Consider the following 72089-nt stretch of genomic DNA (forward strand, 5'->3'; position numbering starts at 1 on the left):
ATGACAAGACCTTGGATGCAGAACTTCAGAAACGTTGTACTTCATTTATGATCATAATAATGTGTGTCTTTTACATAGTCCACTAGAATCTAGAGCACACCTTTCAGCCTTTTACGCTTCCTTCTCATACGAACACTATACTGTACATCCTGTGACCATTTTCTAGTACTCCCTCCGTTCCTGATCTTTTGTTGTTTTAAGTTTTGGTCTAAATTTCAAAACATTTGTTGTTTTACAAACCCAATGCATTTTTTTTCAATTTATTCCATGTATACCCTCATTTAATACTCTATCTCTCACCTACCACCTTTTATTTTCACCAATCAAAATCATAACAAGTTTTTTAACTAATAATTACTATTCTCTCTCTTCACTCTAACTCAACATTAAATAAGAGTGTTTATGTCAACAAATATTTCAATGATTCCACTCTTAAACAATGTGCATAACCTTAAACAACAAAAGATCAGGAACGAAAGGAAGTAATAATACACAAATTTCTGGCTCCAAATTTCCTGTTGGTTAAACTTGGAATACATATGCTGACCCCCTCCATTTTCAGTTACACATCCTCCTTTTTAGTCAATATAGGAGTTGACATGTAGAAGTGTTCAACCCACATGTCTTTAGAGTTTGAAAATTAAAGCCTTCCACTATACTATCGGTTCTAAATTCAGAATCAATTTTAAGGAGAAATTTTTATAAGTAGAAGTTTTAAAATTAATCAGAGAAAAGAGAATGGATTAGAGAAGCATGTATATGAGATTCTATAATTAAGTGTGTATTGGACAAGTGGCTCTAGATCTCTTTACTTTTCTCATTTCACGGAACCTGATATATAGTTGTTGTGTAATGCTTTCCCTTTTGGATAAATCTGAGCCTTACAGGTAATTTGCCTTGATTATATAATAGCTAGAATAGGCAATGTTCTTTAACTAAAAATGTGATCGCCAGAAAAGCCAGATTAATGTCCCAAAGTGGTGTGCTAGCTGTGTGTATTGCCCACTCAAGTTTCTTGGTTTTCTGTCAATATGGCTTATCTGCATTGCTACCAAGGCATGCCTCTTAATCCATTCCACTTTGCATGATCTTGGTGAGTTTTTCATCCATGACATTATGGGTTGTGCACGTACTTGTGCTTTCTTTTTATTTTGTCTAGTACCATTGAGGCGTATATTTTAGGTCTGGACTACTCAAAATTGAGTTGGATTGGAAGCTCATGAATGGTTGAGATGAGTTTTCAATTCCTTCTCACTTAGCTTTATATATGAAATTTTTAGGAACTTAGAGTACGTAGAGGGGAATATCCTCATTCTAGTTAGGAGGAGATGCCACCAATTCATGAAAAGTTAATTGGCTGCTTTTAACTACTAAAAGAAATTGTGCTTGCATACCCTTTAGTTTAATTTCCAGATTTTGAAGCTGGAAGTGGAAGTGGAAGAGAATATGCATATTAAAGCTAAGCCCTATATCTTTTTCCTCAAAAAAACTTCAGAGTGTCAAAGTTTTACCATCTTACTATTAACTTTTGTGTAGATAATAAATGAAAAATAAAATAAAATAAAATTAATGGTGAGATGATGAAACTTGACACTCTTAAATTTTTTTACACATGAAAGGATCCAAACCCGCGCAAATCTACTATGTGGGGTAATGGGCCAAAGGAAGTACTGCCTCACCTTTTTCCTCTTTTTTGCATAACCAGGTCATCTAATTAATTATTCATGTGAGTTACTTAACTTCATTATAATTGGATTAATGCTGAGTTACTAAAAAAATTAAATTGACTAAATTTTCTATTTATTTTTTTATAAATAATTCTATTGATTTATTCAATTAGCTTAGCTTGCTTTGCTGTTTAAGATATACTATAGCTTACCAATATAATCGACCCACCACAGCCATGGCCCATGGCCGTCGATCTTCTCCAGCTTCAAGCCAAACCCAAGTTTCTCTGACAAGAATCATGGCACGGCATTCTGGAAAATCGTTTGGTCTTGGCGCTGGCAACTATTTAACAGCGGGTAAAGAAACTGGTGGTGTATTTGATTTCAAAGAGGTTAATTCATTTCCATAGGAGTTCCATATATCGCACATATATAAGGTTTGGTCTCTGTCTAATGTTAGATATTGAAGGTGAAATTGATCAATTCTCAGTTCTTTCACCAGCGGAAAGAAAGGATATGTACATATATTATATTCCTCCACTTGATGTTGCCCTTGATAACTTTGATCAGTTTTATGTAAATATATAACAAAAATAGTTCAAGTGAACTAGTGAAGAACTTGGAGGCATTGCCTGGGGTTTTGGGTTGGATCTGGTGGTTGGTGGCCGGAATCTATAGTGGCGACCGAGGAGGAAGAGGGGAACATGATGGAGAGGAAGTGATTAAAAGTTAAAATTAACTTAAGCAAATAATCCACATGGACACCCTTCAACCCAGTAGACTTACCATATTAAGTGAGTGGGCAAAAACTAACTTATGTAAGCAAAGTGATTCATTTGATATTATTGCAAATTAAAAAACAAAAGGGACTAAAAATGTTGCAATTTTTTTATAGGGATATATTTATATTCACCCTTTATAAGGATTACAAATATATTTAAGCCAATAATTAATGAGTGGCTAACCGTAACAAATCGATCGCAAGTGTCACTATGATGTCGTGAGATGTCCAACAATTATTTTCGTTAATTACTTTTCAGATTTTTTATTGATAAGTAACTTTTTATAGTAATCTCCCTAGAGATTTTCGTTGAATTAATAATTTCTTTTAGGTTTTTATTGTTAAATTTTCTAAAATTAAATTTTAGAAAATGAATTTATATTTAAAAATAATATCGTAAAAGTAATTTAAAATTTTGGGGTTTTCATATGAGATTTACTGTGAAATCACAAATGTATATGTATGTGTGGTGGTTCATGCAGTATATATTTGATTTTCTTTTAGCAATGTATTAGTTTTTATTATTGCATAAGAAATAGTAAGTTCATCGAAAGAGCTAACCCCTTAGCAATGTGGTATTTTTGACTCAAATGAGTTCCTCTCTTCAACAGGTAGAGGAGGATGTTGGTGGTAGTGACAGAGATGCTCGCAGCTGAGGCAAAAACGGTTACAACACGGCGACAGAGACATCAAGGGATGGAGGCAAGGGCATCCACTGCAGTGGAGGAAATTAGTGGTGGCCATAAATAAGGGAGAGAATCCATACTAAAAAAAGGAGGAAAACTTATTTATTAGGAAGCAAAACCCCCATAATGTGGAAGAGAAGCCACGTATTATGAGAGAAACATACCTCAATTGAGGAGAAGCCTCCACAGAGGATGTGTTATAGCCCCGGAAGAAAAGGAGGGCCTAGAGGGTGTGGCGGGCTGGTGGCTACTTGAAAGAAGAAAACCACCCTCTGCTAGGATTTTTAAGTGAAATTGAAACTTTATTTGGTCTCTTGAAAAGAGAAGGAAAAAGAAAGATAATGGATCAAATTTTACATATTATCTGCAAATTATACATTTACTATATTATCCTTTACAATTTCATTCTATTTAATTTTCTAGATGTATTTGTAATAGAAGTCAATCAATGCAAGATTAGGCATTGTTGATTTATTTATTGATTGTAGTAATTTCAACTTTTTTGACATTTTCCATGTATTTTCAAAAAAAATCCATTTTATTTTTTATTTTTTTCTAAACCCATGAGCCAACCGGCCAACTCACGACAGACTGAATCCGGTTCAATTTTCCATAAATTTAAATATCGCTAAACCTTACTCCATCAATTTCTAATTATAAGACCTAGCTTCACATTGTTCATGTTCCTAAACATAAGACCTTTTACAATAATTCAACGAAAAGTATTGTACTCTTCCATATATACCCCTTACATTGATTGTGTGTTTATTCATTTACAAAATTTTATTTACCACCTACCATTAGGGATGGCAGAGAAGCCCGAACCCATGGGCACCCGACCCGACCCGATTTCTTGGGTGAAAACCCGAGTTAAATGGGTTCGGGTTCGGGTTCGGGTTTTACCCGATCACTTTCGGGTTCGGGTTTGGGTTTGGCCAAACCCGCACCCGAACCCTACCCGAACCCGGATCTGTATAAGTGAAACCTAAGTATTCTGCTTGTGCAATACAATATATGCAGCATCTTGCATATTAATTTAACAGTAACATGACAATTACAATGTTACATTACATAATATAGCTCTCTTCACAGTCTTTTTCAGGTCGGGTTTCCGAGTTCAACTGTTTGTTTGAGGTTGTGTGCGGGTGTGGGTACGGGTCGGGTGAACCCGAAACCCAATGGGTTCGGGTGTGGGTTTAAGTTCACCACCCATTTCGGGTTCGGGTGCGGGTGCGGGTGTGGGTTTTTGATTTTGGGTTTGGGTTTGGCAAAACCCGCACCCTACCCGACCCATTGCCATCCCTACCTACCATTAATGTAATGATTATTAGTGAGAGATAATGACAAGGGTAATATGGAAGAATGTATGCATTTTTTTAAAACCAATACACTAATTAAACACATTTAGTACTTCTTAAAAAACACAATTTTTTGTATTAAGTCTAGAGCATCTACATCCATCATATATACTCACTAAAATATCTACACTTCATTTCTTACAATTCTCTATAATATCACATCATCTACACCATTTTACTAACTTTTTACTCTAACCCAATAACTCTTAAAAATTTCTATAGTGGATCCCACCATCAACACATCACATTTATATATTTTATTATTTATTTCCATTTTAATTAATTGTAAGTGTTTGTAATAAATACAAGCTCACTTTTCAAGTCTAGTGTAGAGTATATATTCCCACATACTCATTTTTGTCATGTTGGAATTGAATATGTACTTCAATGGTAATAGATACTCATATGAGTATATATTTAACATTAGATACTACAATTGGATATGCTTTTATAATTAGTAACGGAGGAATTAGCTACTTTATTCAAGTGAAAGTGACAACCAAAACACCATCACTTTCAACAAACCTTATTTTTCTACCACCATTATTTCACTTTACTCAACCAAACTTCAAAATGAAACAAGAACTTAATCTTGTATCAATGGAGATCAAGAATCACACTCTCCCTCAACTATCATGACACCTTCCCAATAACGTGCTAGAGCAGAGGCATGGTTAGTTCAACTTCATCAATCAATTGAGGAGAAAGCCCCACCATGCTATTCACTACAAGAAAACAGTCTGACCGCCAAATCAGCTACTAAATGTGTAAAATCAGTCCCTAAAACATTTAGTTATCGGTGACAATTTGGATGCTGGAATTAAAAAAATTGTGTAGATAAGTAAAGCATAGTATTAATCAGCAACCCAACCTGTAACGAATAATGTGATGATATGAGCATAAATTAATTAATTTGTTCATTAATTCCATTACATATCGTTTCATACCCATCTACGTAATTAACTCAAACATAAAAAGTTGTACTATATATTTTGATTAGCATGGCCACACCCAGGAGCGTATCCATGAATTTTTTGCTGCAGGGGTTGAAATGAAAGACTAAAAATTGTCATTGAATATTGCATCAATTAATATAAAAGTTGATTTGAATACAACTCCTCGATCGTTCTTTATTAATACTAAATTTACTAATTATTGCATTAACTATGATTTTTCAGCAATTTCTCTACAACTAATACATTTTTGAGAAGATCATCTTCACAACTTTCGTTGTAGAAAAAGATCATTATAGATACTATTGAAATAGGAAGTTCCAAAACAAGACATAGCAATCTAGTTGAAAGACAAAAAGATCGTTATAAAGTAGACATTTTTCCTAAATTGAGATCTCGGGAAACATCTGAATGATAATGTCTTAACTGAAATGACAAATTTCTTTCATAGTTGTAAGGACTGACAAATATCATTGACTCCTAATATTTCTTTCGTCACATTTAACATAAAAGCAAATTCAAAACTCAACAACTTTTAAGAAGTTGCTCTTGTATCTCTTCGTTGAGAAGTATTAAATGCAATAATGCATTCTCATTTATATTTTCAAGAATCATAGCAATTTCACTAAATAAGGTTATCAAACTTGTTATTAATTTAAAATGAGAATTTCATCAAAATTCACCAGGACGTCGTTGTAAAGTATCAATTTGTGATAATTAAGGGATGAGATTAAAATTCTACAACAAAACAACGACAAAACTTTGCAGGGGTCGCAATAGGAATACAAACAAAAACTACATAAATACCTATAGTCGGTGAAGAAATTAAAATTCTTGTGGGGGTCATGGCCCTTGCCAACCCCTCCCTAGTTACGCCCTTGGTCACACCTAAGTAGTGAAGCTTAATATTTGCTTTGAGATCACCCTATATGCCTAGCTTTAACTATAATAGTAGCTGTGGAGGGTGACCACATTGGTGATGGTGATGACTCAGGGCATGAATTAATTGTTAGGGACAACTAGCTGGTTTGATAATGGGAGTTCCATAAGTGGATGGATGCATATATATGATAATGCTAGCTGCTTTGGTGGGTGCTTCTATCAAAGCTTTGATGGGAAACCAGAAATAATAGAACAAAATGATGAAGGTTATTTTATGTACCAAATAATATTCCCTTATATCAACAAAGAAGAATATTTATTTTCTTTTAGTCCTGTCAATTTACAAAAAATAAATAAGATGTGGTACCGTTTCTTTATCTTTTCCTTCTCAAAAGAAAAAAAGTTATTCTTACTTCATAGCCCCAAAGAATAATTTAAGCCAATATATATCTCTGTTAGAGAGAAGAGGGAAGCATTAACTTGCAATTTGTAAGAGATTCATTACTTACTCAGGTAACAATTTGTAAGAGATATATATCTTAATTAACTAAATAATACTATATAACTAATAAAATCTTAACATGTAAACTAGATTTACTCACAAGAGATTTATTTACCTGCGTGCATGTTTGAAAAAACAAAGGTAAGACTGTACCAAACAGAGTATACCACGTACTGTAGAGGGTTAAAAAAAGCCATGTGTAACTAAAGACGGTTCAGGAAATGGAGCCATCACTCTGCTGCACCATTATTATTCTCCAAATCTGACAAATTTCCTACAGGAACAAACTCACATTTTCAGCAATTTCTGAAACTCAACCCCACTCCACGTGAATCTGACAAACTCAATTTCAGGAAATAGAAATATGATTTTATTTTATATATATTCCCTTAATTTGAAATATTAATGTAACACAAGGTAATAATGTTTAACATTAATTGGAAATCACCTTAACCCAGATATTTCATGAAATATATCGCAAGAATAGAGTATATCTGCATATGCATATTAATTAAACTCGTATAAAAGAATCACTGAATTAAATAATTAATTACCAAGAAGCATATAAAAGATATTGACATGAACAAGGAAAACTGGATTCCCTAAAGTTTTATTTAATTTCAGTTTGGGAATTGTTGAATTAAAGCTTTCAATCCAAGAGGAATGGTCTGCCCAAACATGGAAGGGATGAGTTTGCCTTGTCGTATGCACTGCTTTTTCATTAAAGCCTAAAAAGTAAAAAACCAGTTTTCATTTTTCAAAATATCATAGGGGAAAGCCTTTTATTTTACACATTATATTTTTTTTTATACCATATAGGCTTTGTTTGCAATTTCACCGTTGATAACAATGATTAATTTTTTCAAAGCCGTGCTCACCCAAAGCCGTTCGCCACAAATTAATCTTTTGTTACACTTAAGTAAGCTGGATCATCTCTTGTTAGTTGATCCACAGACACTGAACTTGTAGTCAATTAATTAACTCTTTAATTATTATTTTTATAATATTTAATTATAACTATTTCAGAACAGAAATTCATGAGGCTAAATCCCTTGAGATTCTGAAATATATAAAGTTTGTAAATATCGTCTCATAAATCATTCTTCATATACACTTATCAATGATCGAACTTACTCTAAATTAGTAAATATTTAAGAAACTTAACTTGTGCTGGTTTTAGTATTACTTTTGAAAGATTTGAAATGATATAGCTCTTACAAAAGTAATTGAACTCTTTTTATTTATTTCTATATATAGGATAAAAAGCAAATATTAATTAATTAATTAGCAAATTAATAACAAGGATGATAATTAATGATGATTATTCTACATTTACAAGCAAAACAAGCTAAGCTAATTAATTAAGCTAGGTGGTGGTGTAGCAGTGTCTTCAATAATTGCCCACCCTTCCTCTTCCCTCTCGCGCTACACTCCCCTTGCAGTGCCAGCTCTACCGCACGCGCCACCTCCTCTGGCGGCGCCGTCATATGCTCCGCCACCGCTCCTCCGTATATCACCGCCAGCACCCCGATGGCGTACTCCTTCCCACGCGCCCCAGTCTTGCCCATCATTGTTACCATCACCGGTACGGCAAGAGCGTGGGCCCTCACCGCCTCCGCCCCCTCCGCCACAGTGCACATCAGCTCCAGCGCCGCGAGTGCCCTCTCTGCCGGTGGACCTTCCAGCTCCGGTGCTGACTCCACGACGGCGCCGACGGCCCCGGCCTCGACGGCGACGCGGCGGTTGGTGTCGGAGAGGCAGAGGGCGAAGAGGATCTTGGTGGCGGAGTTGAGGTTGGTGATGAGGTGGGTCATGAGGGTGGGGGGACACGGCGGCTGGTCCTGCGGCGGGTTGGGGACGAGGGAGCGTTCTAGAAGGTGGAGGGCGGCGGTGGGATCGGTGCTGAGCTGGAGCTCCGAGACGTGGAAGAGTTCTTGGAGGTTGGGGATGGTGATAGTGATGGTGGAAGGTGAAGGTGAAGGTGGAGGAGGGGGTGTAGTACTGTCATTTTGTGTGGTGGTGGTGTTGGGGGTGGTGGGGAGAGAGAACCTCCACTGTGTGAAGCTGGTGGTGGAAGAAGAGGAAGAGGTGGAGGATTCACATTGATCTGAAGGTTTGATTAATGGAGGAGGTGGGGTTGTGAGAGGGAGTGGTGGGGTGTGAGTGGCGGTGGCGGTGGGGCTGAGGACGGTTTGAGCGCAGTGGCGGAAGAAGGCACAAGAAAAGAGTGGGGTCTTGAGTTTTGGTTGATGATGGTGGTGGCTTTTCATGGTGGATGTTGGAGGAGTTGAGAGTGAAGTGATAGTGTTGTTGTGTGAATGTGATATTGTAGCTGCTACTATGTATGGTTGTTGTTTGTAATGGTAAAAGTGAAGTAGCTACTACGACAGTGAGCAGAAGAAAACAGTGCTGGTATTAGACAGTACACGTTGAAGTTGTGCAGTACGACATGGTTCTTGCTTTCTGTCACCTTCGTCAAAAACAATAGAAAGAGGTCAATTCCACGTGGCATCCTGTCCTCGTTTTACCTCATATGAAAAATCGGATAGATAACACATGCTTCAAATTTACTTTCAACTGGTTACCAAGAAGAAATTTAGACAAGAAAGATTATAATAGAAAGAAGAGTAGATGTAATACATGATGTATATAATATGATAAGAATCGAGAAATAGAGTGAAAAGTTAGGTGTTTGGTTTGTGTTCGTACACCGGTGGAGTAATTTCTCAAGGTCCATTTACCCATTTAGTATGAATCACTGTAAAACTAGTCAAACTCTAGGCCACCTAGTTCAACCCACCATCATAGGTTGAAGGGGAAATATGACTTATTCCACATTAGCGATGAAGAGCGTGGACAACAGCAAGCGTGTACGGAAGAGAGTGTAGTGGAGGCGAGTGCGTATAGAAGGAGAGCGCGACGGAGAAGCATGTAAGAACTTTCAACTTCGCAGAACACCTCTTCAACTTTATGGGTTTGTAAGGTGAAGTGAGGCCGAAGGAAGATGGCTCTAGAGTGGAGTTCGTGCCTCGCGGTGACAAAGCAAGGAGATCCTGATTGTTCGGTAGCTAGAGCCTCAAGCTTTTTGGGCATTTAGGGCATGAAGGCTTATTTTTTTGAAACTTTTAGGGCATGAAGGTTGAGATTGAGCTAGCTTAGGCCTAATAAATTCTATCACAACACATCCCCTCCAATATTAACTTGTAAGCACGGTCGTGCACAATTTGGGCTTGGGATTAAAAAAAAAACTAACTGTTATTCCCATAACAAATTCATTGATATAACCATGTGACAAACTTATCTCTCCCTAGTTACAAAAAGATTTGACTATGAGTATTGACCAAAATATTGGAATGGAACAAATTTATCGGCATGTTAAATTATCAAAGTAATCAAATTTAGCTTGGGCTGACGATCCTTGATGAGCCGCCGGGCTATGTGGTTCCTTTGCTGGCGGAGGACAACTGGGGCACTTGGCATCGTCGCTGCTAGTTTCCTTTTCTTTTTTTTAAGCTCTTATGTACCGAAAAAAAAGCTTGGTAACTTAGCTGGAAAGGAAAATCATCAGAAAAGAGGGTGTAAAATTTTCTTCTAACTCGTTTCAAGTGTAAATGAGTCAGTGTTATTAGATAAGGAGAAAATATTTCATCAAATGCAGCCAACAGTACCTAATACACAATGCAACTGGCCTCAAAAGTCTGATTCTCAATTTACAAAATGATTAAATGATTAAAATTTTAAGATCCTCCATTTAACCCCAAACGATGGAATGTAATGGAATTTTACATTACGTTCGTAATTCAAGCTACATGAACAAAGAAAACTGACACAAACCTACTTAATCCTTCAAAACTAAAGAAATTACAGGGCAAAAATGGATGACAGATCATCTCCATTTTTCTTCTAGATCTTTCCTCTCGGATAATACCCAAGTGGCAAATATTGCTGCTACAAGTGCTACGATTGTTAGTAGTAGTAGAGCATAGCTGAAATCTTCTGTTAGTGAATCGTAAGTCCTAGAAGGAGCAATCTGGGTAAAAAATAGATCTACTCCATAGGCAAAGACAAGTGATGTAGACTCCAGTTTGGCAGGCACTGTTACTATACCTCGGAGACCTTCCACTTTTAGGGAATGTGTGATGTAGGACTGCAGAGATTCAAAAAGAATGAGTATGAATTTCATGTCAAGTACTACAAATCTACAATAAGCTCAAAGACCAGCATTGTTCTAAGTTGTTCATAAATGCTAATCTCACTAATATGTATTTGCTCAAGCATTAGTTTCGAAAATGTCCATCTTATAATTCGTTTTAGGTCTAGATAAACATTGAACTAGATATTATTCATTACTAGTTATATGGTCCTCCAACCTTGTACAAAGCTAGGCTATTCAACAAACAACTTGTGGTAGTAATTGGTATACAACTGTTACTGGTATTCGAATTCGAGAGACCAGTACTCTCCCCAAATTTCCCCTCTCTCAGCTATTTATAGCCTCTCCTCACTCACTCCCTGTTAGGTTAGAAGAAACAACAAGATGATACTTAGAGGGAAGAATGGAATAAACTGCAATTGTATTAGCAGAAAAGGAATTGCAGAGATAACAGAGAATAGAAAAAGTGTTGATAAAGGCTATTATCAACCCCAAAAAGCACTATGGCTTCCCTCTCACTAGTGAGTCTAGTTCTCTCTCTATAACAGAAAATAAAGATCAATGATGATGATTCCTCACTCTACTCTCTCCCCCTTATATCATAACTAACTTAATATTCTCCTCCTCAAATATCTGCCAGCTCAGTCTCTTGTAGAACCTTCCCACGCTTCCTCTTGTAAACTCTCCAAACCTTGGGCTTCTTATTGTTCACATCAAGGCCCACATCCTCGCTATCATCAAGGCCTGCTTCATCACTCAGGTTTCTAACAATTCCACCCCCCCTTAGTTACAGCCTTGTCCTCAAGGCTAAAATCTGGAAATTGGCCTCGAATAAAGGCATCATCTTCCCAAGTAACATCATCAGCAGACTTGTTCTTCCACTGGATTAGACTTTGGGGCACTGAGATCCCTCCTTGAATGATAGTCCTGGTACCAATAACCTGCTCTGGGTAAACTTCATCCTCAAGGTTGAGCTCCAGCTCCTTGGGGAGTTCCCCTTGCACTGAATAATTCCCAATGGCTTTCTTCAGCAAAGATACATGAAATACAGGATGTATCCTTGACTGAGCAGGTAGCTGAAGCTTGTAAGAAACCTCCCCTACTTGTTCGATGATCTGGAAAGGTCCATAAAAACGTGCAGCTAACTTAGGATTAATCCTCCTTGCCACTGAATGTTGCCTATGGGGTCGTAGCTTGAGAAAAACCCATTCTCCAACCTCAAAGTGAACCTCCCTTCTTTTCTTGTCTGCATACTTTTTCATCTGCTGTTGGGCCCTCAACAAATGAGCCTTCAACTGATTCAGGGCCTCATCCCGGTCACACAGCTCCATAGCCACAGCAGCAACCTTAGTCTCATTGCTCAGAAAACGAAGAATACTTGGTGGCTGCCTACCATAAACCACCTCAAAAGGGGTCTTCCCAATGGACACATGATAAGTAGTATTGTACCAGAATTCAGCCCATGGTATCCAATGAGACCATGTCTTAGGCTGTTCAGAAGCAAAACAGCGCAAATAACTCTCTAAGCATCGGTTAGTGACTTCAGTTTGTCCATCCGTTTCTGGATGGTAGGCTGAACTCATCCTCAATTGAGTACCCTGCAGCTTGAACAGCTCCATCCAAAAGTGACTTACAAATAGAGGGTCCCTATCACTAATGAGAGACAAAGGAATCCCATGCAGTCTGACAACCTCTCGCACAAATAACTCAGCCACTGATTTGGCAGTGTAAGGATGCTTCAGCAATAGAAAATGACTGTACTTGGATAGTCTGTCCACTACTACAAGCACTGCCTCAAACCCCTTAGACTTAGGTAATCCGGTGATAAAGTCTAATGACAGATCCTCCCAAATTGCATTTGGGATTGGCAAAGGTTGAAGGAGTCCTCCGGGAGAAGTGGCTGCATACTTCTGCCTTTGGCAGATGTCACAAGCTCTAACAAAATCTCTTACCCTTTTTTGCATTCCTGGCCAATATAGATTAGCCGCCAGCCTCTTGTAGGTTCTAAGAAACCCAGAATGCCCTCCCGTAGGTGTTTCATGAAATTCCTGCAGCAGTAAAGGTATGGACGGTGAATTAGAAGATAGCACCAATCGTCCTTGGTAAAATAAGATGCCTTGTTGGATGGTGAACCCTGGTTTAGCTTCAGGATCCCTCGTGACTGCCTCCACTGTTTTCTGCAGATTAGCATCTTGTCTAACTTCCTGTAGCAGCTTCTCCCCATCCAACCAAGAGGGGTAAGATAACATAGCAGCCAATTCCACATCACCATGGCATCGTGACAAAGCATCAGCAGCCTTGTTCTCCATACCTGGTTTATATTTTACTTCAAATTGATAACCCAAAAGTTTGGCCAACCAACACTGTTGATCAGGAGAAGTCACCCGTTGCTGCAGGAAATGTTTCAAACTCTTATGATCAGTATAGACCACAAAAGGTTTTCCTAAGAGGTAATGTCTCCAGTGTTGAATTGCAAGCACCAAAGCCATCAATTCTTTTTCATACACAGATTTGGACAGATTCCCATCAGATAAAGCTTTGCTGAAATAGGCTATTGGCTGCCTCTTCTGCATCAGAACAGCACCAATACCTCTCCCTGCAGCATCACATTCTACCTCAAAAGCCTTAGCAAAGTTAGGTAACACTAGCACAGGAGGAGTTGTCATAATCTGCTTGAGTAGATTAAATGCATCCAAGGCTTCTTTTCCCCATACAAAGTTGTTTTTCTTGGTCAATTCCGTAAGAGGTTTAGCAATCTTCCCATAATCCTTCACAAACTTTCTATAATACCCTGTAAGCCCCAAGAAACCACGAACTCCTTTAACAGTCTTAGGCTCGGGCCACTCCAAAACACATTGGATTTTGCCAGGGTCTACTGCCACACCTTCCCCAGAGATGATATGGCCAAGATAATCAATCTGACGACAGCAAAACATGCATTTTGCCTTGTTAGCCACAAAGCAATGTTGTTCCAGAACTGATAACACTATCTTCAAATGCCCCAAATGCTCAGTTTCAGTTTTGCTGTAAATTAGAATATCGTCAAAGAATACCAACACAAAACTTCTGAGAAAAGGCCTGAAAATGTCATTCATCGTGGCTTGGAAAGTGGCAGGTGCGTTCATTAATCCAAAAGGCATCACAAGATACTCATAATGTCCATTATGAGTTCGAAAAGCGGTTTTCTGGATATCATCTTCATGAACACGAATTTGATGGTAACCAGCCTTCAAGTCCAGTTTAGAAAAAACTGTAGCTCCATACAACTCATCCAACAATTCATCTACAATGGGAATGGGGTACTTATCTGGGATTGTAGCTTTATTCAGCGCCCTATAGTCCACACACATCCTCCATGAGCCATCTTTCTTTTTAACTAAGATGACAGGGCTTGAGAAAGCACTCATGCTAGGCCTGATTATCCCTGCGGCTAACAACTCTGTCACTTGCCTTTCAATCTCTTCTTTTTGATGGTGAGGGTATCTATATGGCCTCACATTTACAGGACCATGTTCTGGAAGTAACTTGATCTGATGCACCTGGCTTCTTACACGAGGTAGAGAGATTGTTTCTTGAAATACTTGTGAAAACTGGCTGAGTAAATTAGCCAATTCCTCATGTCCTGTAGTTGCTTGGGCAGACTTCTCAATTCCATGATGAATCCACCTCCAGTCTTCATCTCCTCTTCTATGCTTGTCCTCGAGGAAAGAGTGGAGGCAACTTTGCATCACTTGGTTATTACCCTGGCCCTGCAGATTGATCAATCTCCCTTCATACAAAAATTGCATCGAAAGGTCTTTCCAATCTGACAACACCTTCCCCAGAGTTTTCAACCAAGATACTCCCAACACAACATCTAACCCTCCTAAGTCCAACACCAGAGCATCCACCACAAAGAGTTGAGGTCCCAAATCAATTCCGACCCCTTCACAAATTCCTTGAGAAAATACCTTATGACCATCACCCAACTTGATTTTCTTCGCTGCACGAGCCACCGGCAGTCCTAGAGCTGTCGTGACCTCTGGCGAAATGAAGTTGTGACTAGCCCCACTGTCGATTAGAACCACCACATCGATGCTGTCAATTTTCCCAGAAATCTTCATCGTGTGGCAATCTCCCATCGTTCCCAGCACTCCCATCATAGTTAACTTGCACTCAGCCTCAATTTCCTCTTCATCCCCCTCAATTTCAGTGGCCTCGAGAGCTATGATTTCTCCCTCTTCGTTCAATCCCTCATCGTCACCCAAAATCAGAACCCGCATCGAGCGTTCGGGACACTTGTGAAGAGTGGGATGATACTTTCCTCCACACTTGAAGCACAACCCCTTTGCTCTCCGATCTGCGATTACATCGCTCTGGATGCCTCGAACCCCTTTCCAGCGATCAGGCGACGAGGTTTGGGTGGTGTTTTCTCCCTTTCTACCTGAAGAGCTCAACGCTGGCGTCGAAATTGAGTTCGACCCAGTCGAACCCGAGAAACCCATTTTCTGGGTCGGGTTGCTCCAACTCGTGGTAGATCGGGTAAAAGGTTTGGGCTGCAACCCACTGGACTTGACTCGGCCCATGCGATTCTTCCCATAGCTTCGAGTTCCGTCGTCGTCTTCCTCCTTCAACTCATCTTCAACATCCTTAGCCATCCTCATCAGCTGCATTCGATTCTGGGGATTCAAGGTTCTTACCCGTCGTCGGATTTTTTGCTTCAATCCACTCATGAAGTAACCTAGATACTGCTCCTCGGGTAAACGACCCACTTGGGATGAAAGCAGCTCAAATGCTTCCACAAAAGCCTCCACCGATCCGGTTTGACGGAGCGTAGATAACTCCTCAAACGGATTCTCCAGTCGCCTTCCTCCATACCTCGCAATCAAAGCCTTCTTCAATTTCTCCCAGGAAAGGTCATCCTCTGTTTCCAGCAACAAATTGAACCAGTGGATTGTGGAACCTTCCATGCTCAATCGAGACAGCTTCACTCGCATCTCATCAGGAGTGTTTTGCACGTCAAAATAGATTTATGCGCGCGTAATCCACGCCACGGGGTCCTCACCTTCAAACACCGGAAGTTTTACCTTCTTACCAGCAAGACGAGACTCGCTCTGCGATGATTCAACAACAGAGGTCTCACCTTCCTGAGTCGCTCCCTTCTGGCTTATCTGCTTGCTGAGTTCGGTTAAAACCAAGCTCTGTTGTTGCAGCTGTATAGCAAGTTCTTGCAACGTGGTGGTCACGTTCCCCATCTGTGCCTCCAATGCATCAATTCGATCTCCCATTCTGAGTCTCGTTAGCATCTACGTTCACTGGTTACCGCGACGTATTGATCCGGTAGGTCGGACCAATTGTTAGGTTAGAAGAAACAACAAGATGATACTTAGAGGGAAGAATGGAATAAACTGCAATTGTATTAGCAGAAAAGGAATTGCAGAGATAACAGAGAATAGAAAAAGTGTTGATAAAGGCTATTATCAACCCCAAAAAGCACTATGGCTTCCCTCTCACTAGTGAGTCTAGTTCTCTCTCTATAACAGAAAATAAAGATCAATGATGATGATTCCTCACTCTACTCTCTCCCCCTTATATCATAACTAACTTAATATTCTCCTCCTCAAATATCTGCCAGCTCAGTCTCTTGTAGAACCTTCCCACGCTTCCTCTTGTAAACTCTCCAAACCTTGGGCTTCTTATTGTTCACATCAAGGCCCACATCCTCGCTATCATCAAGGCCTGCTTCATCACTCAGGTTTCTAACACTCCCTAACCAACTCAATAACTGATTAAGTGTTATGCTAACTAACTCTAATCAGGAATTACCTATCAACTTGTACACTGCAAACATTGTGTCTATTTATCTGCTTAGCCTCTAACTGTCTTAGGGATAAAGACTACAGCCCCTCAACTGTTCACCTTTTTTTGTCATCCAGAATAAGTCCCCTAGCCTCTCCCCTCTTCTCATCTTACTCCATATATTAATATTTACAATGAAAAAAGAAAGAAAATTATAAACTTGTAGACAAATTCGAAAATACATTATGTTGAGAATTCAAGCACCATATAGCATGAAGCCATGAGTGTCCCCCTAGTTAAGTTTCTTATTTCCATAATATAAAAAATTTCAATTAGAAGAAACAAGGATTTTCTTTTAGGCCTATATGGACCAAGGGGAAATTTTAGAGACAACTATACCTGTGGAATGATTGGTAGTGAATCTGTAAGAGGAATAATTCCTTCTTCCTTCTCAGCTTGTGAGGGATTAAGTGTGCGCCGGGGATCCAAAAAACGTTTGTCAACAGCTAAAACCTGCACAAATAACCAGTTGACATGCCATAATGTAAGCAGACCGTCACATTTCATCTAAGAAAAAAATGAAACAAGAGAAAAAAACCAGTTTTTTTTTTAATCTCAAGTTCTCATTTAACAGAACAAAAATTCAGTACTGCAAATATATCCAACCTGATCACCAATTGTTCCAATAAGAAGCTGCTTAGAGGTTATACCCTTGGCGGTTGAAGTCACTTCTATTGCTTTCACAGAATGGGTAAAAAAGTATGATTGCGATTTTGTTACGACTTCTGGTCGATAATAAGAAGAGATGGGCGATGTAAGATTATGCTTCCCGAGAACAAACTTCCAAATCTCCTTATTATCCTGTGCATTATATTCAAAGGATTATCATATTGGAATGAACATGTACCAGTATACAAAAAAAATGTACCTAAAAAAACATCAACATAGACCCAAAGAAAAAGAAGGATTGTTAAATGAAGATACACAAGTTGACTGACATACCGCCCGAGACTGATCATAGACCTCGACAACTGACATCTCATATCTGTGTGCTCTGAGATTAAAATAGTGGTAGACAACCCAGTTTTCACTAAATACCTGTACAAGTGATATTCATGTATGAGAGTCAAATTCATGTTATGGACAATTCAAATGAGAAAGTAGCTCAAACTTACGGCGTGAACAGGACCCTGGCAACCATGATGAGCCATGCGATGCAATATGCGACCAGTCACAGTATCGATGATATAGATGACCAAAGATGCCTCCTCTGGGGTTGATGTTCTGATTTCCCCACTGGCTTTAGGTGCTACATTTGCAACAAAAAGTATATTCTTTGATATATACTTGTACATGACATCGTAGTCAGTCATAACTTTGGCTTGAGTATGCACAACCTAGATGAAAAGGAGAGTAGCAAGTTTAGGAAGATAAGAAGCAAGGAAATGACCAGCATTTGAAAAAAAGTAGTGACTATGAAGTATGAACACATGAGAAAACTAGTCATTGTCATATTAATTGTGATAATTTTGTACATGTTCAAAGATTACTAAAGATATAACTCGTATGACCCTGGAATAACTAGGCATAATGATTTGAGAGCATACTTGGACATTAAGATTGACAAAGATTACTATAGATGAGTATTGAGTACTATTGGTAGATAAAAAAAATTATTAGTAAAATTTCGCTCAAAAATGAGTATTCACTCTTTAGTGTATTGATTAATATTAAAACCACCACAACAGAAGGCAACCAGACAAGTTAGATATATATTCATAACAAGAAATCAGGAATTTAAACTGTACAAGCTTATGTACCTCAGATAAGAAATATACTTTGAAAACATATGAAGGTAATGACAGACAAAAAAAAATTAATTCAGAAACCTTAATGCCGAAGGGCACCGTACCTCATTAGGTTTTCTTGTCACTGTTGCAATAATCTTTTCTGATTCAGATGGGAACACAATTGTCCATAAGTCCCTAAATACAAAGCAGTATTCATCCACAACGTCATGAATACAATTCGTCTTCAAGGCATGACCTCTAATAACACCATTATCAGCCTCAACTGAGTACCAGTATACATTTGAAAACTCACGTTTTAAAATGTCAAAAGCCTCGGGAGTTCTTGGGTATAAATATGCCCGTTGGTTAGTATCTATAAGTAGATGCAAACGCTGTTCAGTTGAATCAGTATAAGGCAGAGGAATAACTTGAGCAACAGTATGAGCAAGGCTCAAAGAGTTGAGTTCCTTCCCAGTGTATGCATCAATGAAAGAAAGAACAGCTGGTGCGGTCAAACTTGGTCCACATCGCCCAACTACAAGAATAGATGGATTTTCATCTAATGCATGATGGTGCGGAACCTGCCACTGATAAATGTTAAGCCCAACTGGACGCTCACACGCCTCTGACTTACGCAGATTACGAAGAAGAATAGACCAAACTACACGTCCATCTCCAGTGTGCAAAGCAAAAACTTTTCCTGCCTTTGTAAGTACTATAAGCAACTTACGAAAACCATTATGATCACGAGTCATTTTGCTTTTTTCAGAACTCCTCAACCTCAGCGCTTGAATAGCTACTACATCCTCAGCGCTTGCAATCATTAATGTTCCTTTGAGCTTCAGCACATGTCCCTTCAATAATAAATCATTGCATAAAAATCCGCTGTTGAAGCAGTAGGTAGTGATATTCACATAAAATTCCTAATCCCTAATCATAAAAATAACAGAATACATACACACACACATAGCTGTGTATTAAGTGAGAGTCTGGAGGAGTTAAACTTTATGACCATATAGCTATTGGATGGTCAAGATCGTTTCACTTAAATACTATATGGACCATTCATTTATGTTGTATGATCAAGATTAATTGTTCTTCTTCCATGAAAGCATGCTCTCGCCAAATATTCATGTGTGTATTAATGATTAGATGTTTCTAAGTAAAATTATGCAAGGTAATGTCCTAATTAAACATATCAAGGGCATACCTGAAGCCATTCAAAGAGGTTGTGTTCCACTTTTGCCACAGATACACCTTCCTTCTCCACAGGCAGTTCTGATGTCGTTACATCTACAACTGATGCAAGGCCATCCTCTCTACTCCAGACAATTTCCCCTTGTTGCACCAATAATAGTGAATGATCCTCCATTACCATTAGTGCTCTAAATCCATGAGATCTATCTGTCCTCACATAATTGTTTATAAAAATCTTATCAATATTTCCTCTTTGATGGTCTATTACTATGTTTTCCTTAATCACATCACTATTCCAATCATTAACATCCTTTACAGAGAGTTGAATTTTGTTGTCTCCATATTGAACAAAAGCAAATGCATGTTGATCCTCTGAAATTGACAAAGCATCACTAAAAGCTGCTGCATTATTAATGTTGTCCACCACCACCAACTCACCCTCACTTGTCACTTTAACTAAAAGAACATGGGAATTGATTTTTAATGCAAACAATCCTAGAAGCCTAGATGGTAATATTACTGCCTGTCCAGATGAATCCTTGATGAGGTCTGAAATATGCTTCTGGTTGTAGCTAACCTCTCCATTCTTGATGTTCAATGTTACAATCTTTGACTTCGTATCATCCAATATCACAAAATTATCACCTGAGACCGGTAATAATTCCCCAAAAGTACTACAGGGAAGTGCTGCATGACTATTCTTTAACAACTCTCCATTCTTAGCATCCAATCCATAAACATGAAACTTTGAAGAACCATCAAAACCAGCTAGATAGAACACATCAGGAGACTGAATAACTTGGCTAATCTCAATGCTGCAATTATGATGAAGATAACAACATTAGCAGCACTATCATGCTTCAAAAAGAATATTTGGCTCACCAAACTCAAACTTCCATACCTTTCACCTGCGAAATCTTTCTTCCAAATAACTTCACCATCTATGCCAGAAACAGCATGGAGACACCCTTTTCCAAAAACAAGGATCAAATCATCCTTGTCGGCTCTCAAATTCTTCTGCAAAAGAGTAAAAAAAGTAGTTAACTGCATATGTATGGAAAATACTCACGCACTCTCAGGTTCAGCTACAGTTAAATAAACTAAGGCCAAATGCAGGTTCAAGACAGTAAAAGGAGACAAGACACTGTAGGTTCATAAGAGAGTGACAACAAAAAGTACCAAAGGATGAGAATTAGGTCCATGAGGAAATTTCAATGGATATGAGCCATGGCACCAAAAATATTGTTAATGAATAGATGGTACAGTAGAATTCAACATCATTAGGATTTTTCACATAACCTATTTTTAAGAACAAAATATCAGATAACCAATACATCAATAAAATCTCAATAAATTTAACAAACTGTTCAGAAAAGATAGCAAATTATACTGAACTCTCTTTTTCAGTTTTCGTTTAGGGGGGTTATATAGTTCAAGTAAGCCTATTGGTGAAGTTGACCGTAAATATAGAATCATTTATGTTTTGTTAAAAAAAATATTCATGTGAAAAAGGATGGGAAAATACAGAGTATACAAGAGTAATTACATTTGACTCTATGCATGAAAGTCCTTGAGTCCTTTTAACCTCTCTGGAAGATGTTGCAGCCTTTATTTTTATCAAATACAGTATTCTCTCACCTTTTTAACTTTCATACTTTATTCAATAAAAAGCCACATATCATATCATATTTCACATATATCTAACAAGAAAATTGAAATCTTGGCACCTTAAAAAATATCACTTACTGGAATGTGTAATATTGACTTTGATGTTTTTGAACCCTGAAGGGAAGACTCCCAAACCATCTGTCCATCAGGTAGGTTCCATGCTCTCAATATACTTCCATCAGAGGAAAGAGTAATGACATCTGAAACATTAAAATGCACACTTAAAAGTTTATAACTAAAATAAGCTAAATACTTAACCATATCCCAATGCTGAAAAACAGTTCACTAACAGTTCATATCCCAACGGGACAACAAAAACACAAAATATTATTGACTTCCACTACGCATATTACCAAATGAGATACTTGGTTAAAAACACTTGAAAGTGGAAAAGTAGGTCTAATTTGCAGCTAAAATATTCTTCCCTTACGACGAGATGTTTTTTTAATGATTTACTATAAACTACAGTATAAATTTTCTGCAGTACAATAAACACTAGACAGTGCGATGCATGGTTCTACAAGAATAATAAATACCAAACAATCACAGGTTAGCCATAATATATTACATTTTCCCAGGGCAATATCAATTCCATCAATAACATCATTGGTCCCAAGAACATGCCTCCAAACTGCAAGCAACAAAACACAGATCAGCACTTTCCAATTCAAAGCTACATATACAAATTGTGGAAACTAAACAAGTGAGACTTACAAATCTCTCCGTGACGAAGGTCGAGGGAAGCCACGACATTCTCTTGAGTGGAAACTAAAACACGCTTTCGCCCAGTCTTCTGAGTATGAAACACAGCATGCTTCACTTTCCCAATGTACTGTTGGTGCCTACAATTAGTAACCAAACACACTCAGCAATCACAAATATTCAAAACGCATCAGAATTCAGAGTTTTCGATGCCGATTCATCTCAACAATGATATACAAGTTCAATCAATCAATCAACAAGTCAATTAAACTCTAGATTAGAATGAGAAGGAACGTGCGAACGAATTGAATTTGAGTGAAAATTGAGATGAAAACGAATCGAATAAGGTTTGACGAAGAAGAGTGAGTGAACTGACCAATCGACGAGGCCAACTTGATCTTCGTAAAGAGAAGAGCTGAGATTGGTGAACGAGAGAAAGAGAAGGAGGAGGAGGAGGAGGAAAACCCTAATCGCCATGGCTATGGTGATTTACGGATCTGAAGAGTGAGGGAGTGAGGAAGAGGTTCAAATATCGATAATTAATTTGTTGAGTATGAATGTATGATTCACGATCCAATACGTTCTTTAAACAAAGAAAAAAATAAAAAGCCGGCTTCTCTCCCTAAACGCAAACGCAGGTTTTCAATTTCAATTAAGTGTTTGTTTGGAAAACCCATTCAAGATCAACGTTTGGTCCCGATCCACATTTACAGAAGTAAGAAATAGTTGCTTTTGGATTTCTGGATCCACGTTTGACCTCTCCAAATTTGAAACCAAACACACACTAAGCTATGCATGTATGCATACAATTTAACTATGGTTCATTGAGTTAATTTAAATAAATATTTGTTGATAAGTTTATCTTAAGAAAATAACACTTTTTTGGTACAAAGAAAAGAACATTTTTACCGTCAAAAAAATATCTTGAATTTTTTTAAATATATTTTATTTTTTGGTGCATTTTAAATATATTTTATTGGTACCACATATATCTTTCAAAGAATATTATAAGTTTTATATTTAAAAAAACATATATCATTACTTTAAGGTATTTTCTTTTTGGAACCGCATATATCTTGTGTTGTTTTTTTAAACTTAAATAGTATAATATAAATTAAGCGGTAGAGAAGTCAAAACATCAGAGTCTACAAAACGAATAGCGCCAGACGGAACCTCCTCCAACCAAACAGACTCACCATAAGTGGAGACATTCCGAGCTAAATAATCCGCCACGAAATTACCTGAGCGTCTAGTAAAAGTAAAAATAATATAATCAAAATGCAAGTTAAGTCTACAACAATCATTGACAATAGTAGCCAAAATAGTTTCTCCCTGCTGCTCCTCTCTTCCAAGCCTTGAACAATTGGAGACAATCGACCTCGAAAACCACTCGACGGAAGCCCAAATCAATTGCTAGAGACATTCCCCAGCGGAGACTTGAAGCTTCAGCAAGTAAAGGTGATAAAACAGAGCAAGAAAAGGACGTTGTAGAAGTCATGACCTCCCCACTTGAGTTGTTAATGAAGGGAAGGGAGAAATTTCAAAACATTGATTTTAATTACTCATATAAAATACATTTTTTTAGTTTTAAACATGAAAAGATCGATGAGGAAAGGATTATCTTAAGTTGGAAAAAATGTATTTAAAGTGACAGTTGAAGATGCTTTCCTCTGGGTATAAATATATCCAGGTAGCAAATGAGGGTTTCCGATGACAATCGACAATACTCACCACCTGAACATAATTATCTTAGGTTATGAACTAATGGATCTTTCAAGTGACGGTTAGAGGTTCTAACCACTAGGATATGAAATTCTTAGGTTAGGAATATAGCATTGGATTTGAGATTTCTAAGACTTGAAGGATTAAGGCTAGAATTTTTGTGTAACTAAGAAATTGTTGGGTGAATACCTCTTATCAATATCTTAAATAAATAAATGTACCTTATTTTTTGGGGTATATGAATACTCCTTATATAAGTGCTTGGGTTGAGAACAAGTTATGGATTAAATGGAATAGTTCTTAAATACACTATTCCTTTTTTTTTGTTGGTACAAGAGGATAAAAAAAACACAACACAAAACACATGAGACAACTAAGTACGGGGGGAACTAATTCCTATAGCCTTCGCCAAGAGATGAAGAGTAAGATCTAATAGAGGATCCTAAACTAGAACAAAGCCACAGTCTTTGCCAAAAAATTCGCACACACTTTGCCCTCTTGTAGAGAAAGGGCAACTCGAACCTCCCACCATCTTTCAAGCATGTCCCTAATATTAGCAATGAGGACTACATACACATAAAAGTATGTAGGTGGACTCTCGACAACAACACCGCAAGAAGGAAAACCGAGTAGCCAACTACCCTTTTGTAGCCTCGATCCCAAAGACACACTCAAGCCATGAATATTGGCCCAAAGCTTCATATGAAGAATATCATCCTCACCACTAGCTCCCACGAAACCAATGATCCAATCCTCAATGTTGTTGTGAGGCCGACCGCTAAAGCCAGCCCGATGTAGGGAACTCCCCGCCCAATTGAATGTAATACCATCACTTGGTGGCGGGATCCAAGAGATTAGTCTCTCTTGGGTTTTCGTCACTGTTCTTCTTTGTTTACCTTTTACTTCTTTATTTATTTTAAAATAAAACAATTACTATCTTGCTTTGCTCAACTAGAGTCTAGCTAGCGAGACTAATACTTAAACACAACTCTAGAGGAAGTTAACTTTTTATTACGTGATAACGATTTTTGATACACTTTTAATTGCTCTTATTGAGTTTGAGGTATTTGTGTTAGAACCTAGTGACTAAAACTCATAATAACTCAATTTGTTTAATTGTTGTTCCTATCTAAATTATATATTTTTTTTCTTTCTTTTTTTTACCCAAAAAAAATAAAAAATAGAGGAGTTAAAGTATTTAATAAATTTTGATAAATATTATATTATTATAAAAAATCAGGATAAGAATTAAATAGTTTTTTTTGTTACATTAAATAAGAGTAATAAATAAATCACGTGACAAGGTATTAATTTTCTTAAGTCAGCTTGAATGTGATAGATAATCAGGGAAGGAAGAAACACATCATTGTCGCTGTCTATGTCTCTCACTTTTTCTTTCTTTATCATTGTTTGTGTTATCTTGGAGAGGATCCATGTTGTTTCAAGTTTCTTCCTTTTAGATCTCAATCCTCAGTCCCAGTTACTTTGACTTGTCTCTGACCAATGTCACAGACCTTACTAGTTGAGTAGTTCTTGTTAAATTATTTTAATAATTAATGTGGCCCATGTAACTTATAGAACTAACTTTATGAAAAGATCCTCAATGTGATGGTCATTAGGATATTAAAGCAATTAAAGTTAGTTGGGGGTTTCAAAATTCAATTTTGAATTCCCTCTCCTCTTCCTTCAGAAAATTAAAAGATAGTGGGTGGTTACAATAACCAACCTACAATAAAGGGTTTACTGAGCAGTTTTCAAAGCAACGTATTCTGCTTCTCTTCTCATCCATCAGAGAAGGACTGAAAGTGGAAGGCAAAGAGGAGAGAAAAGGATTCAGAGAGCTTAAGAATTTCTTCATGGATTCTGGCATGAATCAAGGTTAGTTATCTCCTCCCTTTAAAGTTAGTGAGAATCATATGAATTAAAGATCCTGGTTTAGGTTTTCTGTATTTTGAAAACCCTAGAGTAGATGAAATTTGTTTACAATTGGTATCAGAGCATAGGTTGTAAATTTCTTGATTCTCCATGAAAGATGAATTCTCTAATTTTTATGAACCCTAATTTTAGAATTCGAGATTTATGGATTCAATTATGATATTTTGTTTTCCACTACCTTGTGCTAATTGATTGTGGCTGGCCGAAAGTTTCCTTTTGTTCTCGTAATTATATATTGAGTTGAACAATTCATTGAAGCATTACGGGTATGTATGTATGCTATATAATGCCATATGTAGTATTGAATGAAATTGATATTATGAATGCGAGTTAACAGTAAGAATCGATGGGTTTTATGTGGGATATTGGCAATTGTCGTGTACTGAAAATTGTTTTGGCTTCAGTGTAAATGGCTGCGTAATTGACATGCCGTCTATTTAAGTTTTTACTAATGAGAGTAATTTTCACTGTATATGAAATCATTGCAAAATTTGTCAACTGAAAGTTATAGCTTCCGCATTATGTAGACCAAATTTTGTATAAAAAAAAAAAAATTGCTTGTAAGGTATAGATCATGAAATTAAATACATGAAGGATTTGTATCATCAAAGTGATCAAATGTGTTTATTTAATTTTATGATGTATGGTTGCAATTTACAGCCCATGGTTTTGATGCTATGAAAAGATGTAAGGGGCTTATGATGACTTATCATTATAAGAAATATTTGTGTCACCCAAAGGTGGACCATTACTTATAATGTACGGTATTAAAGATTGACATACTTAAAAAAATGTGTTTATATATCCAAAGATTTATAAGCATGTTGAATGTTTGTCTATTAAAGTGGTTTTTATTAGCATCATGTATGTTTAAAATTATGAATTTAAGTTACATCCAAAGATGGACTTAAATGCATAGGTAAAGTTATTTGTTCGAATCCATTTAAGTTACTCAAAGCATTAATGTGTAAGCTTATCAATGTTTTGCAGCTATGACTTCTTTGTCTGCTGGGGTCACTGGTGTGATCAAGTTCAATGGTCTTAACTATGCTGATTGGTCGGAACAGATTCAGTTTCAACTGGGTTATATGGATTTAGACCTAGCAATAGTTACAGACGAAAAGTCTGCAGCCATTACTGAGACCAGTACAGATGATGACAAGTCTTATTATGAGGCTTGGGTAAGGTCTAACAGGCTGTGTTTGAACTTGATGAGAATGACAATGGCTGAAAATGTTAAGCCATCCATGCCCAAAACAGACAATGCAAGGGAATTTATGGCAAAAGTTAAGGAGTTCTCACAATCAGACATAACTGACAAGTCCACTGTGGGAACTCTAATGAGTGAGTTGACGACCAAAAGGTTTGATTGGTCTCAACCCATTCATGATCATGTGACTAGCATGACAAATCTGGCAGCAAAGCTGAAGTCCATGGGTATGGATGTAAGTGAGTCTTTTCTCGTGCAGTTTATTATTAACTCACTTCCTTCTGAGTTTGGCCAGTTCCAGGTGAACTACAACACCATTAAGGAAAAATGGAACTTTCAAGAAATTAAGGTCATATTGATTCAGGAGGAAGGGAGATTAAAGAAAGAGAAAGACCACTCCATTCATCTCACGACTCATGATGGAGCTAGTAGCAGTAAGGCTAAACCAGGTAGAAAGGAACAGAAGAAGGACAAAGCCTTAAAGGTTAAAGAGGGCCGAATCCATAAGGAGCATGTGTGCTACTTCTGTAAGAAGGCTAGACACTTCAAGAAAGATTGTCCGAAAAGAAAGGCTTGGTTCGAAAAGAAAGGTACATTTTATGTTTCAATTAGTTTCGAATCAAACCTTATTGAAGTACCTAACAATACCTGGTGGTTGGATTCTGGTGCAACTACTCATGTGTCACATATTATGCAGGGATTCCTTTCGATCCAGCCCATAAGAGGAACTGAAAAGTTTTTGTACATGGGAAACAGGATGAAAGCACGAATTGAAGGAATTGGGACTTACAGATTGATCTTGGACACTGGTCATCAGTTAGATCTAGAAAAATGTCTATATGTTCCTGGATGTGCTAGAAATCTTGTTTCAGTAGGAAAGTTGGATCGTTTAGGTTTTGATTTTAAGATTGGACATGGTGGTTTTTCATTGTATAAACTTGAGTACTATTATGGTTCTGGTACTTTGTTGGATGGTTTATACCGTTTCAATCTTGATATTAATTTTGTTGAATCTCTGTTTAATGTTGAACACAATAGTAGTGTTAAATGTACTGCACGTAATGAATGCTCTGCTTTCTTTTGGCATAAAAGATTAGGTCACATATCCAAAGAAAGGATGATGAGGTTAATGAAAAGTGAAATATTGCCTCAATTGGATTTTGCTGACTTGGATATATGTGTGGATTGCATTAAAGGCAAGCAAACCAAACATATATCAAAGAACCCGGCTACAAGAAGTAGTCAACTCCTTGAGTTGATACACACTGATATCTGTGGTCCTTTTGATGTTCCATCTTGGGGTGGAGAAAAATATTTCATTCTCTTTATTGATGACTTCTCACGTTATTGTTATATGTATCTGCTGCATGAAAAGTCTCAATCAGTGAATGTCCTTGAGATATTCATTAATGAGGTGGAAAGACAGCTAGATAGAAAAGTGAAAGTTGTGAGATCTGATAGAGGAGGTGAATTTTATGGTAAATTCAATGAAAGTGGACAATGTCCAGGTCCTTTTGCAAAGCTTCTTGAAAGTCGGGGCATATGTGCACAATATACATTGCCCGGTACACCACAACAAAATGGTGTAGCAGAAAGGCGAAATCGTACTCTTATGGATATGGTTAGAAGTATGTTAAGTAATAGTAATGTACCTTTTTCATTATGGATGCATGCATTAAAGACAGCCACATATCTGCTTAATAGGGTTCCTAGTAAAGCGGTTCCTAAGACTCCTTATGAACTGTGGACAGGAAGGAAACCTAGTTTAAGGCATTTGCATGTTTGGGGTTGTCAAGCAGAAGTAAGGTTATACAATCCCCATGAAAAGAAGCTTGATGAAAGAACCATTAGCGGTTACTTCATTGGCTATCCTGAAAAGTCAAAAGGGTACATATTCTATTGTCCTAACCATAGTACGAGAATTGTAGAGTCTGGTAATGCTCGATTCATTGAGAATGGTCAGTTCAGTGGGAGTGATGAATCACGAAAGGTGGATATTCGAGAAACTCAAGATAATTCAATTGATGTTTCCCCTCATATTGTTGTTCCTCTTGTATCACAGTCACATAACACAAGGAAACAACAAATTAATGTTCCAAATCCACAAAATGAACATGAAAGTAATGAACCAGCTGACAATGTACAAGTCACAAATGAACAAGTGGAAGAAGAGGCACAAGAAATAGCATTAAGAAGGTCTGAAAGACCTAAGAGATCAGCTATTTCAAATGACTATGTGATTTATTCACTTGAGAATGCATGTGACTTGAGCATTGATGAGGATCCAGTCTCGTTCAAACAAGCATGGAATGTAGCAATTCTGAAAAGTGGTTCAATGCTATGAAAGAAGAGTTGAAATCTATGGATGACAATAAAGTATGGGAACTAGTCGAGTTGCCTCAAGGTTCAAAACGAGTCGGATGCAAGTGGGTCTTTAAGACTAAACGTGACTCGAAAGGCAACATTGAAAGATATAAGGCTAGACTTTTCGCCAAGGGTTATACTCAAAAGGATGACATTGACTACAAAGAAACCTTATCTCCAGTTTCTAAGAAGGACTCTTTGAGAATTGTCATGGCTTTGGTGGCTCATTATGACCTAGAGCTTCACCAAATGGACGTAAAGACCGCTTTTCTGAATGGTGACTTGGAAGAAGAAGTTTATATGGACCAACCAGAGGGTTTCTTGACCACAGGAAAGGATAATTTGGTGTGTAAGTTTAAGAAATCAATATATGGACTAAAACAAGCTTCCCGACAATGGTATCTCAGGTTTAATGATACCATTACGTCATTTGGTTTTGTAGAAAACACCGTTGATCGGTGTATCTATATGAAGGTCAATGGGAGCAAGTTTATTATTTTGGTTCTGTATGTTGATGATATCCTACTTGCTGCTAATGATATCAGTTTGTTACATGATGTAAAGAAATTTCTCTCTAACAACTTTGAAATGAAAGATATGGGTGAGGCATCCTATGTTATAGGAATAGAAATATTCCGTAATAGATCAGAAGGGTTGTTAGGATTGTCTCAGAAAGGTTATATCAATAAAGTGTTAGAGAGATTTAGAATGAAAAGTTGCTCCGCAGGAATAGTTCCAATTCAGAAAGGGGACAAGTTTAGTAATATGCAATGTCCTAAGAATGATTTGGAACGAAAGGAAATGGAGTCTATTCCCTATGCATCAGTGGTTGGGAGTTTAATGTATACTCAAACATGCACTCGGCCAGATATCAGCTTTGCTGTTGGAATGTTAGGCCGATATCAAAGTAATCCCGGAATGGACCACTGGAAAGCTGCAAAGAAAGTCCTTAGGTACTTACAAGGCACCAAGGATCACATGCTTACATACAGGAGGTCAGATCACATTGAAGTGGTTGGCTACTCGGATTCAGACTATGCTGGATGTGTAGATTCAAGGAAATCTACATTTGGTTATGTATTTTTGCTCTATGGTGGAGCAATATCATGGAAGAGTGCAAAACAATCAGTTATTGCTACTTCAACTATGGAGGCTGAATTTGTGGCTTGCTTTGAGGTCAGCATTCATGCATTATGGTTGCGGAATTTTATCTTAGGGCTTGGTATTGTCGACAGTATAGAAAGGCCGCTAAGAATTTATTGCGATAATTCTGCAGCTGTCTTCTTCTCTAAGAATGATAAGTACTCTAAGGGTGCAAAGCACATGGATTTAAAGTACTTAGCTGTCAAAGAAGAAGTGCAGAAACATAGAGTGTCTATTGAGCATATTGGTACTGATATGATGATAGCGGATCCGCTAACTAAGGGATTGCCGCCCAAAACATTTTCTGGCCATGTTGTAGAGATGGGCATTATAGACAAGTCCTTGTTAGCATAATATTATAGAATGCATATGTACATATGATGGGTTTGCTTTGTATGGACATGACACTTATGAATTCAATTAAATATGTGTTTCTGTTTGTTTCACTTGTTATTCATAGTACGGTGTATACGTGTATGGCTCAGATGAGATAACAAGTTGTGTTTTGTTTGAAAACATTAAAGTTGAACATTGCAGGAAGTGTTCATTAAAGTTGTTTTGATTTGAGTTGGTTCTGTGATACATGGAAGGGATCATGTTGCATGATGACTTGTGACCGCCATGATCCGATCATCTCATTTCAATTAAGATGATGACCTGATAAATTTCAGCGTAAAGTGCGCACTTATGGTTTGTTGAATCTTCAAGTCGTCACATGGGCCAAGTGGGAGATTGTTAAATTATTTTAATAATTAATGTGGCCCATGTAACTTATAGAACTAACTTTATGAAAAGATCCTCAATGTGATGGTCATTAGGATATTAAAGCAATTAAAGTTAGTTGGGGGTTTCAAAATTCAATTTTGAATTCCCTCTCCTCTTCCTTCAGAAAATTAAAAGATAGTGGGTGGTTACAATAACCAACCTACAATAAAGGGTTACTGAGCAGTTTTCAAAGCAACGTATTCTGCTTCTCTTCTCATCCATCAGAGAAGGACTGAAAGTGGAAGGCAAAGAGGAGAGAAAAGGATTCAGAGAGCTTAAGAATTTCTTCATGGATTCTGGCATGAATCAAGGTTAGTTATCTCCTCCCTTTAAAGTTAGTGAGAATCATATGAATTAAAGATCCCGGTTTAGGTTTTCTGTATTTTGAAAACCCTAGAGTAGATGAAATTTGTTTACAGTTCTTGCTGCAGAACCTCACTCACCATTGGTGGCGGCAGTGTCCAGACCCAGTTGGAACAATCATAGGGCTCCATTATGCTTCTCTGTCATTTGGGTCATTGAGCTTGTTCGTGAGCTAGTTATCAAGTTGCTAAAAATGCCATCTTGAATCTTAGGACGCAGTGTTATTCTCCTCTTTGGTATGTTTTTCTGCCTTTTCATGGTTTCTACTGGTTCTTCATCATAAAATTTAGTGTCTTTGCCTCTTTGGTTGCATGTTTGAGAGCTTTATTTAGATTCAATTTCCACTAGCTGCAATCAACTTTAGGTGGGTTATATGGATGTTCAGCAACTGGAAGGTAGTGTTTGGCCCGACTTTTTTTTTGTCTTAAAAGTTACTTTTAAGTAAAAGTGGAAAATAAGATCTTTTAGAAAAAAGTAAAAGTTGTTTGTCAGTTTTTTAATTTTTTATAACTTAAAAACTGCTTTTAATTTAAAATCTATTAGTTAGTTATTAAATTCACAATATTAGGTGGTTGAGGTGACATGATGGTGGAGGGTCAGGTAGCGCTGGTGTTGGAGGTCGGTGTTACCTATTGGCAGTGGTCGCGGTGGCGGTGGTTGTTACCGGTGGTGGAGGTGGTGGCAGTGGTGGTGATGGTGGACACGATGGTAGAAGGGGTTATGAAGGAAGAGTTGGCGGAAATGGTGGTGGTAGTGGTTCGGAGGCGGCAGTGGTGGTGACGGTGCATGTTTATGGCGGTAGTAACGGTGGTGGTGGTGAACGTTTGTGGTGGAGGTGATGGTAGAGGTGAAGGGTGGTGGTAACAATGGAGGTGATGTTCGTGGTAGCAATGAAAGTGGTGGTGTTGGTGACAATGGAGGTGATGGCGGTGGTAATGGTGGTGGTGAACGGTTGTGATGGTAGAGATGGTGGTGGTGGTGATGACGGTGGAGGGTGGCGGCAACGATGGTGGTGGTGAACGGTTGTGGTGGAGTTGATAGTAGAGGTGGTGATGATGATGGTGGTGGAGGATGGAGGGTGGTGGTAACAGCGGGGTGATTGTAGTAGTGGCAATGAAGGTGGTGGTGGTGGTGGCAATAGAGGTGGTGGTGGTGAGGGTTGTCGTGGAGGTGGCAACGATGGTGGTGGTGGACAGTTATGGTGGAGGTGATAGTAGAGGTGGTGGTGGTGGAGGGTGGCGGTAGTAGTGGATGTGATGGTGGTGGTGGCAATGGCGGCGGCGACGACGGTGGTGGTGGCGGCGGCGGCGATGGAGGTGGTGGTCGTGGTGGTGGTGGTGGACGGTTGTGGTGGAGGTGATGGTAGAAGTGGTGGTTGTGGTAGAGGGTGGGGGTGATCTCTCTACAGCTTATTTGAAAAAAGCTCCCTCATTTAACTTTTTACTTAAAAGTCACTTTTTCATATTTTCTTTGTAAAAGAACAAGTAACTTATTTTTAAGAGCTTATTATCAAGTGTGTTTGGCCCAACTTTTCTTAAAAGTAACTTAAAAGTCAAAAATAAGTCGGGCCAAACACTACATTAGTGCATGTATGTTTAGATACACGGTAGTACATTTTCATGCTGGAAGGATAATTGATTTTGGGAGAAACTAATCCTAGTAGCTTTTGTGGGAGCATAATTGATTTAGGAAGATTTGAACGTGAATCCAAACATGCTATTAGGGAATTGATTTTAGTTCCTCAATCAATTTTGAGGAGAAGCTAGAGAGAGTAGCTTTTGCAGTGGACATAATCAATTGAGAGATTTCGTAATTAGATTTTACAACAATATCTTATAGAAATCACTTTTCCCATAAATGCATCCAAACATAAATCACTTCACTTTTAACTCACTCCAGACATGCCCTTAAGCTCCCGTTTTGATTTTATAGACACTTTGGATGGGCTATTTTGGATGAAGACTCATTACACAATGTGTTTTGCAGATTGTTGTATATTTATGTTAGGATTTGATAGGGCTTGCTTACCTTACTCATGATATAATTTGGAAGAATGATTCCTTACAATTTGCATTATTGAAGTATTTAACCTTATATGCTTTCTACTTTGGGTTGGACTTACTGTTTTCCTTCTGTGTTATTTTATTATGGCAGCTTTGTTTTCACCTTTGGCTTTGTAACTTGGTCCCCCAAAAGTTCTATGTGATTAAAGCATAGGCCATGAAAGTGACTGTTTTTGGCTATGAAAGATCTATAAGTTATGATCGCTTTGGATGCGTTCAGGCCGTGTTTATTTGGAGTTACTAAACATTGAATTGGATTTCTGTGAATGGCATCAATTAGAAGAACCTCGTCTCCAGTGCATCGAGTTGGAACTGTAGCAAATGTAGAATTCTGTTAGGCTGCTTCCCCCTTGTCTAAGTCCTCATCAAGTCCTCAGAATTCTCTACCATCCGGTGGGTTGTTATCTTCTTCGATCGCCTCACTTGACTCCCATGCGTTTGTGCTTGGTGTTTTCTCCCCAAGGTCTTTGAGGACTTCAAAGCCGTAAGGCCAGATATGGAGAAAGGTGCTTTTCCATTTTTTCATTTGTTTTATGGTTGGTGCTTCTATTGGTTTCATCCCACTCGCTTTGACGAACTTGTCCATGGCTCTCATGCCAAAACATCAAGCCTTCTCTTTTGAGGTGATATCTGCAGTAAAAAATTTCCAGCTCCTTGAAAATGTGAAGATAAATGAGACACTATCAATTGAAGAGGCTGTAAAGTTCAATGCTACTGTGGATTCAGCAATGAAAGAGCAGGAACTTAAAGCTGAGGTAGCAATAGCATATAATATCTTCGGTAGCGAAAGCATTAATGGTCCTTATTTGGAGTCGCAGAAGCTTCTCATAATTGTAACCCCTACACACAATCATCCATTTCAAGCATATTACTTGAATCGCTTGTTGCAGACTCAAAAATTGGTCCCGCCTCCTCTGTTGTGGATTGTTGTTGAGATGCCTTCCCAATCTGAAGAAACTGCTGAAATCTTGAGGAGTAGTGGGATTATGTACAGGCATCTCATTTGCAAAACGAATCAAACCAACATGAACCATAGCAGCATTCTTCAAAGAAATGTTGCAATAGCTCACATTGAAACTCATCATCTGAATGGAATTGTCTACTTTGCAGATGATGATAATGTCTACTCAGTGGAGCTCTTTCAACAAATGAGAAAAATAAGGTAATTTTAGTTTCCAGGATATTAATTTTGTTTGATGCGCCTCTTTCTCCTTCTCTTTCACTATAACCACTCTGATGCAAGTTTTAGTCAAATATATTCATATATTTACTGGTAGAAGCTTACAAGTGCTAAGCCCAATAGATTTATTGCTGAGTTTATGTTTGTTAGTTATATTTCCAATTTCGAGAGTATTCTATTGTTTTAGATGTTGACACGTGTAGGGCTATCCATGTTTCATCGAGATGAGCCTCAAACATAAATTTTTGAATTTTGGTTATGGGAAGACATCCAGAAAATTGACCTTTTCTCTCCATTTACTTTTGTTCATTATTTTTCTTGTATTTTCTCTAGTTCTTATTTGATCATTTGGTTGGATCAAGATTCTCTGTCCCCAAATAGTTTCTCATTCTCTGTCCCACCAATGAGATTGTGCCATGTCACTTAAAAACCACTCATGTAAGGTATATCCATGTATTTTTTAATTGACATGACATAATTTCATTAGTTGAGATAGGAAATTAGACACCATTTGGAGACAAAAGATCTCGATCCACTTTGGTTTGGTGCTTCCATTGAGAGTTGAACCCAATGTTAACTGTAACATTATTGTGTTGTCAATTGATTTAGTGTCATATTTTAATCTTCAGTCAATTTCTAAGATAAAGATTACCCCATAGTCATTGCTTCTGCATATTGTGAAATGAAGTCAGAATGGAAATCTTTTTCTTCTATTATAGTATAACCCTTAGCAATCAAGTTTTATCAACCATGTTTGAAGTTTTATGCAGAATGTTTAAGCATTTTATTCCTACAATATTTTTGCTTTTGTTATGGTTTTTTTTTCATCTCATCAGTTGGAAGATATCCTCATTGATTTGCAGGCGATTCAGAACGTGGACTGTAGCAAGACTATCAGGAGATAAAAGTAGCATTGTCTTGCAAGGGCCAATTTGTAATGGATGTCAAGTAATTGGATGGCACGAAAATGAATCAGATAAAAATTCTAAAAGATTCCATGCTGAAATGTCAGGTTTCGACTTCAATAGTACGATACTCTGGGATCCAAAGAAGTGGCACCGTCCCACTCTTGAACCTATCAGGCAGCTTGACTCAGTCGAGGAAAGTTTGTTGGTTAGTAACTTAGTACATCTTAGTCTTTGCTACTTAATTTCAGAAATAATGTGCGGTTCGACATTGTTCTATATGGGATCGAAATCCTTTGCCCCACTTGGGGTCCTTCCTTGCATATCATTTTAAAACCACGCATTTAAGGTTATAATTGTCATATTTATGCCTACATGTCACAATTTTATTGGTGAGACAAGGAAAGGAACACTGGCGGGAGAGGATCTTCATCCTTCTATTTGACCTCAGTACCTCACGTATGACACTCCATCTCTCTTGTTTTTTTTAATACAACAAGAAAAAGAAAAATGGCGCACAAAGAACCATCCAACCTGAAATGAAGTTTTGGTAAATTGGAATTTTTTGTTTTCCTATGTGCAGGTTAGTACATTGATTGAGCAGGTTGTTGAAGATGAAAGTCAAATGGAAGGCTTAGTGAACAACTGCTCTAGAGTTATGGTTTGGCATATTGATATTGAATCATCTTATTCCTCCTATCCTCAGAAATGGACTGCAAAGAACAACTTGGATGTCATTTTTCATCATCCACTTGAGTGAAGTTATTGGTAAAGAAGTAGGGAGAAGTAAATCTTCATATCTTTCATAAATTATGAAGGATTCTGCATTGCTCTAATGGGCTCAGATATATATCCGATTCAACTTGACTTATCCCTACAAGTCAATTAATTAATAGTGCATTTTCCGCTCTAACAGCTTGTATATATATTATTATTAGAACTAGCCGGTTTGTATTATCCATGGTCCAAAATTGTGGAGCGTGTTGAATTTTGTAGTGTTTATGGCGGAAACAAGAGTGTTTCAAGAGAAATTGGCCCGTTGGTACTACTACTAGCAATCATAAAATTCAAATTGCTACATTAAGAAATAAGATGGATCTGTTCATATTCAATTTCATTAAATGAAATAGCACATTAGTTGAAAAATATAATTTGTAAGTTTACTGACCATTCTCGTGTCGAGACCTTTTGTGGACACTAAAACCTTAAACCCCTTTCATGTTTCACGCCGTCATTCTGGGTTCTCTCACAAAACTGTTATTCTAAAACACCCCAGGTATCAAACCTGGGATTTCAAGCATTTTCAATTCAAATACACACCTTTGACAAATTTCTCATTCTCGTTAATTTAATTGGTGGTTCAAATTGAAAATAAAACTTTGCTATCTTTTTCCATTTCCCTTAGGAGCAATCACCAACAAGACATGTACATGAGGAGAGGACGATAGATTTATTGAAGAATGATGAAATGTAAAATAGGCATGTAATCTCCACAGAGACAGGGAGAAAAAAGAGAGGACGACAATGGGTTTGGGCGAGAACGATGCAGAATCACCGAGACAGAGAGTAGTTTTGTCAATATATATTCAAATCTCATTAATCTGGAAAAAGTCTAAAAAAATTGTGAGAAATTAACTGATATTATGTGCAGGTGATGATAAAAATCATGAATTGATAAGGAGATACTAGAAATAAATTGGGGATAGTTTTGTCTTTTTATTGAGTGTTCCGTTCTGTTCTCTTCCGTTTCACCCTTTTTCAAGGAACCAAAGTGTTCTGTTCAAGGAGTCTTGTGTTTTGTTCCGTTCCATCCAAAAAATATGACAAACACAGAACGGAACACGTATGTGCCGTTTCGTTCCCTTCACACCTGTCTACCAAACGCTACCTAATAGCTCGTTTGGTGGTCAGGATAGAATAAGAGTTCGATAAGATAGAGAGTTGGATAAATACATGATAAGATAAGAGCGGTGTGGACAGGATAATGATATGATATGATATTAACACTGAAAAATATATTAAATTTTTCTTTGAATAAAAAATACATTTTTTAAAAATTAATTTTCTAAATTAAAAAAAGTGATTGTTTTATTAAATTGTATATTTTATATTTTTATAAATGAGCCTATGGCTTAAAATTATCTAAAATTTTATTAATTAGTCTATTTTAATTAAAAAAATCTATATATTTGACCAATTGCTTTTAACTTAATAGTAACAAGTGATAAAAAATAATTAAATTTAAAAATACTATTAAATTTTTTAAAAGTACATAAATTATAATTTTTTATGTCAGTAGATAAAAAACTTTAAATAATAGCAACTGATGATATAAAATTAGTCTATATTTACCGCTATTAAATCAAGAGATTAATGAATATGCAATGTCAATGTAAAGAAGTTTTACACTGACGTACAATCACATTATGTCACATAGTACTAAGTGGTTACAAACCTTTTTAACTTTTATTAGTAAATTAATAAATTGTTGATGTGGTGGAAATCAATTGGGTGTATGTGTAATCCAAGCTTACACTGCCAGTGCACTTCCCATTTTCTCTTAAATCAATATTTATAAGAAAATAGTCTATTTCATTGTTTTTTTTTATGAATAGTCTATTTCATTGTTAGTGAATAATAATTTTATTTATTTTATTATAACATAAATAAAAATAATATTTAACTAAGTAGTAGGAAGTGATATTGATAATTTAATTATTTTATATGAGCAAATTTAATAGTTTCTCCATTAGTTCATTTTTACACAAGCTCAAAATCTATCTGAAAATTCATAATACATTGCTTCCGTCGTCCTTTCAGCCCGTGCCTGCCTCTCAGTTAGCGATGCGCCGCCTTACTCCGTCAATTCATCCATGTCCTCTGACGGTGCGAGTTCGCCGGAAGCTGAGTCTGTGTCTACCATCGAGGTAAATCATTTGATCGATCACAGTTGTAATTTGTAAACCCTAAACCCTAACAACAATTGTTATTGCTACTTTATCTATCTATCAATCTCACTTTGTGAATTCAATTCAACTAGGATTATCCCCGTTTGTCCGTGCGATGTACGTATAATTTTTTACGAACTCCATTGTTAACTACAATTATTCAGAATCTGATATATATGGAATAATACAATGATGTATGTTTTAAGATATACAATTTTAATTAGTCAAACACTTATATATCATTATTATCTTACGTTTATGTTTAACTGTTTTATCTTTCTTATATATATATATACTAGTCCTTTTACCCGTGCGATGCACGAGGATTTTAATTCTTATTCATTGTACGAAAATTTTAAATTTGTGTTATGTTTATTTAAAAATAGTTTATGAATTAAAAGGACAAAAATAATTTTGAATATAAGAAAACACGAATTGGTATTTTTTTCGATGAAGAATGTGTTTGCTTTTATTTTGTAGATGAACAACTATTTTATTTATTCTTGGGTTTTGTGTTTAATGTTGCACTATCTAATTTAGTTTCTTTTAGAGGAAAAAAATTATTTTGTTTTTCCCTGCGCTGCACGGGGTATTCTTTATGTTTATTGAGTTAAAATTTAATAAAGTAATGTTATCTTTATTAGGTTTATAAAAACAAAGTTATGAATTAAAAAATTAAAATTAATTTTAGATGTAAGTTAACTTAAATGTTGTAGTGTTTTTTTGTGTGTCACATGTGTTTGTATTTGTTTTGTAGTAATGTAATAATTATACTAATTTATGTTTTTTACGCTTATTTTAATGTTGAAAATTTTTTTTGATAAACAAATGTTAGTTTTTAATTGTTAGTAAATTAATGCTTTTATTAGGGTTCGAACTCTGGCCATTCACCCTAAAATAACCTTTATTTCCCTTAGCTCACCAAGTGAAATACCCATCTCACCCCAATGTTGAATTATTTAATTTGGTCTTTTATATAACAATTTATTTTTTTATTTTAGTGAGATGAAATATTATATGAGTTTAATGGATGTGCATTTTCAATGTTATCCAATTATTGTATGCCACGTGGGATAAATGATTACATTTTTCATTTATTTTAATTAAATTACAATTATTGTTTCTGATGTGACAGAAAACAATTGGATGTTTGTGTAAAAAAATGTTTACACCAACGATGTATCTTCCCTTTTCTCATATTATATATCAGCTGATAAAAGAAATTGAATAAGTAATGATTATACTAATATATTTTTGCAAATAGAATGATTACTACATTGAGAATGAAACTTGAAATTTTGATTGACCCGCTGGCTTTCCCGAAATATAAGAAAAAAATAGAATAAGTCAATAATTAGTATAATTGGATAAATATATTTGGATTTATTTTATATTTATTAATTTAATTTCCTCATTCATTAACTACATGGAACAGAGAGGTTACAACTCTTTTTGTTGTCACAATTTTTTTTTTGCAGCAAAAGAATTATTAAATATACTAATTAATAAATTTGTGCAAAGAAAGTCATGGTAAAATTCTCATTAGTATAATTTGATTCAACCGTTTAATAAAAACATAATCACAATACACATCTTATTCTTAGTTTAATATTTATATATTTTTGAAATCCAAAATAATTTACCATGTCCTATAGAATTTTGTAAATGATATTAACATTTTAAAGGTTAATAATAATAATAATATTTATTATATTCTATAATCCTAATAAAATTATCATGCATGTTCTATGAATTTCGGTAACTGATATTAAACTTTTTAATGAGTGTGTAAATAATATTAACTAAACACCAATAAAATATCTAAGTGTAAGCGAAAGGGTTAGTAAAATGTTTATTGTTGAATTCATATCAAATTTAATTTTAAAATTTCAAAATTAATGCTTAATAATAATATTAATATTTATTTATGTATTGTATAAATTTGATAATAATTTTCCATTTCTTGTGAAATTCTGTAACTGATATTATAATCCTCAAGAAAATTTATCATGTCTTTTGAAATTTCGTAACTAATATTTTATTTTTATCTGATATGTAAATAATATTAACTAAACAGTTGCCAAAAAACTAAGTGGGGGTTAGTAGAAATTTTATTGTCGCATGTGCATCGATTTATTGAATTCCCATCTTACCCTTAAAGTTGCAAAAACTTCACTTTTATATAGTTTATAGACGTTACAATAGAAAAATACTAAACTTTTATTAGGGTACGGTGTACTATTCTTGTTTTTTGATGAAGTAAAAAGAGTATCTTTTTTCTTCAAACATCAAATTAATTTAACCACTCTATCCTTATAATTAACCACAAACTAATACCATTTAACCAACTAATTAATCACTTAAAAAATGATATAACTTACTGTTACCCTCTCAGAGTATGATAAAATATGTCTTTCAATTTATAGAAAAAACATCTCTCTTCAATAATAATGTTGTATCTTTGTCAATTCACCATGAATAACGCAATTAATATTGAATATAATTGATACATTGTAATGTTGGCTAGACAAATTAAGAAAACTCAAACTTTCTGATGCAATAAAATGATGTTCATAGCATACCCTTAAATTAAGTATAGCAAACAACACTTGAAAACAACATATCAAGAAAGTTGAGGAAAAAGAAAAGTCATTTACGACACTATTGTTGTCCTACTGCTCAGAATCATCCTTTTCTTCTTCTTCCTCTTCATTCTCTTCCCCCATCTTCGTCCCCTTCAATAGAAGTTGTACCACCTGGCTTAGGTATTTCCCTTTCTCACTCATGTCAATATATGCATTCAACAATAAATCAACTTGTGTATTGAATGACCACAAATAAAGAAGAAAAATAGTTAGACTTATAAGAGAGTTAGTGAAAAGTTAGTACTTGTAATTGTTGTAGTGGAAAGGGTTAGTGGAAAGTTTTTATCGGCATTGATATCAAATTTAATGTTTAAACTGTCAACTTATTTAGGATTAATGTCTTGTATATATATCCTAACTAACTAATCATGCCCTCTGGAATTCCCTAACTGACATTAATTACTAATATGTAACCACTAAATTCCTCAATAACCACATATAAATGAAAAAGAAGATGTCACATTTGACCTTATTAGAGAGCTCTTCCAAAATGAGGGCATTAGAACTTGTAAGTGTATGAGTGGCAATTCTTGGCCATTAAAAATTAAAATGAATATCTTTTTAATAGAAATTAGAAGAGAGGTTTAGTAAATAATTAGGAGAGAATCAATTGAGATAACAGTATGAGGAGAGAATAAAATGAATTATAATATTGAGAAACTTCTTGAGCCTGGAGACACTTCATAAGATTTCATTTTTGAAATCATGCACCCATATAAGGAATAAAATAAATAAGATAGCAACCTAATGTGAAAAAAAATTGAATTGAGGAATAAAGATTTTATCTTACTGGAGTGGAAGAGGAGAAATGAGAATAAAGAAAACAACAACCTAATGTGAAAAATAAATTGTAGAAAAATAAGTCTAGTCTCTGAAGTCAAAACGCAGAAAGAAGGGGAAAAAAAGAAAAACGTTCTTACCACAGTTGGAGAGAACGATCTTGCTCTTTGCGGATTTCTTCCCTCTCGCTTCGTTTTCCACAAAACAAATGGTAGAAAAAATTAGAAGAATGGTTCTTACCACAGTTGGAGAGAGCGAGCTTGCCCTTCACCATTTTCTTCCTTTTCGCTTCGTTTTCTCAAGACGGGATATGTTGGGAGACAAAACCTCAGCTTCCTCCCCGCAATCAACAGCAGAAAGTAAAATAAAATTGTCCTTAGAGTCATTTTTAGGAGACAATGAAACAATAAAAAAGTACATAAAATGCAAGAAACTTTCATATTTTCAAGATAGTACATTGGAAGAATGGAAGTAATAGAGGCAAAATCTAAAAGAAGAACAAAATGAAACGAAATTAATTACATGTAAAAGGAGAAAAAATGCTACAATGTATTAGATTAGACGAAAAGACAATCATTTGGTTGATAATAAAACAATGAAAATTAAAAAAGCACGAAACTTACATTAACTGAAGTAAATTAAAATGAGACGAATTTAACAGTTTATTGTTACCAATGGAAGTAAAGAAAGTTTACTTTAAAAATGGAATAGAAGATAAGCAAACATCATAATAATGTTAATAATCCATAGCATAAGAACAAAACATGCATCAATGACAAAAGTACAGTAAAATGAGTAATTTCTACCGATTGAATTAGTGATAACGTACCGTATGCATATTACGAATAAACATTGAATCTTATAGCAGGGAGAAGAATGAATGGGAAAAATGAAGATCGGTTGAGAAGAATGTAGCTTGAGAACGAAATGTGAAGAAGAAATGATTATGAAATCAGAATAAATAAATCAAAAGGGAGATAAAAGGAGTAAAGTGGGCTCTTACCGGATGGACGATGATGATGTAGAAGAACATTCACGCCTAAGAATTAAAAATGATGAAGAAGAAGTGGTTGATGTAGAAGAATTTTTTCTAACCTGATGGAAGATCTTCTTGCGCAGAAATGGTGCTGTTGGAGAATCCAGAGGGAGAGATTTCTTGCATATAAATAGAGGTTAGGGAGATCAAGATAGGAAAGATGAAAAGAATTTGAAAGGAAATGGAAAGACTCAAACTTAATAAAATTTATGGGGGGTTTGTCTAAATGACCCATGATAGAGTTTGGGTTAAATAACCCTTCATCCAATCACATTGGAGATAAGTGAGTTGGAATTTCTATATTTTATTTATTAATTTATTTCCAACTCATTTATCTCTAATGTGATTGGATGATGAGTTATTTAACCCAAACTTTATCATGGGTCATTTAGACATCCCAAATTTATGGGAGAAAAATGAAGAGATTCTTGCTGATATTTGTAACCACAATCAAGAGTCATAAGAGTAACAAAAAAAAAAAACAACCAAGTATATGAAAAGGTTGCTCAAGGGGTTTCATAAGAAAATGATGCAAGGCTAGGATTAGAAGCAATCAACGGTCAAGATTGATTTCATAATTAATTACTCACAAATTTATATATATGCCCATGAAAAAATATTTACGCATGTGCATTGATTTATTGAATTCCCATCTTACCCTCAAAGTTGCAAAAACTTCACTTTTATATAGTTTATAGATTTATAGATAGATAGATAGATAGATAGATATGAGTTATATGAGTTTCAAATGTTAATTGTGTTTGACCCCCCGGTCGACTTGTAATTTGACACAATCTTTATTGTAAAAGATGAAAAGTTGACTTAAATGTAATAACATTTTTTTTGGTTAAAAATGTAATAACATATTAGACTATGACCAGAGATATTTGAAACTGAAAGAAAATATTTATACACATATCCATGAGTAATGATTTATTAATATCTCACTTTCATTCCTATCTCATTTCAACACATTTCTCTATTTTGTCTTCCTATATATCTAAGATGGATGGGGATAAGAATGTCAACAAAACATTATTCCATGACTCCAAACCATTAAAGGACAATGATAACAGAAAAAATTCATATATGTTATTTCTTTCATAAGTTTTTACTCATAAAATATTTAGGAAATTATGAATAAAAGTTCTTAAATTATAATAAATTTATTTTTCTATTAGTTTTAATATGAAAATATTTTCGTACAAACCCCATGACAACTCTTTACCCTGTAACTTAAATGAAAATAAGACTTAAATATATTTCCAGTTCCCCTAAAATTATGGTGTTTTGGTGTCTATCAAAGTAAATTATAAAGAAAGTATATCAGTAATATGGAGAAAGAAAAATATGAATTTATTATTATAAACTAATCTTATCAACCTTTCTTGAAGGTTATAAAATTAAGTCAATATGATTTATAAAATGGAAGAGATGAATCCAATCCTCTTAGGAGAAACCAAATAGCATTGGAATTAGTATATGTTAAAAACCTTTGATGTTGAGAATGACATCTCATTTATGATTAAAATTGAATTTCAAACGATGGATTGTTAAGCAAGCGAATAACTAATTTTTGACAACTACAACATATATTGATAGAGAGAAAAATAATGAGAACACTCCCCTCATGCTAGAGACCAAAACATTTAGACACAAAAATTCAACAGTGTTAACACAAATACTGATGAAACATACCACAAAACAGATAGTTGTTGAACACATGAAAATAGATTACTCCACTACAATAGTTCAAACAATGATTAAAATTACATGCCATACACATCAACAATGTTAATCACATCATTGTCTTCATCCCCACCAATGTTAGGATTCATCTCAAGAGCCACTTCAGGAGCAAGTTTGTAAGAAATCTCCCTGTGAAATGGATTAAATATGTGGATATAAAATATGGGCTTCCATGCTATTGCAGTAAAGATCTAATGATAGACTGAGTAGGATGAGCAGTTGAGACCAAATCTACAGTTTGGTTCTTCATAGCATCCAAGATTTCTTGCGGGTCTTCTTCAATTCAGCCACAAGCCTCTTGAAAGTCTCTTTGATGTCAGTCACAGTCAATTATGGCAGAGTTATCTCATCAGAAAAATCAACCCTTCTTTAAAACATTTTAAGCCTTAGAAATGAAAAATAATATACCACAAAAGAGCTCTCAATGTGAGGAACCTATGTCAAGCTCTCTACATCAATATTTGACTGACCACTAATAGCCACAATGTGATGTGATGACATTCTTCCATCCTTCTGCAAAGTGTAATTACATTAAAAGTCAAGATTTGAAAAGTAGAAATACATTCATTTTCAAATGGAATGTGTCTTTTAGCACATGAATATACATAGAGTAGGCTATCATAAGTAATCAATGCCATAGAAAAGTAACTAAGAAACAATTGGTCATTCATTACCAAGGAAAACAAACACTAAGAAAAACATTTGGTTGAATCACGATTCCAAGAAATTGCTTGACATGTGAGGAAAAGTGGGGTACAAGATAAAATTCAAATAAAAAGAAGTAAAACACAAATCTCCACTCATGGCCAACGAGAAGCTATATGGCACCACATCATCTGAGTTGGGTGCAATCACAAATAGATAGTTAAATGATCATAAAGTAAAATTCCTTCTAATTCCATAAAAAAAGTATGTTAAAATTGATTTTATAAAATTTGTACTACATCATGAACACCAATAGTTGTGCTACCTTATCAACACCATTATGTAGCAAAGGAAGAACAACAACACAAAAACTTAGGAAATAGCACATAACAAAATGGTAGTAACAAAGGCCATGAAACCTCTATTTATACTTTTATAGACAACTACATCAGTGAAAAAAGGGTCCATACCTTCAGTCATTCATCCATACCTTCACTTAATAACTTGTCTGCCCCCATAGAAATCCATAATGTTTGAGCCTAGTCAATGCAAAGCTAAGAAGTTCAGAAGACATTTTCAAACTAAAAAATAACATGCATTTCATAAAGATGATGAAGAATTATGCATTTGAAAGACAAGCTTTACTGTAATCAAGATAAAATCTCATACCCTCTTCGTAAGTCTATTTTCTCAAACATTATTAGTTTTAAATTCTTCATCTTTTTGTTCAGTAATAATTATCTTCTTCAATTGATATTGATAGAGTAAAGAGAGTAGCTTATAGTGATGCATAGTATAGAGTGTGATGCACTGGATCACACTCTCCTATATTATGTTAGTCTATTATAGTTAATTATGTACATCTGTCAACAGCTAGTGAATCTGTTAGGGTTCTACACTGTATAAATGCAGTGATCTGTTCATTCTGTTAGTTCAGGCAATGAAATCACACTTCCTGTTTAGTTTCTCTTTCTCTCTCTCGCTCTTATGCTTTACATCTAAGAGATTTTGTCACTGATGTATAATTCACCAAGTATTTAGTTACTAAATTAATTGGATATGCAATGTTTGTATATGCTTATGTGCTTCCTTTTGTAAAGAGGGGAAGAAAACTCAAGTATGATTTAAGCAATTATAATTGTCACAATCATAAAAAAATACTTGAATGCTAAAAGTAAAAGGAATCCACACTAAATCTCCAAAGACCAACATGAAACCCAGTCTCTCTGCAATTATGCCCCTGCTGTAAAAGACATACAAAGAAAAGGTTAGAAAAAAGAATCAATGGCTTTATGTTAAAGTAATCTTTATAATCATTTTGAGAAGTTCACCTGTAATGCAAGAGATCAATGGCTTTATGTCAAAGTAATCTTTTTAATCATTTTAAAGTCAAAATATTATCATTTGTTATATGCATAAAATTTTCCATTCCTAGAGTGCCATTGTAGTGAAAATCAATTCAATTAAGATACTTAACCAATATTCAATTAAGTGATTTATAAACTTAATTAACCACTTGAGTTCATTGTTTCTGTATTACATATACTTCCTACCAGTGATTCATTTTCTACCTTAACTTAACAATATTTTCAGCTTCAAAGTAACTATTTAGTCTTTAGTGATACTCATAGATGTAAATTGAACCAAGGTCATCAAGTGCTGCATGATCGATTCTGCCTCATCTGATCTATTGACAATCTTTAAGCATCTGATTCCTTGATAATCCTAAAAAAAAGTAAAAAATTAAGAACCATTGCGTGAAGGGCTAAATATATTTGAAGGTGAATAACCTAGCATATCTTAAGAGATTTGATAGAATCCAGTCTCACAAGTAACATCCTTTCACTATTGGATGGTCGCTGACAATGACAAAAGATGGATAAGTAACAATGGATAGAGGAAAATGAGTTTTATTAATTGTTCTCAAACATGAATACATACTTGCAATAGAAGAAAACTCTTTTCTCCCTTTCTTTTCTTGTAAGACCCAAGATTTTAGAATTAAATAAATAATTAATTTCCAACTCACGCATAGGATTATGTGTAAGCGTGAGAGGAACTTGACTCGTGTTTAATGTTTGGGTTAGCGTTATGAAGAAGAAAGTTCAGGAAATGGTTAAGAATAGTTATATAGTCGCTATAGGTTATAGCACGAGTTTCATTCATTTCCGCCTTAGGGCGAAAACGTTAGTAAATGGCTAATTTGCTCTTAAAGCACTGTAGAAACGATATTCAAAAATCTTCAGAGAAATGTTAGAACTTCTCTTAATCTTTCCATGACAAGCATTTCGATACGAAACCCTGGAATGTACGAACGTCCGATTCTAGTTCTCGGAAGTTTGCCGAAACTAAAACCCTGATAGCTCAAGAACCTTAAAGTAAACTGTTGATGAAGACTTTTTCTATTCGGAGCTTCAAACGAAGATTCCACACGCGTGCTCCCATTTCTTTCGATGTTTCTAATCTTTCTTCAGAAAGAAGTTTTCTCATCCGACATCAACTGCAAAAAGTAGTTTTTCGGGTAAAATAGATTTACACCGACTTTGGATCGTTTGCTTTAATTCTGAGAAACCTGTTTTGAGTTCTGGAATTCTGTCGCCAGGCCTATCTTAGAATTCACGGAGGAATGTGCAGGAAAAATCGGAATCATGAAATATTCGTTTTTCCGCATTTTCCATTTTCTATAAATAGCTTGAAAAATGAAAAAAAACAAAAACAAAAACATCACCACCAACACACACACAACCCGCGGCTTGGAGAGGAGAAGGAGGAGGAGAGATTTTCGTCGATTCTTGCCTGATCGTCACACAGTTCGTTGCTACGCGTAGGCCTCAAGGTACTAATGTTATTCCTTACCTCTGATCGTAAATTCTGTCGCTTTTCTCTATGTCTTTCTGTGCTCAAAGTTTTGAGCTTTTTGTAAAACTATCCAAATAACTCGATCTCTCTATCTAAACTTATTCTCTGCATGCCCAAGAGCATGTTTAGCGGATTACATTTTGCCGAATGTCGCTGAAATGCCGCCGAGTTTCAATTCTGCTTGAAAAACCCATTTTTAGCCAAAGTTTCATCCTTTGGACTGAAAACTCTCGACTTAGCTTAGCGTTAGTAGGATTAGTCGTCATAATCGTCGTTGGTATCGACCCCATCTAATTTGTTTTTCGAAATTCTGATTTTGAGTTTCCGAGCTAAAAATCTTAACCAAAATACCCCTGTTCTAGTTTTCGATCCGATAATTTTTCTGAGAGTTTCCCTGGCCTAGATATCGCATAAGAATACCTAGGAATTAAATTAGATCGAAGAAAAAGTTCGGAAACCCTATTTTTGAGAGTGGCCGAAACCTATTTGTTAGGGTACCGTGTCCAAAAATAATTTTTGGGTCTCTATGACCTGAGCTATAGCGTAGCTCTTTCGATTGTCGAAATTTTGGCTCTGGTTTCGTGTCATTCCGAGTTCTGTAGCTCGAGTTATGCTCGTTTTAGCGAACGAAGTCTTCGTTGTCCATTCGTGCCAAAAAGTGAACTCTGAAGCTTTAAAAGTCTTCTTTACGATTTCGATTAGTATTATTAGATCGTGTTGCTCCTAGTGAGGCTTTGTGTTGATGATTGTGTTTCCTTGTTCTAGGTTCACAACTTCCATGCACAACTTCTACTCACGAAGGTAAGGGTAACTCGGTTTTAGAGTGTCTTTGAGTCTTGCATGCTTTTATCGCACTGCATGCGTTTGAGATGAAGATGTTTATATTGATTGGCATTGAATTATGATTATTATGCTGAACTGGGAAAATGTTTTCTGGAGGCTTCGGCCGAGTGAACTTATTGAGACGTGTGTCTCCGTTTTCTGAGAGGCTTCGGCCGTTTACTGGTTTCTGTCGTTGAACTGAGTTGGTATGTAATTGAATTGAGTTATGTTTGTTGAAATTATGAATAACAGTTGGTTATTCTGAGTTGATTATTGGTTTGGGAATTGTGGTTAACTGACTTGGCATATAGGGAAAGTGGCAATGAGGTGGGTGTGGTCTCGCGTGATTGTCTCGTCTTTCGAGGCGTTATAAAGTGGCAATGAGGTGGGTGTGGTCCCGCGAGATTGTCCCATCTTTCGAGATGTTCTAAAGTGGCGATGAGGTGGGTGTGGTCCCACGGGATTGTCCCGTCCGTAGTGGCGCTAAGTGGCAATGAGGTGGGTGTGGTCCCGCGTGATTGTCCCGTCTTGTGAGACGTTATTGATCGATCCATTTTGGTAGCAGCATATAGTTGCATTATAGGGAACTAACACCTGACCCTATGTTGTTGGATTTTAGTTATTGGTTTATTGATATCTAATTTGATGTTATATTTTTGAGGTTATTATTATCTGAGTTAACCTATGTTAAGTTGTTGATATATGAGTTTAGTTATATTGCTGGTTTTGTTGATATCTGGATTAACTTAAGTTGCTAGTTTATTTACCATGCTAGGTAATTAAATTTGAATAACATGATTTTCTCCTTTCATATGTGGTAATGGCATGGAGTTAACCCTTTCTGTTTGTTATTTTTTGTTTGGGCGCTTAACGCTATTAGGCGATGGGGATCCTTCCGCCGAAGCTTAGCTGCTCGAGTTGGAGATCGTGTTGTAGGCGGTGGAGTAGATGTGTAAGAAGCAGCTTTGCTTCTCTTATTGTGGACTATGTTTGAGTCTCCTTTTCTATATGAGAACTCCGTTATTAAAGCCTTGCTTCCGCCACTGTTAAAGTGCGCAATATTTATTCTGAACCTTACTTATGGTGTTGTAAACTATTATTAGAGTATATCGGGAAACAGGTTATTTAAATAAAGTTATGATATGTTTCCAACCTTTTAGCCGAAGTGTTTAGTTGTTTTTCAGAAAAAAAAATTCCCTTGGATTTTAGGGATTGCAGATTAGTCCTTAGACTTTGTTAGGTTACTAATGTGACTCCTCAGTTGAGAAATTGGGGCGTTACATTTCTCCTTGCTTTTATGCCTCTCTTCAATTCTTTCCCATTGTTTGTGATTCTTTCATCACACTCCATGGGAATATTATTTAGCACTGAAGTGTATTCCTAAAAAAACAGAACACAATATATCAAAGATGAGACAGAGGCGATCCAAATAATTTATTTGAGTCTAGTAGTGAAAGCATACAGAGATGAATTATGCATGTGTTGTTTGGTATAGAAGTTTTTGCAGTGAAAGTAGGTGTTTTTAGTCTAAAATTAGAATCAAAAGTGACCTTAAGATTGTTCCAGTTGTAGTGAATTCTCTCCACAAATGACCTATTTCATGAGAGACATCTTTCATGTAGTGAGTTCCATCCAACCCATGGAAAATACTTTAGTTCCTTTCTTAAAGAAAAGTTTGAAAGATAAGGCATTGAGGTATCACTAAATGAAATTATGTCACCAATTATGATTTCAATTTCTCCAACTGGCATGTCAACATCAATACCATGTGGAACCAAACTAAATTAAAAAAATGGTGTGTTGAGTGATTAATAATAAAAACAGGATTGGCAAAACATAAAGCAAGTAACAAAAATATTCAACATAGCAAAAGACATAATAACTAACTTAACATTTAATCAAGCACCAAACTAATGTTCATATATCTTGGGCAATTGGGATCTGATAACTACTCCCTCCGTTCCTTTTTAAGTGTCGTTTTAGCATAAAGCTCTCAAACCAAGATAGTGAATTATTAGAGTTGTTTTTCCCATTCTACCCTCTTACATCCCAATCATAAAGTCATAAAGCTCTCCAACCAAGATAGTGGATTGTTAGTTTTTTTTTCACTCTCTCATATCATTAAACCATCTACCACTCTCAACCAATCATAAAGTCATAAAGGTGTTCATAGTTATTAAGAAATAAGAATTTTATGGGAAATGTGAAGTGGAGTTATTGAAAAAGTAAGGGTATAATTGACAAAATGGAACCTAAAACATCAAAACGACAGTTAAATAGGAACAAAAAATGTATTCTAGAACAAAAAAGAATGGAGGGAGTATTAAAAATGAAAGAGTTACATGGAAGTTCAAAGAAAGTTAATCATGTAAACTTAAAAATGTTACAATAAACTTTCAAATTGTGATATGATCAAATGAATTTGCTGCACACCTCTCTGCATCTCCTTGAAAAGCTCAATTGCTTCTTCAAACATGCTCACTTGAACCATGGTACCAATCATAGTGTTCCAAGATAATTACAGATTTCCGTCTCTAACCAAACCTGCAATTAACAGAGGAGTAAATCAACAAAGGAGAAAATTAAATATGGGAGCCGTGCATAATTTTAAGAGTTGCTCCAGCAGAACCATTGATGCAGCAAATGAGCAAATCAACAAAGGAGAAAATTGGATATGGGAAAGCAGAATGAATGAAAATCCTCACACAGGGAGAGAGTATTTATAGAGAAAATTACATAAATTAACTGTCATACCTACAACTCTATCAGTTGTAGGTCATCCATAATGGCGATTTAGACTGCTTACAAAGCAAAGGACTGTGCATCCTTGATTTTCTCCTTGGGAATGAATTCAGACCTGGAATTAAGAAAGAAGGATGATCAAACAACAGTGATGAAGGGAGCTTGTCGAAATCTGGTTGGTTCCTCCATTTCCGGCGAGCGAAATCTCCTTGAACACGGAACGACGATGTAACACCCCGATTTCGGTGGCGTCACTTTAGTAACCAAAAATAAACTTAATGCGGAAAAACGTGAGTATTTTTTTTTGATAATAACTAAGACAAGACTGAATTAAATAAAACCCAAATGCGAAAAGCAATAGAACTAATATACAATATATAAACAGCCCCCGCTGCAAGTAACAACCTCGTCACGAGTAAACCTCCAGTGACGGTAATAGAAGAGTAGCGCCCGTAGGCAATATGTACAAACCGAATATAAAGGTAAGTGTCTGCAACACTATCCCTCAAAACTGAGAATAAGCTGACCCAATGGCCTGAAAATAAGACCTCCTAAGTCCAACCAACTCTCTGTGATTCCCATAAGGAAACCACACAAAAAGCTATAGGCGGAACTACCCTGTCCCCTAAAGAAGCAAATGAAGCAAGACTGTCAGAGCTAAACTCTACTCCTACACTAATCATAACTCGAGGAGCTCATACCAACACTCAAAACTATGTGCTAGCATGATCGTCGTCTGGATCTGAATCCAGAACAACTAAGTCTACCAACCCTATCCGTCCTCCCCTCGTAACCGCAGTGCGCTCCGATGCTGGACTCACGGGCTTAGGGCCCGAACCCTGATCATCAATGACCGCTACGCTGGGTGCACTAGACCCTGCCGAAGGCACTCCCACTGGCTTCTCCTCTGAGGGATCCTCCTCGTCTGAAGACAACGGTGGTGGTGGTGGTCCTCCAAGTCCTGGTCCACAGTGAACGCCCGGTGGCAAGTTGAAGCTGACAGAGCATCTCCTCAACACTCCTGACCTCAGGAGTCCTCCACTATCTACGTGGTCCTCCATGATACGCCCCGAATACGTCGCTCGATGGCTCGCGGGGTCAACCACCCACGACCCGGGGTCGTCCTGATCGATCATCTCGTACCTAATCCCCCCCGAAGGGTGGACCATTGTGAACCAATCCGCAATGGACATCTGACAAAGGCGTTGTCCGCCAAAACACACACAGAAGACGCGAGGGTCAACTCTAAAGAACTATGTAGATAATAAACCCAATAGGTACAAGTAATAGATAGCCACTTAGGCTTATAGCTAGAGATAACATCCTAGGGTTGCATATTTCACAATAATATAAACGACAATAAAAACACTTAACATGTTCCAAAAAGGATTAACAAATAACAATCACATTCGACAACTAAATTAGTATGCATGTTGCATGATATGCAATGCAGGTTAACCCAGTCAACCAATATGCATTCCGGAACGGATGGACATCATCGGATCAGTCCTAGCACCAGCCACGGTGGGACCATTTCGGCCCGTGTGCCTCTTACTCCAACAACAACATGTAGTCAGATCAGCATAAAACCCGAAGGCCTGCCATTTCGGTCTGCTACTAAGAGTCACCTAGCAGCGCTCTTACGCGGAAATCCTGGTCTTATAACCAATTTTGGAATCCGCCGTGGTCCGGTATCTCGCCGTGTTTAAACCACTTAATGAGTGCATGCAATGCAGTGATTAGCCAAACAACGTCTCCGACCTCACTCGACACGTCGCCACGTGTTCTAGCTAAATTAATGTCTCTAAAAACTTACCCTAAGGTAAAGTCGATTCTGCGACAAAAGACACTTCTTCACATCAACATAGTAACTCATGATGATCTCCAAATCATCCGACTCATCTCAATCCGATGGTCACAACTGCTCAACGAGCACAGAGTATCACACTCTCGGAAACTAACGGTTCCCCGGACTTATCCCCAGGATAGCCCAACAACATAGCTGCTCCAACAGCACAACAACAAACGCTGCTCCAACAGCACAACAACAACACATATTCAACGCCTCTCAATTTTCTCAACACTTGGATCCGACGACACTTCTCGTTTTCCAAAACTAAGATTTGCATCCGAAGCTTCCTTTCGAGTTTGTTATCATTACTTAAAGATTTAGAGGTTGTTTAATGTCTTATGAGTTTTCTTTACAAAATAGTATCCTTTTAGTCTTATCGCAAATCCTATCAGTTCTCGGGATCTCCTAATCCCCAAATGACTCCAGAGAATGTCCCGATCCATAAACATCATAACAAGGCCCGAATCTCATTCGTCCTATCAACTTTCTCAAGACTCTCAAAATAAAATCGGCATGACCTGCCCGCTATTCTCACCGTTCAGAAACTCAGATTTCATTGCAAAAGTATAAATAACTCAGCACAATCAATCAACATGTCGTATATCAATATATTAAGCAATAACCACATAGCACTTAGCATATAAGGCATGCACCACACATCCTAAATTACCCAATTAGCACTTAGCATGTAATTCACTCATCAAAACATTCAGTAGATGCATCATCTACATTGTCAGCCGAAGCCTCAGAAAACATTTTCCAATCACACACAATGCAGTGCATAAACAGTAAACAATGTCGAAAGCATCGACCCTAAGTATTAACTAGAGAGTCAGTGAGAAGCCCTCACCTGCAGATTCTCCAGGATGAACTTCCAACTCTTCCTCACAATCAAAGTGTTGTTCCTCAGGAAATTCCTCAAAAGTTCCTTTAAAACAAAATCACAGAAATACTATCAGAATCTATCGAAAACTAAGCTATCGATACTTACTAAGGTTACTCGAAGTAATCTATACTCTAAGGTACGATAATCTAGCGCGAAAGACAAGTTTTCGGAAAAGGAAATTTTTCTTCCTCCTCCTTAATAGGTTCGGCCACTTTTCACAATTAGGAGACTCGATTTTTCTTCGATCAAACTTGGTTCCTATGCTATCATTAGCCGTAACTAAGGTTATTCTGAACTCGGAAAAATTATCGGATCAAAAACTGTCGCAGGGGTATTTTGGTCATGATTTTTAACTTAGAAATTTCAAAACTGAAATCCCAAAAACCAAATTTTGCAGGGACGTCACCAACGACGTTTATGACAACTAATCCTACTAGCACTAAGCTAAGGCGATAGTTTTCAGCCCTAAGGTTGAAGCTTTACTTCAAAAACTCCAAAAATGGGTATTTTAGGCTAAAATTGATTCTGGCGGAATTCCGGCGACATAACGGAAAATCTAATCCGGCAGAAGTGATCTTGGGCACATAAAGAAGAGGTTTAGAATCAGAAATGAAAGATTCGGGATAGTTTTGCAAAAACCCATAAACTATCAGCTCAGAAAAGTCTACAGAAAAGCTATGGAAAAAGCGATCAGAGGTAAGGATTAGCGACTATACCTCGAAACCTTGAAGCAGCAACTAACGGATCAACGATCAAGCAAGTAATGAAGAAAATTCTTCTTCCTTCTTCCTTGGTGAAGCTCGCGGCCTTGAGGAGAGAAAATGGAGGAGTTTTGTGTTTTTTTCTCACTTGTTTGCTATATATAGAAGATGGAAATTCGCGGGAAAATGAAAGTTTCGCGAATCTGATTTTTCCGGCGTCATTCTCCGTGAATTAATAGATATGTTTTGGCAAAAGAATTCCAAAACTATAAAGAGGTCTCCTTGTATTTTTGGCAACTAATGCATAGTCGGTATAAAACTATTTTACCCGATAAGTTGCTTTTTGCATCGGATGTCGGAATAGAAAACTTCCTTCTGAAGAAAGATTGGAATCATCAAGAGAAATGGGTGTACGCGTGTAGAATCTTCATTTGAAGCTCTAAATAGAAAAAGTCTTCATTGTCGGTTGATTCTAGGGTTTTGAAATACCAGGGATTCGGTTTCGGCAAACTTCCGATGATTGGAATCGGACGTTCGTAGATCCTAGAGTTTCGCCTCGAAACGATTTTGATATATGGAAAAAGAGAAGTTCTAACATTTCTCTGAAGATTTTTGGACTAAAATCCTACATTGTTCCAAGGGTGGAACATAGTGTTATTTCCTAAGATTCTTGTCCTAGGTTTTAAAGCGAATATTAGTCGTGCTATAACTTAAATCGACTTCGATACAATCCTCAGACTTTTCCTGAACTTTCTCCTTCATATATTTATTTCATTTAATAAACTTTTGTTCAGGTTTCCCTTCGCACTACATCAACCCTAATCGTGAATAAGAAGTTTATTCACTTAGCATAAGTTTAAAAACTTGGGCCTTACAGACGACGTCAGCGATGATGCAATTGAAGGAAGCAGAGACGCGAGATGACGATAGTAGATGGGAAACTATGAGCTGTGGAAGAGAAATCAAGATGAATGTACGAGGGAGTGGGTAGAAAGGGAGAAGAACACGCGATTAGAGATGAGGAGAAACCGTGCAGAAGTGAACACCACGACGTCGTTTTTCACGTTCTGGTTGGAAAAAAAAATGTTAAAAGAGCATGACACGTGTCAAAACGCAATAGGATGTCTTTTAGCTACAGTAGTGGAAGAATAATAAGTAATAGATTTTATTTTTTTGTTTCTTTTTTACCGAAAAAATACAAAATAGAGGAGTTAATGTATTTGATAAATTTTGATAAATAGAGGAGTATATTATTATAAAAAAATCATGATAAGAATTAAATAGTTTTATTTTTGTTACATTAAATAAGAGTAATAAATAAATCACGTGACAAACTTTCAAAAAAAAAATAAAAATAAATCACGTGACAAGATATTAATTTTCTTAAGTCAGGTTGAATGTGATCGATAATCAGGGAAGGAAGAAACACATCACTGTCGCTGTCCATGTCTCTCACTTTTTCTTTCTTTATCATTGTTTGTGTTATCTTGAAGAGGATCCATGTTGTTTGAAGTTTCTTCCTTTTAGATCTCAACCCTCAATCTCAGTTACTTTGACTCGTCTATGACCAATGTCACAGACCTTAGTAGTTGAGTAGTTCTTGCTGCAGAACCTCACTCACCATATGGCGGCAGTGTCCAGACCCAGTTGGAACAATCATGCTTCTCCATTATGCTTCTCTGTCATTTGGGTCAATGAGCTTGTTCAAGTGTTAGTTGTCAAGTTGCTATAAATGTCATCTTGAATCTTTGGTATGTTTTTATGCCTTTTCATGGTTTCTGTTGGTTCCTCATTGTAAAATTTAGTGTATGTTTCGTTGCACGTTTGAGAGTTTTATTTAGATTCAATTTCCACTAGCTGCAATCAACTTTAGGTGGGTTATATGGATGTTCAGCAACCGCATGTTTAGATAAACGGTAGTACATTTTCATGCTGGAAGGATAATTGATTTTGGGAGAAACTAATCCTAGTAGCTTTTGTGGGAGCAGAATTGATTTAGGAAGATTTGAACGTGAATCCTGTTAGAAGTCCCACATTGGCTAGAGATAGAGCATAGATAGCCTTTATAAGGGTAGTGCAAACCTCAACTCTTGAGCTAGTTTTTGTGGTTGAGTATAGGCCTCCCAATTTCTAATATGGTATCAGAGCCTATCCTAGACTCATTTGTTGTTTGTTGTGGAGACTTCCCATATTTGGGGCACCCGTTGTTCCCTCTTGGACTTGAGGGCGTGTGTTAGAAGTCTCACATTGGCTAGAGATAGAACATAGATAACCTTTATAAGGGTAGTGGAAACCTCAACTCTTGAGCTAGCTTTTGTGGTTGAATATAGGCCTCCCAATTTCTAATAAATCCAAACATGCTATTAGGGAATTGATTTTAGTTCCTCAATCAAAAGGGTAGTGGAAACCTCAACTCTTGAGCTAGCTTTTGTGGTTGAATATAAGCCTCCCAATTTCTAATAAATCCAAACATGCTATTAGGGAATTGATTTTAGTTCCTCAATCAATTTTGAGGAGAAGCTAGAGAGAGTAGCTTTTGCAGTGGACATAATCAATTGAGAGATTTCGTAATTAGATTTTACAACAATATCTTATAGAAATCACTTTTCCCATAAATGCATCCAAACATAAATCACTTCACTTTTAACTCACTCCAGACATGCCCTTAAGCTCCCGTTTTGATTTTATAGACACTTTGGATGGGCTATTTTGGATGAAGACTCACTACACAATGTGTTTTGCAGATTGTTGTAAACTTATCTTAGGATTTGATAGGGCTTGCTTACGTTACTCATGATATAAATTGGAAGAATGATTCCTTACAATTTGCATTATTGAAGTATTTAACCTCATATGCTTTCTACTTTGGGTTGGACTTACTGTTTTCCTTCTGTGCTATTTTATTATGGCAGCTTTGTTTTCACCTTTGGCTTTGTAACTTGGTCCCCCAAAAGTAAAAAATTTCCACCCACTAAAAAATATGAAGATAAATGAGACACCATCATTTGAAGAGACTGTGAAGTTTAATGCTACTTTGGATTCAGCAATGAAAGAGCAGGAACTAAACGATAGGGTAGCAATAGCATATAATATCTTCGGTAGCGACAGCAGTAATGATCCTTATTTGATGTCGCAGAAGCTTCTCATAATTGTAACCCCTACACACAATCATCCATTTCAAGCTTATTACTTGAATCGCTTGTTGCAGACTCTAAAATTGGTCTCGCCTCCTCTGTTGTGGATTGTTGTTGAGATGTCTTCCCAATCTGAAGAAACTGCTGAAATCTTGAGGAGTAGTGGGATTATGTACAGGCATCTCATTTGCAAAACGAATCAAAACAACATGAGCCATAGCAGCATTCTTCAAAGAAATGTTGCAATAAATTGAAATCATCACCTGAATGGAATTGTCTACTTTGCAGATGATAATAATGTCTACTCAGTGGAGCTCTTTCAACAAATGAGAGAAATAAAGTAATTTTAGTTTCCAGGATATTAATTTTGTTTGCTGCGCCTTTTTCTCCTTCTCTTTCACTATAACCACTCTGATGCAAGTTTTAGTCAAATATATTCATATATTTACTGGTAGAAGCTTAGTTACTGGGCCACTTTTATCTACAAGTGCTAAGCCCAATAGAGTTATTGCTGAGTTTATGGTTGTTAGTTATATTTCCTACTTCGAGAGTATTCTATTATTTTAGATGTTGACACGTGTAGGGCTATCCATGTTTCATGGAGATGAGCCTCAAACATAAAATTTTGAATTTTGGTTATGAGAAGACACCCAGAAAATTGACCTTTTCTTTCCATTTGCTTTTGTTCTTTAATTTTCTCTTTAGTTCTTATTTCATCATTTGGTTGGATCAAGATTCTCTGTCCCCAAATAGTTTCTCATTCTCATGAGATTGTGCCATGTCAGTTAAAAATCACTCATGTAAGGTATATCCATGTATTTTTTTAATTCACATGACATTTTTTTTTGATAAGCCAAAGAATTGTATTTAAAAAAGCACAAGGGGTTTGGTGCTTCCATTGAGAGTTGAACCCAATGTTAGCTGTAACATTATTATTGTTGTCGATTGATTTAGTGTCATATTTTAATCTTCAGTGAATTTCTAAGATAAAGATTACACCACACACATCGCTTCTGCTTATTGTGAAATGAAGTCAGAATATAAATTTTATCATCAATAACCCTTAGGAACCAAGTTTTATCAATCATGTTTAAAGTTTTATGCAGAATGTTTAAACATTTCATTCCTACAATATTTTTGCATTCGTTATGGTTTTTTTTTTCTTCATCTCATCAGATGGAAAATATCCTCATTGATTTGCAGGCGATTCGGAACTTGGACTGTAGCAAGACTATCAGGAGACAAAAGTAGCATTGTCTTGCAAGGGCCAATTTGTAAGGGAAGTCAAGTAATTGGATGGCACGAAAATGAATCAGATGAAAATTCTAAAAGATTCCATGCTGAAATGTCAGGTTTCGCCTTCAATAGTACGATACTCTAGGATCCAAAGAAGTGGCACTGTGCCACTCTTAAACCTATCAGGCAGCTTGACTCAGTCGAGGAAAGTTTGTGGGTTAGTAACTTAGTACATCTTAGTCTTTGCTAGTATTAATTTCAGAAATAATGTGCGGTTCGACATTGTTCTATATGGGATCGAAATCCTTGCATATCATTTTAAAACCACACATTTAAGGTTATAATTGTCATATTCATGCCTACATGTCACAATTTTATTGGTGAGACAAGGAAAGGGACACTGGCGAGAGAGGATCTTCATCCTTCTATATGACCTCACGTTATGGCACTCCATCTCTCTTGTGTTTTTTTTTAATACAACAAGAAAAAGGATAATGGCATATAAAGAACCATCCAACCTGAGATGAAGTTTTGATAAATTGTGAATTTGTTTTTCAATATGCAGGTTAGCACATTGATTGAGCAGGTTGTTGAAGATGAAAGTCAAATAGAAGGCTTAATGAACAACTGCTCTAGTGTTATGGTTTGGCATATTGATATTGAATCATCTTATTCCTCCTATCCTCAGAAATGGACTGCAAAGAACAACCTGGATGTCATTTTTCATCATCCACTTGAGTGAAGTTCTTTGTAAAGAAGCAGGGAGAAGTAAATCTTTATATTTTTCACAAGTTATGAAGGATTCTGCATTGCTCTAATGGCGGCTCAAATATCCGATTCAACGTGACTTATCCCTACAAGTCAATTAATTAATAGTTCATTTTCCCCTCTAACAGCTTGTATATTATTATTAGAACTAGCCAGTTTGTATTATCCATGGTCCAAAATTGTGGAGCGTGTTGAATTTGGTAGTGTCTATGGCAGAAACCAGAGTGTTCCAAAAGGAATTGACCTGTTGGTACTACTACTAGCAATCATAAAATTCAAACTGCTACATTAAGAATTAAGATGAATCTGTTCATATTCAATCTCATTATATGAAATAACACATTAGCTGAAAAATATAATTTGTAAGTTTATGGACCATTCTTGAGTCGAGACCATTTGTGGACACTAAAAGTGTAATTAAGCCTCATTTCATGTAGCAGCAGCTCATTCTCAGCGCCCAACGACCATATGGTTCAGTCCTGCAGCTGGTATCATTAAGGTGAACACAGACGCAGCGTTGAGTGGGGTTAAATTAGCTATAGCTTTGGCCTGGTTGCTCGTGATAAAGATGGTGAAATCCTTGCAGCTGCTTCTTCCTATCCCACGGTTGCCATTGACAACAACTATGGTAGAGGCATTAGCTCTAAGGTGGGCAATGATTTTGGATTCCCAATTGAGTTTTAGGCGAGTCCAGTTCGAGATAGATTCGCTACACCTTTATCAAGCATGGAAGAAGCGGGAGGGAGATTCTTACTTGGCTACTATAGTTCAGGATTGCTTTAGTTCTTGTCGTTATTTTAATTGTGTTGAAGTTTCTTTCATTCGTAGGGAGGGCAATGTTTGTGGCCATTACATGGCTCATAATGCCTCCTCTCTCAATGATCATGTTGTTTGGGTAGAGGAAAGACCTCCTAACCTGTTAAATCTACTTCATGCCGAATTATTGACTTCACTGTTTGCTTCTTAATAAAATTTGATTCACGTTAATAAAAAAGCCTCATTTCATGTAAATTCAGTTTTTTTTTTGTCGAAGAAGTTTGTTTCATTGATATGAAAAGGCCCATGGCCTAAACCCACACATGTAAATTCAGTTTAAGAAGAGCCGAAAATGGAAAACTCTTGGGCTTGGAAGATTATACAACCAGATGAAGGAAAACTCCTCAAGTAGCCCGTGCAATGCACGGGTGTTTTTTTGGAAAATTTAACTATGCAACACAAAACAAAAAAGGTCAATTTCTCTCTGCTAGGGTTGCTTTCCCCTAGGCTGAGTTTTCTTCCAGATCTGCTGGATTTCTTTCCTGAGTGGGAATTTTCTGAGGATTTCCTTTGCTCCTCTTGTTCTTTTAGTTCTGATTTGGAGGCCTTGGTCCTTCTCCTGCTTCATCCCTGACTAGAGGAAGGGTGGAACCATGGAACGTGAGGAAGAGGTAGATGGTCAACAACCGGCAATAGAGGGTGCTACCATAGTACTCTCTGCTGAAGGAGACAGTAACGAAGAGTTGGCAAGAAGAACTATCATAGGCAAGGTCATCTCTGACAAGCCGATCAACAAAAATGCTATTAAGCAAGTGCTAGTGAAGTCCTGGGGTCTCCCTGAGGATACCACCTTAGGAGACTTGGGGATGAACAAGATCCTGATAACATGCCCGGATGAAGATCGTGTGGAGAAGATTATGGAGGACTCCCCATGGAATATCATGGGTCACCTTCTCAGCATCCAGTACTGGGCTCCGCAAGTGTCTGCCCTGGAGGTCAGCTTTGACAAAGTTCCTTTCTGGGTGCAGATCCATGGGATCCCTCTGGAGATGATGAATGAGAAGAATGTCATAACAATAGCTGAGCAAATAGGGAAGATAGTGACTCTGGAGAACCCCAATGTGAATGGGGCGTTGATGAGAACTTTCTTTAGGGTTCGTGTGTTGCTTGATATCAGAAATCCGTTCCCTACTGGGTTTTGGGTGCCTCGCCCAGGTTTACCTAAGGCTTGGGTGTTCCTGAAATACAAGAAGCTGCAAGGCTTGTGTTACAAGTGTGGCAGGATTGGACATGAGCAGCGCTTCTGCAAAAACCCCAAAGCTATGTCCATCCTTAACCCACGTCTGCCTAGATATACTCAGGCATTGGGTGTGCCACCGGCGAAGAGTATGGCTAAGTTTGCCACGAGACTCCCAGGAAGCAACCAAACAGAGAAAGAGAAGGAGGGGGGGAACCAGCAGGAACAAAGGAAAAGCAGTTGAGGAGTCTGCGGAACTGCGGTTTTGGAAGCAGAAGCTTAACCCCAGGCCCAAAGAATTTGTCGTCTCGTTCCAGGAGGCCCCCCAAAGACGGACAGAGTTGGTATCCCCTGTTGCGACAACTAAAGACATCTCCCCTAAAGTGAGTCCTAGAGATTTTTTGAGTAAGGAGGAATATGAGCAGCGACTAAGAAACCCACTTGGCCAGGATGTTGTTGAGAGTTCTGAGCCAGTTGAAACAGCTAATGTGGACCCGATTTCTGCAACCTGTTTCCCGTTAGGGCCTACCTCTGTGGATCTGCTTGGAATTGAAACTGAATTTATTGGAACGGCAGTGGACCCAGTTATCCTAGACTATGAAAGCCCAGAAAGAGGAGGAACCAGTAAGTTTGAAGCACTCCTAACTGATGAAGAAATTAAGAAAGCAAAGGAAAGAGTTCTAGAATTGAACAGAAACTTTGACATGAACCCTGAATGGTTTGAGAAGACTCCCTATGGCTCCAAGTATCTGAGAAAGTGGGGAACCCAAACAACCAGTAACCTGAAAGGATGGGAAAAAGACTCTAGTGATGAAGACAGTGAGGAAGCACGAATTGGAGATGAAATAGGGAAGGAGCAGGGATACACTGTTGACTTTCCCTCGGATGAGGAGGTGGACAAGGAAGCAACCTTGAAGGGAAACTGGAGCCCTTCATGTGTAGCATCACTGAGTGTTGATTTGTCACTAGGACTGCACCTGAAGAGGCCAAGGTCTGAGGGCATGATGAATGATGAAGCTGATCCAGGACCTAACTGTTCTGCAAGGAATGCCAAGAAACAAAGACTGTATCTCACTTGGGATGGGGAAGGGGGGAAGCCAACAACCACTCAAACACACATTCTGGCTAAGGAGGCGGGCCTAAGCACGCCCCCACATGAGCCATGACTACAATTAGTTGGAATTGTCGGGGTGTAGCGGCTGCCCCGACACGTAGAGAGCTTAAGGATATATGTAAAAGATTCAAGCCGTCTATTTTGTATCTAATGGAAACAAAAGCTAAATTTACCTACATGGAACGTGTCAAACAACAACTACACTTCTCTAATATGTTTGTAGTTAATCCTAGAGGATTATCAGGGGGGCTGGCCCTTCTATGGAACAATGATGTGAAAATAGAAGTGTTTGATAGCTCTCCGAATTTTATTCATTCCCAAATTTCTTCCTCTGACGACCAAAAAAAGTGGAGGTGTACTTTTATCTATGGGGATCCTGTGCCCCAAAGGAGAGCTAGTATGTGGTCAAAAGTGGCAGGTTTGATGAGAGGTCCTCCCTCACCGTGGTGCTGCACGGGGGACTTTAATGAAATACTTTTTCCCCTGGAAAAGGATGGGCTTAGGCCGCAGGTGAACTTTAGAATTCAGAGGTATCACAGCTTTCTCCACACTACCAGGATGATGGATTTGGAGTTGAAGGGATGCCAGTACACTTGGTGCAGTAATCCCCGTGATGGTTTTGTTACCCGAGAGCGTATTGACAGGATCACAGCAAATTGGAGCTGGAGGCTTCTCTTTCCCCATGCCACAGCGTTTGCCTCCCCCTCTGTAAGTTCTGATCACTCGCCTATCTTCTTTGATCCTGCTCCTGTGGCCTCTAGTGGACGTTTGTTTAGATATGAACTGTTTTGGGATGATCATGTGGCATGCAAAGAGGTTGTCTCTCAAGCGTGGAACGGGATTGCTCGGGCAGAGGGTGGTTGGACTGATCTCTTGGCAAGAGTGGAAAAGAGTAAAAAGGGTCTTATGACTTGGCAAAGGAAGACTTTTAAGGTGGCAGACAGGGAAATTGCTAGGTTAAAGGAGGTCCTTCAACGTGAATTGAACAAGGGTAGCAACTCTATTGACTGGGAGGAGGTTGCAAATATTAAATCAAACATCAACCAATTGTGGAAGCAGGAAGAGGGTTTTTGGGGGCTCAGATCCAGACTGAATTGGGCCCAATATGGGGACAAAAATACTAAATTCTTCCATGCCACCACTATTCAGCGTAGAAATAGAAACAGGATTGAGCAGATTCGAGATAATGCAGGCAATTGGGTTGTGGGCCAACCGAGAGTCATGAATGCTTTCCTTACCCATTTTCAAGATATTTATCGGGCTGAGGGGGTTCACCATATGGATCACTGCCTGCGTCATGTTCCAAAAATTGTGTCTAGTGACCTCAATGCAAATCTGTGCAGTGTAGTATCCACCTTTGAAATCTTGGAAGCAGTTAAAGACCTGGGCAGCCACAAGGCTCCAGGCCCGGATGGCCTTAATGGCTTTTTTTTCAAAACCCACTGGGAATCCATCAGTGAAGAAATCATCAAAGCAGTACAGTCTTTCTTCACCTCTGGTTCTTTGCCCGCTGAAATTAATGAAACCCTTATTGCTCTAGTCCCAAAAGTTCCAGGTCCAGAGAGTGTTCATCAGTATCGCCCGATAAGTTGTTGTAATTTCATCCTTAAAATAATATCTAAAGTGATGGTGGCTAGGTTGAAAGGGAGCCTAGATAAGTTGATTACACCTAACCAAAGTGCTTTCGTGGGGGGCAGGTTAATACAAGACAACATTGTTATTGCCCAAGAAGTGTTTCATGGGTTGAGGGTGAGAGGAAGGGATCTTAAGGACTACTGTGCAATTAAACTGGACCTGAGCAAGGCGTATGACCGTCTTGAGTGGTGTTTCCTGGAGAAAGCCCTACTAGCTTATGGGTTTAATGCTTACTGGGTCAATCTGGTAATGATCTTGGTTAGTGGGGTCTCGTATAAAATCAAGGTCAATGGGTTCCTTAGTGAAAAGCTCTCTCCAGGTAGGGGGTTGAGGCAGGGGGACCCTTTATCCCCTTACCTTTTCGTGCTGGCAGTGGATGTGCTTTCCCACCAATTGTTACATGCTCAGAGTAATGGAAGTCTTGAAGGTATTAAGCTTGCACCTACAGCCCCTTGCCTCACTCACCTATTTTTTGCAGACGACTCCCTGTTGTTTGCTAGAGCCTCTGAACAGGAAGCTTATCAGCTACAGGAAATTCTTAATTCCTTCTCCTTAGCCTCGGGACAGCGGATTAATGTTGCAAAATCAGGTATCATCTGTAGTAGTGCTATGTCTCTCCCTATGCGAAACAAACTTTCCTCTATTCTGCACATGAACATTTGGGATTCTCCGGGAAAGTACTTGGGCCTCCCCGCGACCTGGGGAAGGAACAAAACTTCTGCCCTGACTTGGATTAAAGATAGGATCTTGGGAAAACTGGATGGATGGAAGGAATCGCTCCTCAACCAGGCTGGAAAAGAAGTGTTGCTAAAATCTGTGATTCAAGCTATTCCCTCATTTGCAATGGCTATAGTTAAGTTCCCTAGTTCCTTCTGCACAGATTTGAATTCTATTGTTGCCAGATTTTGGTGGAAAGGCCAACATAAGGATAAAGGGATCCATTGGCGGAGCTGGAGCAAACTATCAAAACCTAAGAGGGAAGGAGGAATGGGGTTCCGGAATTTCATTGATCAGAATACTGCGCATTTAGGGAAGCAAGCTTGGAGGATTTTGGAGAATCCGTCCTCTCTCTGGGAAACAATCCTAAAAGCTATCTATTTCCCTGACCTAGAGTTCTCTAAAGTGGTAGTTGGCAGAAATCCCTCTTGGGCTTGGAGGAGCTTAGTCGAGGGTAAGGATTTTATTCTTCGCCACAGCAGGTGGGCAATTGGCAGAGGGGTTTCTATAAGAGTCAGGGGAGATTCCTGGATTTGGAATGGTGACGTTATTCCCCAGGCCCTCCTCCCCTCAGACATGAGAGTGAGTGAACTTCTTGATCCTGGATCTAGTGGGTGGAATGTGGGCAAAGTTTCTACCTTATTATCTCCACAAGTGGCTTTTAGAGTCCTGCAAACCCCTGTTGGTCTCACAGGAGGGATTGACTCGCTGGTCTGGCCTCACTCGAATGATGGTTGTTATTCCATTAAAACAGGTTACCACTTAGCAAGATTGGAAGGAGAATCGAGCTCCCAAGGTGCAAATGGCTCCTCGACAATACCTGAGGAATTGTGGAAATGGATCTGGAGCTGTAATGTACCACAGAAATTAAAACTTACCTGCTGTTGGTGTGTGGAGACCCCCACCCCAAGGAACAATCAAAGTAAATGTGGATGCAGGCTGGCACAAGAACAAGTCCTTCTGCTGTACTGGGTTAATTGCTAGAGACTCCTCTGCCAACACTGTAGCGGGCGATTGTAGAAGACTGAGAGGCCCATCCCCAATCATTGCTGAAGCTCTTGCTCTCAGGGAAGGTATTGTAACTGCACACAATCTGGGATGGGACAACATAATCTTAGAGTCTGATTGCTTGATCCTGGTAGATGCCTGCAAAGGTAGATGGACTGGGCGAGCCCCTAGAGGGGCAACGCCCAGCATGTATCCCGCCCTGAGGCGGGGCCCTGGCCTTCAGTTGGGCCTTGACCTCGGAGGCCCAATTGGCCCAATAGGTAGTACCCAAGCTCTATAAATAGGAGGTAGTTATCAATTGGAAGGGACTTTTTGCTCATTTGATGAAATAACACTTGAAATTCAGCACTCTCTCTCATTCTCACTCTCTCTTGGCACAATCTCTCTACCCCTAGGTACTATGCCTCTCTTCAATGTTCATTCCCAGAACATTTGGCGCCGTCTGTGGGGACTGTAAACTTTCTACTCCCATTCACGTGGATTGATTGTGCATGAAGTTACCTCTGATTGTGATTAGGCAATTCTCTGGTTTTCCGATTTTGATTCTGTGACTAGTGTTGGTTCTCCGATCGAGTTTGCATCGTTTCTGGTTTGGATGGAGACTCGACGCAGGAGGCAGCATCATTCACCAATACGACAGCGGATTTCGCCGCCTCGGCGGCCTCATCGTGTGGACCTGGATTCTCCGGTACGAACGACAGGAGTACAGTCGCCTTCTCCTCTTCCATCACCACCACCTCCTCCATCGCCTTCACAGGTAGGATCTCTGGAGCGCTCACCAGAGAATTCACCTGCTCCGGAACAACAGCCGGCGGTGACACAGGAGCAATGGCGCCATTTGATGCGCAGTATTGGCAACATCCAGCAGCGGAATGAGCATCTACATGCTAAGTTAGATTTCTACCGTCGCGAGCAGCGAGATGATGGAAGCAGAGAAGCAGACTCCGTGGCTGAGTTCCGTCCGTTCTCGGAAGATGTTGAGAATGTGGCGATTCCGGATAACATGAAAACGTTAGTTCTGGATTCTTACAGCGGAGATTCCGATCCGAAAGATCATCTTCTGTATTTTAATACGAAGATGGTGATAATTACGGCGTCAGATGCGGTGAAGTGCAGGATGTTTCCATCGACGTTCAAATCGACGGCGATGGCGTGGTTCACAACTTTGCCGCGTGGATCGATTTCAAATTTCAGAGACTTCTCATCCAAGTTTCTAGTGCAATTCTCGGCAAATAAGAATCAGCCGGTGACAATCAATGACCTATACAATATTCGCCAGCAGGAGGGGGAGTCACTGAAAGAGTACATGGCAAGGTATAGCGCGGCGTCGGTAAAGGTAGAGGACGAGGAGCCTCGGGCTTGTGCTTTAGCATTTAAAAACGGTTTGCTGCCGGGAGGGTTGAACAGCAAATTGACACGTAAGCCGGCGCGCTCGATGGGAGAGATGCGTGCTCGTGCCAGCACTTATATTCTCGACGAGGAGGACGACGCTTTCAAAAGAAAGCGCGCGAAGTTGGAAAAGGGCGACACGTCGCCCAAGCGCGTGAAAAAAGATAGGAGCGGCGAAGATAAGGGGGATGGCAAACAGCAGAGGCCGGGTAAGGGGAAGTCGGTATTCAAACCGACCAAGGAACAGTTGTATCCACGGCGCGATGATTATGAACAACGTCGGCCTTGGCAATCTAAGTCTCATCGCCAGCGGGAGGAAACTGATATGGTGATGAACACAGATGTATCGGATACGCTCCGAGGGGCAAGCGACGCAAATCTAGTGGATGAGACGGAGGCCCCAAAGTATCAGCCACGGGACGCCAATCCCAAGAAGTGGTGCGAGTTCCACCGGTCCGCCGGGCATGATACGGATGACTGTTGGACTTTGCAGCGGGAGATTGACAAGTTGATTCGGGCGGGATATCAAGGAAATCGTCAAGGCCAGTGGCGCAATGGAGGCGATCAAAACAAAGCGCACAAGCGGGAGGAGGAGCGAGCGGACACTAAGGGCAAGAAAAAGCAAGAATCGGCGGCTATCGCCACAAAAGGGGCTGATGACACGTTCGCTCGACACTCAGGACCGCCCGTCGGGACCATCAACACCATCGCCGGGGGATTTGGCGGCGGTGGCGACACTCACGCGGCGCGTAAACGCCATGTTCGTGCCGTAAATTCCGTTCATGAGGTCGCTTTTGGATTCGTACACCCTGACATAACAATCTCGATGGCGGACTTTGAGGGGATAAAGCCTCATAAGGACGACCCGATTGTGGTGCAGTTAAGGACGAACAGTTTCAACATTAGAAGGGTACTCCTGGATCAGGGTAGTTCGGCTGATATTATCTATGGGGATGCATTTGACAAGTTGGGACTAACTGACAATGATCTAACTCCATACGCGGGAACCTTGGTAGGTTTCGCGGGGGAGCAAGTAATGGTGCGGGGATACATTGATCTAGACACAATATTTGGGGAAGACGAGTGTGCTAGGGTTTTGAAGGTAAGGTATCTGGTTCTCCAGGTGGTAGCATCCTACAATGTCATCATTGAGCGAAATACGTTGAATCGCCTTTGTGCTGTAATTTCGACAGCCCACTTGGCGGTCAAGTATCCGCTAAGCAGTGGAAAGGTGGGAAAGCTGAAAGTGGACCAGAAGATGGCGAGGGAGTGTTACAATAATTGCCTTAACTTGTATGGCAAGAAGAGTGCGTTGGTTGGTCATAGATGTTATGAAATCGAAGCTTCGGATGAAAATCTTGATCCCCGGGGTGAGGGGCGAGTAAATAGGCCCACGCCAATTGAGGAAACGAAGGCGCTAAAGTTTGGCGATCGCACTTTGAAGATTGGGACCAGACTGACGGAAGAGCAGGAGACGCGCCTGACAAAACTGCTTGGGGAGAACTTAGACTTGTTTGCTTGGAGCTGCAAAGACATGCCTGGAATTGATCCAAACTTCATATGCCATCGGTTAGCATTGAATCCAAGTGTCAAGCCAGTTTCACAACTTAGGAGGCGCTTGGGTGGCGACAAAGGGAAGGCGGTGCAACAGGAGGTCGACAAGTTGTTGGCGGCAGAGTTCATCAGGGAAGTGAAGTATCCGACGTGGTTGGCAAACGTCGTAATGGTGAAGAAGGCGAACGGGAAATGGCGAATGTGTGTAGATTACACAGACTTAAACAAAGCATGTCCAAAAGATTCGTATCCCCTTCCCAGCATCGATAGCCTTGTTGATGGTGCCTCGGGCAACGAACTGCTTAGCTTGATGGATGCTTATTCTGGCTATCATCAAATCCGCATGCACCCGGCAGACGAGGACAAAACGGCTTTTATGACTGCCAGAGTCAATTATTGCTATCGCACCATGCCGTTTGGACTGAAGAACGCTGGGGCTACCTACCAAAGATTGATGGATAGGGTTTTTGCTAGGCAGGTGGGAAGAAACATGGAGGTTTACGTTGATGACATGATTGTTAAATCAGTACGAGGTTTAGACCATCATCAAGATCTGGAAGAAGCATTTGGCGAAATAAGGAAGCACAGTATGCGCCTCAATCCGGAGAAATGCTCTTTTGGTGTTCAGGGGGGCAAGTTTTTGGGATTCATGATCACATCCAGAGGAATCGAGATAAACCCAGAAAAATGCAAGGCGATTCAGCAGATGAAAAGCCCTTCCAATGTGAAAGAGGTCCAACGTTTGACGGGGCGAATAGCAGCTTTATCTCGGTTTCTTCCCAAGTCTGGTGACAGATCTTTTCCTTTTTTCAAGTGTCTTCGCAAGAATGTCGTATTCGAGTGGACGGCGGAGTGTGAGGAAGCTTTCGTTCGCCTCAAGGAACTCCTATCGTCACCGCCGATCTTGTCGAAACCAATACAGGGACACCCGCTGCATTTGTATTTTGCTGTGAGCGATAGTGCTCTGAGTTCTGTGATGTTGCAGGAGATAGATGGCGAGCATCGAATTGTTTATTTTGTTAGTCACACACTCCAGGGCGCGGAGGTCAGATATCAGAAAATTGAGAAGGCGGCGCTGGCGGTCCTCGTCACCGCCCGGCGGTTGAGACCTTATTTTCAGAGTTTTCCCGTGAAGGTGCGGACGGATTTGCCCTTGAGGCAAGTATTACAAAAACCGGATTTATCAGGTAGATTGGTCGCCTGGTCGGTTGAATTGTCAGAGTATGGTTTGCAATACGATAAGCGGGGCACGGTTGGTGCGCAGTCACTAGCTGACTTTGTGGTCGAGTTGACTCCAGATCGGTTTGAAAGAGTGGACACTCAGTGGACTCTCTTCGTGGATGGATCCTCCAATAGTAGTGGCAGCGGCGCGGGAGTAACGTTAGAAGGGCCGGGGGAACTAGTGTTGGAGCAATCCCTGAAATTCGAGTTCAAAGCAACGAACAACCAAGCAGAATATGAAGCTCTCATCGCCGGATTGAAGTTGGCGCGGGAAGTGAAGATCAGGAGTTTGTTGATAAGAACAGACTCACAATTGGTGGAGAATCAAGTGAAGGGAACTTTCCAGGTCAAAGATCCTAATCTGATCAAGTACCTTGAGCGGGTACGGTATTTGATGACACTCTTTCAAGAGGTCGTGGTGGAGTACGTTCCTCGTGCAGAAAATCAGCGGGCGGACGCCCTAGCCAAACTTGCGAGCACGCGGAAGCCCGGCAATAACAAAAGTGTGATTCAGGAAACGCTGGGTACGCCTTCGATGCTTGGGTACGCCAGCGTTTCCTGAATCACACTTTTGTTATTGCCGGGCTTCCGCGTGCTCGCAAGTTTGGCTAGGGCATCACGTGGGGCAGCCACGTGAGGCAGTTAGAAATTTGAAAGGGTTTTAAAATAAGGGAGGGCGCGAAAAGCCTCGCCACTATAAGGATCAAACGCCATCGCCTGACGATTGACACCAACAACGAAGTTCGGTCGCTCATCGGGGTCACCGCCAGTCAATGATTGAATGATCGGCACATGACCCATGCCTGCCACCTTTCCCGCCGGCGAGAGATCATACACCTGCTCCAACTTGTCACCAATACAAAGTAGTCGTTCTCGCCGCTTGCGGAC

At 38.1% G+C, this 72089-nt stretch overlaps 2 protein-coding genes and 2 pseudogenes across 2 annotated transcripts; 2 read left to right on the forward strand and 2 right to left on the reverse strand.

Moving 5' to 3' along the window:
* Positions 1-8085: 8085 nt before the first annotated feature.
* Positions 8086-9239, reverse strand: LOC130727551 (uncharacterized). The gene has a single exon (XM_057578707.1). The coding sequence runs from the start codon at positions 9097-9099 to the stop codon at positions 8191-8193; it is 909 nt and encodes a 302-aa protein (XP_057434690.1). The 5' UTR covers positions 9100-9239; the 3' UTR covers positions 8086-8190.
* Positions 9240-10514: 1275 nt separating this feature from the next.
* Positions 10515-22681, reverse strand: LOC130727550 (uncharacterized). Its single transcript, XM_057578706.1, has 12 exons — positions 22494-22681; positions 22130-22257; positions 21984-22046; positions 21494-21615; positions 20649-20764; positions 19761-20562; positions 18673-19404; positions 17936-18157; positions 17763-17858; positions 17427-17621; positions 17160-17273; positions 10515-10976 (listed from the first exon to the last, which is right to left on the reverse strand). The coding sequence occupies exons 1-12, from the start codon at positions 22592-22594 to the stop codon at positions 10716-10718; spliced, it is 2952 nt and encodes a 983-aa protein (XP_057434689.1). The 5' UTR covers positions 22595-22681; the 3' UTR covers positions 10515-10715.
* Positions 22682-33901: 11220 nt separating this feature from the next.
* Positions 33902-36709, forward strand: LOC130732194 (probable beta-1,4-xylosyltransferase IRX9H; annotated as a pseudogene).
* Positions 36710-58412: 21703 nt separating this feature from the next.
* LOC130710870 (probable beta-1,4-xylosyltransferase IRX9H) lies at positions 58413-60869 on the forward strand (annotated as a pseudogene).
* Positions 60870-72089: the final 11220 nt, after the last annotated feature.

The sequence above is a fragment of the Lotus japonicus genome, chromosome 1, assembly GCF_012489685.1.
Source record: "Lotus japonicus ecotype B-129 chromosome 1, LjGifu_v1.2".
Classification (NCBI taxonomy): domain Eukaryota; kingdom Viridiplantae; phylum Streptophyta; class Magnoliopsida; order Fabales; family Fabaceae; genus Lotus; species Lotus japonicus.

What these genes read in the sequence shown, in the direction of transcription:
- LOC130727550 (XM_057578706.1), bottom strand. Translation starts at nt 22,594, where the DNA reads ATGGCGATTAGGGTTTTCCTCCTCCTCCTCCTCCTTCTCTTTCTCTCG. An exon ending in AAAGATTTCGCAGGTGAAAG is followed by an intron (nt 20,563 to 20,648) that starts GTATGGAAGTTT and finishes TCATAATTGCAG; the next exon opens with CATTGAGATTAGCCAAGTTA. An exon ending in GCCAGGGTCCTGTTCACGCC is followed by an intron (nt 17,859 to 17,935) that starts GTAAGTTTGAGC and finishes TCACTTGTACAG; the next exon opens with GTATTTAGTGAAAACTGGGT.
- LOC130727551 (XM_057578707.1), bottom strand. Translation starts at nt 9,099, where the DNA reads ATGAAAAGCCACCACCATCATCAACCAAAACTCAAGACCCCACTCTTT.